General features: G+C 37.3%; 1 protein-coding gene across 1 annotated transcript; it reads right to left on the bottom strand.

Annotated features, from left to right (window-relative positions):
- Positions 1-51,361: 51,361 nt before the first annotated feature.
- hsd17b12b (hydroxysteroid (17-beta) dehydrogenase 12b) lies at positions 51,362-70,969 on the bottom strand. The gene is made up of 11 exons (XM_042415702.1): positions 70,634-70,969; positions 61,494-61,540; positions 61,221-61,296; positions 60,364-60,471; positions 59,979-60,043; positions 59,231-59,275; positions 58,429-58,463; positions 57,183-57,264; positions 56,385-56,450; positions 55,953-56,102; positions 51,362-52,932 (listed from the first exon to the last, which is right to left on the bottom strand). The coding sequence occupies exons 1-11, from the start codon at positions 70,809-70,811 to the stop codon at positions 52,825-52,827; spliced, it is 960 nt and encodes a 319-aa protein (XP_042271636.1). The 5' UTR covers positions 70,812-70,969; the 3' UTR covers positions 51,362-52,824.
- Between the last annotated feature and the right edge of the window lie 1,120 nt (positions 70,970-72,089).

Below are 72,089 nucleotides of genomic sequence, written 5' to 3'. Positions count from 1 at the left end.
ATAATGAATCAATGGTCTACTCTTAAGTTTTCTGAAGCTGAGACAATTAAAACAAAAGTTCAAACAAGGGTGAACAACTAAAAAAACACAGTACAGTAATTAAGAGCTGTCTGCAAGTGTGAGAACATACAGTACTGTATGTGTATAAAAATATAATCTCAGAACACAAGTGAAATGGGAAAAATATCCCTCTGCGATGTAGTTAAGCATAAAAAATGAAAGAAAAAAAACACTTGGCTGCTCCATAACTTAAACTGCTAGTATGATTTTTGAGTTCCCCAACAGCTGCTGATCTTTCATCATCTGCGGGGCATGAGCAGGGGAGAAATGTGTGCTGTAAGTTGCCAGTATAGATGGCATACAGATTTTTACACACACACAGTCTTCACATTACTTCATATTCCTCAATGTTTGGAAAGTTAACTGTTGCTGTTCTTGACAGAGCTCTTATTCATGTCTGTATCAGCAGAGTAGACAGCTTGGTTATCTCCTGAGGCTTTATTTCTAAACTGCTTTCTCTATTTTCCTCATTTTCCTGAAAAGATGGTGGAAATAATGGGGTTGAGAGGCATCGTTGGCGAGATAATTATCTTTCACCAGTTGTTGACTGTTTGTCATTGCCTGGTGTACACATCAGGGGGCATAGTGTTAGTGTAACTAAAACAACCTGACATGCTGCTTTTACTGCTGATATGCTGAGCAATGAGAGGATAAACAGTAGACAATAATTGTGATGTTTTTCATTTTTCATTTTCAATTGTTGGCAGTAAGACTGGTAGTAGTAATAGTAGTTAGTAATCATTCCTTCCTGTCAGATTTTATGGTGTTTGTTTAGTTCTTTGACAAAAAATGTGAGTAATCGATTTTGGTCATGCCATAGCTTCTTTTTTACTGTATAGGACCAGTAGTTAGTTTCCAAATCTAATTGATTTTTTCCTTTAAAGCTTCATGAGTACATGAAAGATCTCTCTGTAGAATTAATTAAGAGTCATGTTGTAATTTCCAAAGAGCTCATATGCAAATAATACACTCAGTTTGAACCAGTTAACAAGCACTTGACTTGACTTGACTCACTGCTGAATATGCAGCCTGTTCTATAACAGGTGCCGCATCTGTGACACTGCCACTGTTGGCAATAAAGGTCTTCATCAGCCTTCATCACCTCCAGTCTTGTTGGCTAAAGTACCCTCATTTTCACTTGGAAGGGCTAAAACTAACAATGTATGCCTGAAGCAAGAGCATAATTAACACCTGAAGAGGTATGCAACAAAGATCAACATAAAGCTGCATGAAGTGAAAAAAAAGCTCTAAAAGACTAAAAAACAAAAAAGCTAGGTTTTATGCCCAACATATGCAAATTTTGGCAAAAGCAGCAATTAAACACAAGAACGTTTGAGGATTACACAAAAGGTGCTGGGTTTTTTAATCTACGACACTGACACTCCTGTTTTAGAAGAGCTTGGACAACTCAAGTGGCAACACCTGCATGTGACTAACAAGCACAGTTGAAGCACTTGTGCAGACACTACTTGAGATGATCATTAGTATTCTGTCGTGCAGAATTTTAAGAGGCAGCAAAAGATAAAAGCTTCCTCAAAGAAGAGTTTCAGAATGAAGACACAATAGTTTATCTTTTCCAAAGGTTGAAGAATATTACAGTTAATACAGAAGCCTTGAATTTCAGAAAGGTCAGACATGATTGGACAAAGTTTCAATCTCCCTTTAAGACATCAATAGCCATCCACCACTCTTTACTGTATATTATTGCAAAGCTGGAAGGGCTTGCCGACCTACTGCAGCGTTGGTAATGTCAAAGCTAAAAAGGCAGTTACTGAGATTCTGCCGTTAAGATACTGATCTGCCGATTGTTCCCAAAATTACATCCAAACATGGGGAAGATGCTTTTAGCTTCGAAATGCTGCAAAGATCTAAAACAATTCTCCAGAAGATCTTAGACTTGCTTTAACACTTGTTACCTTTAAATCAAAGTTCAAAACACAAGTCTGGGGGCAAGCTGGTAGCTTAGCTACATCTAACTGCAATCAGTTCGATTTCAGCTTGGAACCTTTGCTGTATGTCCTACACCTCTATCTTTTCCCCTCATTTCTCATCCGTATATACAGTTGTATATCTTCTCATGTAAATCCACTGTATATTGGAATTGTATAATGTGAGTTTCAAAGAAGCAGTGCTCCACCACAACACAGCTTTATTGCCATCATTTTATAGCCAGTTTTATATTCAAAATATGATTCGAAAGAGAAGGGAAACAAACACTATGGTTTTCATTCATCAGTTTATTGTGCCATGCACATGCAAGTGCCCAGCCCACATGGACTTTCTGTATACTGTGATACTGTGACACCAAAATACAACTTCAGTGGTCAAACATTTGTCAAACAAGAGCATAACTTCTTACATAGATTACATTGCAAACAACAAGATTGCAAAACAAGTGAATCTGAGAGGTTCCCTTCATGCACAGCTCAAGTTTTATAACCATGCAACCGGAAGAAGTTATCAGAAATAAAGGACAAAAGAGTAGCACTGAAATAGTAATATAATGAGCAATAAAACATGAAATGGACTTTCATCTTCAATTAAACCTAAATTGCATAATAAACAAAACCTTTTCTCTTTAGGCAAATTATTCAACCTACCTGTCTCTACAGCTAATGGTAATGTACTTGAATGTAGGGGCACACAGAGGTTTTTGCCAAATTGCAGTTATTTTTCATGAGACGCAATGTCCATAATGATATGTCTGATAAAGATCTCTATGTGCCCTTACATTCAGGTACATTACCGTTAGCTAGAAACAGTTGATGTGTGTATATATATAGGTCATTAAAGATGCAAAAGTGTGCAATTTGGCTACTGTATGTTTAATGGCACTTTGAAGAGAGGATTAGAGAGAGTGATTAGAGGTGAACAACATCCTCCCAAGCGGCTAGACTCACTGAAAGTGGAAACTAAATTAAAGGTATTGCTGTGAGCAGAAGCACACACGTGTTGCACCAAACTGAAAGTCCTCCATAATGTTCAAAGTTAAAACGAGGAGAGTAGCAATGAAAAGGCAGAACTATGTAGAATATCTGCAATATTTTTCGAGTGGTTCAGCGTAATAGTTTGGAAGCAGGGTGGGCAGATGACCATGCACTGAGTGGAGTGACCTCCTGCCTTTGAAGAAGTCTCCTGTAATTTTTTTAAATTCTGCTTTCATGTGGCTCACAAGGTTGTGCACTTGAAAAGTTTAAGAAACAAGTTATGGAGGGAAAAAACGGGTACAAATTCCACAGTTTCCAGCAACTTTCTACTTGATGCAGCTACATGACCTTTTAGGATATACTGTTATATAGGAGCCATCTTAACTTCCAATATCATGCATTATCAAATGATATCAAAATTGAGTAAATCCAATCTGAGCATATATCATAGAATCATAGTAGTCCTAATAAAGTCGAAAATGTAACTTTTATAATAAAGAACTGGTATGAACAGCTCAAAATGCCCTACAAGAAGATGTTTCTTAACACTTCTCATTGTGCCACTGAGACACAGCAGCTATGTGATGTCAGACACATTTACCGGCAGGAAGAAGGGACAGCTGTAGTTTGAAGAGGCAGACGTACCTGCTGTGCTGCTGCTGACTAATTACAGCAGTGCTGGAATTACTGCCGTCTGCATCTCTTCAGTAAGAACAATGTGTAATTTCTGTGCTAATTTCTCTGTGTTCTTTTATTAATGCTTCACCGTTAAAAACTTCCACAGGTCATCTGACAAAGACATCTGTTTAGAGTATATTTACAGAAAGATTTACCGCTTCAGATTAAACTTAATGCTTAAAAATAGTATTTTTTAAATATACTCAGCTAGTGTTATGGCTTTGAATCCTAAAACAGCAGCTTCAGTTGTCCAAGTTAAGCTTTGCATATTCTCTCCATCTGTGCAAACATTACAATTAACACAATGATCTAAAGATCAGTCAGCAGCAGCTGTGACCTCAGCACCTCATAGGCTACGCTGTGATTTGGATACAGAATAATGCAAACGAGGGGTAAAATCAAAACTTTTTTTTCCTGCTATCAACTTGCATTGCATTCTCATTTTTTAGGTATTTTTGTGATCTCACAGATGTCTACTTTTCTGCCGAGAATGCTAAAATATTTCCTCTGGGTGAAACCAGTGTATAAATCCAATATTTCCACAGACTGCACCAGTCTGCTCTGTGCTTCTTCTCATGTACAGTACATTAAAGTCCGCTATACAGGCTGTGGCAGTGGCTGGCACAGTCTGTGAAAACAGTAGATTCAAATGTCGATTCCCTTTCCAGCAGACACAAAAATACCTTTGAAGATACAAACTGAAAAACCAGGTAATAATATAATGTTCTGATTTTTCCCCTAAAGTTTGCAGAAAGAACGCTATGTGACCAAATCACAGAGTAATGAAGTGCTGAAGTTCAATAGGCTATTAAAAAAGACATTGAATCACAACCATTTCATACAATTACTAATCCTCATAAATAATAAAAAAAACAATGACAATGCCAGTGACAACAGCTCCTACCTGTTGGATATTAGAAGACACCTTACCCTTAAAAATGTTTTCATCTTTGTTGTAGCAAAAAACTTTATTTGCTGCACAAACTACAAGAAACTAAGCATATTAATCATGTAAGTTATATGGTTAGCATCTTATAAATGGCAACACATGCATTCATCAGCATCTGGAACAATGATTTTCTATAATGATTGCAAATATTCCTCCACTTATTCTTATATTTGCAGGTGTCTGTGTGGCCTTTGAGTCTGTTTATGAAGATATTAATTTTTGTCCTACCGGTACATTCCTTTGGGGATAAAGACAAAGCAGCTGTGTTTTGTTTTGCTCTATTAAAGTAAAAACAATTATGGAGTTGTTATTTATAAATTATATAAAGGCTGTGACTTCACAGCATTGAGACGCTCTGCTGGTAGTTTTGTCAGTCAAATTCAGCAAATTTTAAGCCTTTCATGTACTACAGGGACAAATACTGACACTATATTGGAACAGCTTATTACTGAACTTATAAGAGCTGAGGGAAGAAAGGGCTGAAGGGACATAAAACCCAAATTGGAGAAAAATATTTTGTATAACATTGCAAATATTTAAAAAAAAAAAAAAAAAAAAAGACATACAACAAAGTTTTTGGAACTAGAAGATGTAGCTCTGAGAATGAAGAGTTTGCATCCAAGTGCAGAAGTCCCCATGGCCTAAAACTGGCATGGAGCTTTTCCTGGTGGGCTCCACTAACTAAGATAAGGATATAATGTTGAAAATGGCTGGCTTCCAAGAGATGAGTGGAGTAAGCTCCAAGCCAGAAGATGCGATTTAACGGGTAAGTGTGAAACTCGGGGAGTCACTCACTCACAAGGCTGCCTTGTGCTATTGCGCTCGGAGGACAGGTTCTTGTCATGCGATGGGATGCAGACACACTTTGACAATTTGCATGGCATTAAAGTTCTTGGGGAAAAACAGATTTGATTTGGGCAAAGCAGATGCATGTTGTGGTACAAAGCTTTTCATGTATTATGTTCCATCTCATCTATTTTCACTGAGCATCTTTATTATATATTTACCGATGAGTAGTGTTTTTCAAAAAAAAAAAAAAAATACAGTTGGGACTCGAAGGCACGTTGCAGAAAGATTAAAAAGGACTCTGGAGGGAAACTATTCTCCAGCCTTGTAGGTCAAATCACAGTAAATTATACTAAATTAGCCCAACCTGCTGTGTTTGTATTACTATTTGCATCTGTTGAACAGCGTGTGCATTAGACTGTTTGTCATCTGCAAAGTAAAAAAAAAAGCCTAATCTTTTGTTTCAGTGCTTGCCTCAAATTGGGTCTTTATTAAGTGTCTGCTGTGAGGCTACAAGTTTTTTGTTTTTTTTTAATGTGGGTGGTAAAATGCATGTCAAATTTCTATTATCCACAAATCAACCATTGTTTATTTCATGGTTCATGTTTGCTTTTCTTTGCAGCCAGTGCTCCAGTCTTCCAGCCCAGTGCACACCGAGGAGTGAAGGGCTTTCGCAAATATCACAACATGAAAGACTGAAGGGTCTCCAGGCTCAGTGAGGTAGAGAAACTTGTGTGAGGGGAAAACCTTGTCTTGTCAGCACTAGTAAAAGTCTCCAGCTTTCTAAGAGTGCAGTGTCAATCATTGCGAGGACCAGCTGACAGGGTCAACTGATCTGTTATGCAATATGTGCACTTTTCAGGCAGACCCTCGGGATGTGCCAAGGGTAGCTTAAGAACGGCCACGCTGTTCGCAGGAGTACCAGTGACCTCTAAATCTCATTTGGCTCTCCTATAGGACTCCATATATACTCTGCATACAGACAGGTAGCTGGGTGTTTGTTTTTTACTTGGAGTCAGCAAAAACAAGTAAGTTGTTTTTGGATGAATAACAATAATTTTTACTGTCTTCCATCAAGCAGTGGATTACACTGACAAGGGAATTTCTAGAGCAATACTTACTGCCGTCTTAATACTTGACATGTGACCCTTTTTTTTCTTTTAAAAATCTTTAGTCATTTATAATTTATGAGATGACCTTGGTGGAAATTTAGCCTTGTATTTCAAAGTGAATAGAAAATAAATCTCATTACTAAAGTATGTGTGGCCAACCTGCTCAGCTTATGTAGCTCATGCACCAATGAAAACAACCTTGTTTACTGACTGAAAATTCATTTGAAATTTTCCCTCCTCTACTGTAAAACCCAGTTTGTGGGTTTACAGTTACATTTAAGTGGGTAAAAAAAAAAAAAAAAAAAAAAAAAAAAAAGTTTGGGAACTCAAGTTACCAAAGGCTTAAAGCAACACACAGGCAGAGGAGGAAGGCAAACAGCTTACTCCCCTATCTTTCTCCACTCTCTCCCACACTGGATTAAAGGAAGATAGGGAAGTTGGGCATGGAAATGGAATGATTTATTTAAGACAGGTCGCTCCACCGGGAGTGAGCACTGTCCCTGGGGATACCCTATTTTCTGTACACTGCTCTTTCTCTCTCTCTCTCTCTCTTCCCCTCGCTCATTGCACATGCACACACATTTTACATATGCATTTCAATGCGAAAGAAGTAATAAAGCTGCAATATAGTGCACGATGTGGCATGTCATGATGAATGTGTCTGCAGTGTTGTTAGTCATTTCAGTCTGACTTATTTACTGTCATCATGATTCATTTTTATGCAGCCATGCAGCGTTCAGGTGTCATTTCTTTGAGCTCGTGTTGCTTAATGTGCTTTTAATTGAAATGAAGCCTTTTATGCATGTATACTGACACTTAATTTGGGCAGATGATTAGATGACATTCGGCATAGTCTCTAGGCGGCATCATGTAGATAAAGGGAGGCATTTTTACCAGCATGTTGGAACAGAACAGAAAGGGCCATATACCCAGCAACCAGATATACAAAGTGTATATAATTGACTCAAACTGGCAGTATCATTTGAAACAGTAATTTCAAAGTATCGTTGCATAATACAACAGATTCATTTCACAAAACTGTCATTATCAAAATATGCAGCAGAGCTCCTGTTTCAAGGAGAAAAACAACTTAAAAGCAGATTTCATATGCTATTATGGTTTTGGACAGTGTAGCGCAGATTTATGAATATAAACAAGTCTTTTCTAAAGCAGGATGCAAAACTGTCCAGACAACACCTGCTATTTAACTGCTCAGAGTACAAAGAGAAACAAGACATTTCAATGAAAAGCTGTACATGACACACTGTATATCCTATAAGTATAAAAGTCAGTGTCAGTCACCACCAGGTACTAGTCCTTGATCACAAATGGCAACTTAAAACCTTTAATATGCAACTTGCCTCCCCTCATACCTCCAAATGTTTCTGAATGCTATACGCCTACACCTCCCCAGAGAATTAATTTTTCATTTTTATTTAGTCACAAATGACCTTTTGGCAGGGGGGCTCTGGTGAATATCTGTTATAGTCCCACCAGAGGTGTTGCCTTTGGCATTGTTATCGCTAATTCTTAATTGTATTAGAGATTTTGTGGAAATTGCAGACACAGCTGTTAATTGGTTTATGTTTCATATCTCAGAGATAGGTTGTCCTCTGTTGCCTCGGTCATTCTATAACCTCCTTAGGACAATTTAGCTGTATGTGCAGAGGTTTCATCCTTAATGCTAGATTATTCTCACTTTGTATTCACTCAAATACACATATTTTTTTAAACAAATAATTACAAAATCACAAAACTCTGACAATGAAGATGATGTAACACCAACAGAAATGTTGTATACTTTTGTTTCTAGTATGACTTATATACATTTAGAAACATTTTGACCATTTCAAATCATAAAATTGAAGAATTTGAGAGAAAATAAATGTTGTTTTTTTTTAAGACAAAGCTTGTCAAATGCTATTGTTGTCATTATTATTCTACAGTTGTAGAATTTGGACCCAAAATGTTCTGTGTTGTGAAAATACGTTTATTTTATTGAAGATCCATTATGTAACATTTTCACAGAAAGAAATGTAAAGTAAAATGTTTGAGGGGCATATCTTGATGCCACTACGAAGGAAAAACATTTTTTTGGCATGTGACGGGTTTTGTGTATTAGAAAAGTGCTCTGAATCAGAAAGGAAAAGTATGCTCACATTATTAATACACATTAGGTACAAGAATGCTACGGTGCCAGCATTCTTGCTCATGTATGTGAATGAAAATCAGAGTGTGCAAACGTGAAAAATTATTTGGCGATACAAATGATTCTGAGTTCTGACACCTAGATTGGAATCTATACAAATTTTCTAGGCTCCAACGCTTTTATCTTCCCTTCCATCTTTCATATTATCAAAGAGCAGTGTACAAAAAATCTCAGGTAATAGCTTTTCATTTTTAGCCAGTGACTGTCACTTCACCGGTGAAAATGGCACACGTCGCTGACAGCAGGTCATATCAGCTGCTGCATATCAACATTAATTCTGTGAGTAACTTGATGACAGGCCAAAATGAAACTTGGCTGGTGTCGGGTTTGTGTGCTCTCTGCATCCGGTGCCTGGGCTCTGCCAGGGATCATCTGTGGGGGAAGACACTTCACTCTGTGCAATCACATTTATTTCAAGTGTTTTTGTGGTTCCCACAACACAAAGAGAATGATAAATCTTGTGTAGTAAAACAGTCACATCATGTCAATTTCAGGAGTCACATTCTCCAGTTAAACTTTCATATCATATCAAAACAATCAAAAGGTTATAAGCTTAATGGTTCCGATGCAGGACCCCCAGTATTTGGAGAAATTTGCTTGTGAAAAATAAGGTGCCAAAGTCAACAGGCTACTGTTATTTCAATGTATCACATTTTATCAACATTTCATATCCTCTGCTACTATGACCATTTATTTTCCTATGTACACTGAGCATCGTTGACACAAAAATGTCTTCTGCGATTAAGTTCTTACTTACCTATAAAATATAAATGCAAGTGTGGAGCCCTGCAGTGCATCACAGAGGCAGTTTTTGGCCATAGTAGCATTATACTTTAAAGACTAAAAAGATCACAATCATCATTTGAGTGACGGGAGGACTTTCTAAAAATGGTAGGAAGACACTACTGAAGAGTTACATGCCACAAACCACTGCAGCTGCCAAACAGCAAGACTTAGCACAGTAGGATTTAACTGCTGGCAGCATCAATGCTCTCTCATGCACATTTCTTTGGTAATAATGTTAAAGCAAAAGCTCTCCATTGTGCAATTACTAAAGCACACACAGCATGTAGACTGCTGGCAGGGTTTTACATGTAGATGATGTCCTTTTGAAAGATGTCAAGGAGAGCCAGGGGAAAGAAAACCTGTAGACTGACATTGACTGTTACAAAAGAGATGTATAAAACATGCAGAAGTGAGGAAAACACTTGTCCTCTCAATACGCTGTTTGAAAACTGTCAATTTATTTTTTTAAATATGTACGCTAAAGTGGTGGCCACTTTCTGAAGTTACCACCAAATAGTCTAGAAAGGTCAACTTTAATAGACAAATTCAAGGTTTGAAATTATTTTAGTAAACATGAAGTGTTTATCAGAACCAACAGGTTTAGTACTTGAAACATATTTGAGAGATTAATTTTCCTAAAAGGAGAGACAGACTTATTTATTAAAATGTCTTTGCTTTTCCTCTGTACTTGAAACAATGCATAAACACTGTGTGAAAGGAAACAATATTTAAAGCATGTTGAGCCCACACCCAGTAGCTCTCCATCACAACCACAACCTTTTCCTCTTAGCCAGTGAGCAGCTTCACTGTAACACTTAAGGAGTAAGAGCTCTCAACGCCTTTTGTGGTGTTTTTATTGATTCACTTTTCCCACCAAGATTTTTTTTAGCCTTTCTACTTCACAAGCCTGTTTTTACCCTTACAGAGCTTTTGTTTTCACCCTGATTGAAGCTTGACCTGACCCAGCGGGTCCACACATGGTCAGGCTCGCTGATTTTTCTCAGGACTAATCGCTTTATATTAATTGTGTTTGAGTTTTTTTTACTGAGTGTGAAATAATGTGATGTGCACATCTGTCCTTCACTTCCAGCCCTGCCTCGGTGCTTCCCAGCTTACTTTCTTATGCATATCAACGCTGCAAAACAGGCATAGAATGAAGAGAAATTTATCACCAGGAGAATTTAATTTGTCCTCACAGAAGGTTAAGTCTGTGATCATTATCAGCAGTGACAAGACATCCGTTGCTTTGCTTTTACGATGCAAAAATCTGCTTAAAGTATTGCTGAGGTTTGTCAGTAAAATGTGTGAAGACTCTGCATCAGAATCTGACTCACATATTCAGAGGTATAAATTCAGTTTCAAGCTTATCAAATAGTAAATTGGGTCAGCCTTGAGTCAGGTTTAAATGGAATCCACAACAGTTCATGTAGGTACAGGCCTGATTATTTGGAACCAATCAAAACTCTAACCATCTATGTCCAATTACACCCCCAAAAAGTATGAGTCAACTGCAGAGCCTAACACACAGCTGCTCTCCTAAATCTGCATTAAGAGCACTAGACCACTGCCTAGCAGCCTGTTTGAGCCTGCTGACTCATAGCTGCAGAGCCAGTAGAGCTGCAGCAATGAGGAAGACATACCGTATGACAATGCCAGCTTGTAATTGACAATGTTTTTTTTGTTTTTTTTTAATTATTTTTTGGCATTTTAATCTTTTATTAGATAGCAGACAATATAGCGGCAGACAGGAAACAACGGGAGAGAGTGGGAAGCATGACATGCAACAAAAGTCTCCTGGCCAAAATCAAACTAGAGATATTGCAGTGATGTGGTATACTGTCATTTTTTTAAGAAAAAAAAAAAAAAAGGCCAAATAATTCTCTGATTCCAGCTTCTGGTTTATTTAGTCTCCTAGCTAGATAGCTAGTTAGATAGATAGAAATTTCAGTGTTACAGCAGTTATCACAAAAAACATGTAAAAGTACTATACTAAATGAAAATAAGTAGAATAAAAAAAATAAGTAGAATAAAAATAGAATATTAAAATTTGGGCAGGAATTGACCTCCTGCAACGATTCTTATTGCAGCGGAGCTGAAGGAACCTCCTGCTGAAGACACTCTGTTGTCTGACCAGAACGTTATAGGGGCTGTGTGTTGTCCATTATGTTGAGCAACTTGTGCACCATCCTTCCCTCTACAACCAACTCTTGGGGCTTCAGGTCAGTCCTCAGCACAGAGCCTGCTTTCTTCATCAGTTTGTTCAGTTTCTTAGAGTCGCCAGCTCTGATGCTACAACCACAACAGATGGCTGCAAAGAAAACTACACTCGCCACAACAGACTGGTGGAGGATATGCAACATCTTGCTGCACACACTGAAGGACCTAAGCTTCCTCAAGAAGTAGAGTCTGCTCTGTCCCTTCCTTTAGACAACCTTAGTGGATTTAGTGATTTGGGGGCCCCAGGCAAACTCTGTCTTGCTTTATTTTCACCCTTTCTCTAGCTGGTAATGTCTCAAAACTTTTTTCTTGAGTAAAAATATTAATATCGAACAGGAAAAATACTGTAAAAGTCCTGCATTCAAAGTTTTACCAAAAAGTGAAAAGTGAAAGAGAAGTATTATCAGTACAGCGCACTTAAATTTACCTAACTGTCAAGGTGGAGCTTTTAATTCCAATAATTTTATATAACTCTGAATAGTTTAATCAATAATAATGCATTATATCTTATTTTTTATATTTTGTGAGTAAAATATGAATCTGCAATTTAACAACCTAACGTAACATTTATCTGTCAGGTAAATGTAGTAGTACAATGTCTCAACAACAAATCATTGCGATGTGCGTTCCAGTGGAGCTGATCATTTATTCAGATATTTGGATAGACCTGAGAGAGTGTTGAATGATGGGAGCGACTTGGTGAGGAGCATAGATCTCTCTTATTCTATATTTTGAGGAAAAATATGTGCAATATCTGGAGTGTAGTCGAAGCTGAAGTCAAACCTTGGCAGCCCTGGCGTTTCATATCTTAACATCATAATAAATCTATAGCTGTTTGGGGCCCTTTTAGTTGGGGCCCCTGGCAGTTGCCTACCTTCCCTAATGGTAAAGTCCCTGTTTCCAGTCCAGTCTGTTGTCAAGGTGAACGCTCAAGTGGGCGGCTGTGGCTCAGGAGGTAGAGCGGGTCGTCCACTAATCAGAAGATCGGCGGTTCAATTCCCAGCTCCTCCAGTCCGCATGTCGATGTGTCCTTGGGCAAGATACTTAACCCTGAATTACTCCTGATGGCTGTGTAGGAATGTGTGTGGGCAGGTTGGGACCTTGCATGGTAGCCCCTGTACCCACTCAGCATATGAATGGGTGAATGTGATTCGTAGTGTAAAAGCACTTTGAGTGGTAGACTAGAAAGGCGCTATACAAGTGCAGTACGTTTACCATCAAGTATCTGTAGCCCTCCACTGTCCTTCTCCACCTTCTATGACAGTAAACTCAATATCTTTGTGTTATGGACAAAACAAGACATTTGGAACAGCGGTCGCTATTTTTTCATTTTCTGACAATTTATGGACCAAACAACTAATCAAGTTTTAGTTTACTAAAAGTCTGGGCATTTTAGTCTTGTCTTACAAAGAAAACAAATAAAACTGTTGACATTTTAGTCTTTTTAAGCCATCAGATTATATTGAACATGTCAGTCAATCTAGTCAAGCCAAAACCATCATTTTAGTTACCACCAAGATGTTAACTTACCGCAGTTTCTTTGTGGAGAGCCTTAATGTGTTGCTTCAGGTTTGTGGTATTCTCACGAGCTATTTCAAGGCCACACTGCTTCCCTTCTGATAAAGCAATGCGTTCGTTTTTTTTCTCCGCCTCATTGTAGTGAAAATGGTCTCAAGTATCAGCTCATTTCTTTTCTCCCAAGCCCAGTTGTTGTCGTCATTATTAACGACAACTGCTTTCTGTAAAATAGTTAATGTACTACTCATTGTGCTCATTGTGCTGGTGTAGTACTGATATGGTGCACGCAGCTGGCTTGCACGCGCAGCTGGCTTGCACGCGCAGCTGGCATGCACGCGCAGCTGGCATGCACGCGAAGCTGGCGTGTGCAGCACAGGAAACGGAACTGCTGCACTTGCCATCCAATGAACAGGATCTCTGGATTGTAATTTAGAAAAAAAAAAAAAAAAAAAAACCTTATAATATTTTGTGTCCTCTTTTTTGTCAACAAAAATAAAGAGAGGTTTGGTAGAAGTTTTTATCTTTTAAAATACATTTTAGTCTTTTCTCATCAACAACAGTGCATCTTGATATAGTCACAGTTAGTGTTTAATGATGTTGGTAACATCTCATCATCGTCTCGTCTTAGTCATGGAAAAAAAGGTTATTGAGGAACATATGTAGTCATAGTTTTTGTTAACAAAATTAACCCTGGACAAAGGAGACACTGGTGATGATTGATGCATTGTTCAAACGGTTTCTGGCCATACTGTAGCAGGCAGCTGCACTACCAACAGCTGCTTTTTCTTGTAAGTAAACACATTGTAACAGTGCTGGAGAAGTGCACACTTACAGGTTTTCCCCGTAATTGCCAGAGGGAGCACATATTAAAGGTGTCTGAAATGCTACCATTGTTTTCTTTTGAATTATTATTAAATCTTGCCAGTTTCCAACCACTGATGACCTGTTTCACCTTATCTCTAAAGAGCTCGAATGATAGGATAAGATAGAGGAGTTAAAGCATTTTACTTTTATACCACCCCTGATGGCTTGTTTATATAGCTAAAAATAGTGGCATGTATCTCTGTGCAACACCAGGCAAATTAACTGGCAACCAATCAACAAACACTCCTACACTGCCAAGACAGTATGTCAGCACCTCACATCCACACTAATATGACTTCAGATTAATCATACACACTGAGACTGGTCAGCTTAGCTAGTGTGACTAAAAACATCATACTGCTGTATACTTCAAGTGACCATAGCAATGACAAAAACTAAATGTGTTTATTGGAATAGTCACACTTACATAGGATCAGTAATGCTATAGACCACCTTGTGTGCAATATTTTTTGAATTATGGAAGTACGACTGTTTTTAATTGATGTTAATTCTGTGAGTGTCACAAATTGAGGAGCAGGTGGTCACAAATGCAGAGACCAGAAAGCAGGGCTGAAGAAAACCTTCTTTATTTCAGTATTTGCAGGCAAGCTGAGCTGAGAGAACTGAATACAAAAAAAAAAAAAAACTGAGCAAACACAACACGACAAGATAGAACAGACTTGACTTAAATGAACAGACGACTCGACAAAGACTGAACTGAAAAATGAACTTGAATACAAACTGAACTAATCAGACAACAAGGAACGGGTGGCACAACATAAGGGCAGGCTGGGGGCTGAAAGGCTGGGGAAGACACTGGGAGCAGGGCAGGGTTAAGGAGGGTAATGCAGGGCAAGTGAAAAGAAGAGCACATGAACACAGGAGGAGTGAAGGAACACACAAGGGAAATACAGAGCAAACTAAAACCCAGAAAACACAACACCAGTCAATAAAAAACCCAGCATGAATCAAATTGTCTCCGAATAAATAAACCTAGGTACACAGCACTACAAGCTAACCAATAATCTAATACAGTCCTTCGAAGATACAACTCAAATAACATGAATGAGCAAATGACCAAAACAACCCGACAACAGATGTGTAACACAGAAAACCGAAAGAACAAAAAACATCAAGTCCAAACCATGAGTCCATGACAGTGAGGGACTTGATGGATCTGAAATACCGCTGTTCAACTGAAAGTGGACCACATGTTTCTGTAATTCAAAAAAAAAAAAACCCAAAGTGAAACATCTTCTCTCTAGAGAATTGTGTCAAGTCCATTTCAAGAGTCAGATTCTCCAGTTAAACTTTCATCCATATCATATCAATAATTTCAGCTGATCCACTTAATACTTCTGAACCTGGACCTTCTGTATTTGGATTAAGTAGCTTGTGAAAAATGTGCGCCAAGGTCAGTTATTCAAATGTACCTACTAGGCCTATATATATATGTCAAACTGAAGTTAAATTACATTGTTTTGTCTGCTACAGCATACATATCTGCTCTGTAAATCACCTGTCCTGTGTAAAATCAGAGACCAAAAGGAAGAAATTAATATTTCATAAAATTTGTGGTTTCATGATGGCGCCTCCTTGTTTGAGATTAATTCAATGAAATACCGTTATGTATCCATCTACGTCCCGAAATAAAATAATACCTTTAACCAATGCTTGGTCATGCAACATGTAATGGACCCAGCGGTGGCTCTAGCAGGACTGGAGAGGTTAAGAACATTCTTCAGCTACAAGCACACACAAACACAGTCCTAAAATACACACTCTGGGTAAATACTATGTGGGAACCATCTGCCCCAAAATAGAATCTAATTTGATGCAATCTCTCGAGTGCCAATCAGTCTTACCAGCAAAATGCTTGTACAGTGCACACTGCGTTTTCTGTTAACATCAAACGTCCTCTCATTCCATACCATGAGTTTCCTACCACTTGCTGAGTTTCCAATCTTTGCACTCTGCTGCTACGCTAAGTGAGTGCTCCCTCGCCAGGAAAGAAGTCTGTAGGGTGTGTGTGTGTATGTGTGTGTATGCATTGAGGGTGTATTTGTTTGCATGAGGGAGCATGCTCTCTTTCTCAAAAGACTTCACAGTTTAATGGAATTGTGTGTGGTGAATGTGAGACAAGACCAAGAAATGAGCCATAAGCAACCCCACGGGTATCACTTTCCTTTTCACTGAGCTGTGTGTGGAGATGAGACCAAATATGAACACCAAATGCTGCTTTTGTGAAATGGCAGTGAAGCAGGAGCCTCATTTTCTGTCAAAAGAAAAGAAAAAAATCTATAGCATAGCATGTATGTGCACAGTACATAGGGTATCAGTATTATGCTATTCGAAGACAACATAAAAGTGCCAGGCACAATGTTGAACCTAATGTCTCGATAATAGCATAAGCATCACCTTAATGTTATACATAATGTATAGATAATGGAAAAATCCATACTGAGACGCTTTCATGCAGTTAAAAAGAACTACTATTATTATTTCTGGATCTTTTTGATGCAGATAAGTGGCGACTTGATGAAATCACAGAAAAATATGATAAAAAATACCTTACGTCATGCTTGGTAGTTGTCAGGTAATGGTGTGAGCTGGTCAGAATAAGGCCTTCTTTGTAAAGCTGCCATTTTGCACCAACACTCATTCAAAATTAAATGAGAAAATCCACAGCAGAAGAGGCAGAAAGACCAATTTCTCCACTGACAGAGGCTTCAATAGACCATCATGCAATGCAGCAACTAGACATTTTAGTAAGGGGCTTGGCTGTAATCACAGGCTTGACCCAGTGTTCAAGAACTCATTGGTGAGACATTTATATTCTTATACGCCCACCTTTGATTGAAAGTAATAAGATCATGCCCCCTTCTCACCAGGTTGCTCAGTCATTTTGGGTGACAAAGGAAATCACAAACTGAAGTAGAAGTATATCACCCAGGGTGAGGGGAAGTGGGTGTACCACCGAATGAAATTACAAATTTAAATCAAACACTTCATCATTATATAACTCCTCAACCGCACTGAATATCACAAAGTGATGGTACCTGTCAACGTCTATGAGGGCTGATTTCTCCTTTTACAGGCAATATAACAAGCAACTGCAGGGACAGTAGTAATTGCGGCTTTTCTAATGGATTAATCAACATCCCTTTTGGGAGGCATCATTGTGTGGGAAGAGATGACAGTCTTGTTGTAAAATTACACAGTCAACAATAAATTTCATCTCCAAGTGTAATGCTCTCAGAAAGCTGCAAGCTCTTGCTTTAAAACTCATGCAGGTGTAGAAGAGTTTGGAGCAGCATATATAAAACACTTACATTTTACTCCGACTATTACACTACTTCCCCTACAAATGTTTTATTGAACACAAAGGGGGAATAGACTGTCCCCTCAAGACAAACAACGAAGTCAGAACCCCAGAACAACATATTTTTAAGTTCAAGTGATAAAACCCTCTATTCAACTGTGTGTTTTCTGTTTCCAACCACAAGTCAACATTGTGTTTTTTTTTTAAAACCTTGACACAATTGTCCTCTTACCTTAACCCCTTAAGGTAGTAGGCATTTTTACCCAAACTATGATCTTCCCTTTCCCTGACCAAGTTGTTTTTGTGCAACTGAATCGAGAAAGAATATGTTGCCAACTCTTAACCACGAGGATTGATCTGTATGTGACAACTTGTAGCACAGAAAGTGTTATTTAAAACAAGAATAAATTCCGAGAAATATCAACACATCTTGAAAGCCGGTGTCCTATAGACAGTGAAAAAACTGAAGCTGAAAAGAGAATGGATAGCGCACACAATGATCCTTTACATACCTTAAAAATGAACTAATTAATTATTTAATTTTAATTCTTGGAGAAACAACAGGTTAAGGTTGTACAATGGCCTTCACAGTCCACAAAACTGAATTTATTCAAGTCGAGAATAATGATCAAAAATATGCCATACTATACATACAGTGTTTGCAAGATAACGTTAGAGTACTGTATTTTGGAGCTAGAAGTATTCTGCCAGAACTAGTGTGAAAAAGAATCTGAATAGTCATTTTGCTGGCCCTAAGAAACCTTTGGAGGCTCTGATGTCTGCCAAAGGAGAATAATTATAAATAATGCCTGACTGTAATACAGATTTGGTATTTTTACTTGTCATTTTCCTAATTAAGAAAAAACAAATTGAGAGTAAATGAGCATTTTCAGAAAAATGTCACGCTCATGTGTTAGCTTCTTTCCACATGAAAAATCAACCAATCTGCAATTAGTCCTTCAAACCACTGCCTGTAATTTGTGTGACCTATACTTAACCTAAGTGTTAGACCAACCCTGTTTACTCATACTGCATGTTTCCTGTTTAAAAACTCAACTTATAAGCATCTAGAAACATCATACTCATGTTTGTTTACTCATATGGAAGGCATGTTTGTTTATATGTCCTTGTCTGGTAAACCTGGTACATTATCTTGTAAAACGTGGACAAGCATGCATGAATAACAAATAGCACAAACAACCAAGATCATTGTGGTGGATGGCACTAAATGAAGGTACAAACTTCAACAGAATCTGTCCTCTTTGGGTTTATGAAACATCCTTCCTCTCTAAAGTATCTCAATTCCTTCCACAGGCTTCTATTACGCATTTAATCATCTGTTGTATTAGAATGCTGGTGCACCAATGTCTACGAATATAATGCAATTCTGTCCTGTGGATAAGAAACTCCTCATGTTGTTTGTTCTTGCTTCCACAGAGGAAATTAAAGTATACAATCTAATAAAGCATCTACTCAAATGAAGAGAGTCTGCCACCCAGTGCATCTATCTCATTCTACCACTGTGCTGTCTAGTAACGACAAGGAGCACTAGCTTGGGAGCACAATTAATTACACCATGATATTTTTCTAGAGGGAAAGCTGAAAATAAAGTTTGCTGTTGGAATGACAGCACCTCTAATTTGTTATGACCTATAGGCATAGAACATTTGGAAATTTAGGCTACATGGCCACTGAACATTATTATGAATCAATTTGGCTGATCCGTTAGATCTTGATGGCTTTATAAACTTTTGTATTATTCATGAGACAAATTTATAACTGTGTAATGAGGATGAGCATACTGATGGTGTGTGAAACTGCAGCTGACATTTCTTTCACATGCATTAGGCATTTTCAACTTAATTAATTACAAATGTTTTAAAAAATGGGCCCTGTGTATTTTAGTTCTTGAGCCTCAAAGGTAAACATTTACAGAGTTATAGAAAGCAGCAGAGTGTAAGAGAGCAGCAAAACCTCAAACTTTGTAGCGCTCCAGTTTCTAGTCTGATGTGATGTCAGAATTACAAGCAATCCATTCCACTATAGTGCTTCCATAGGTTTGAGTTTTATTACTCAAAGTAGCTCTAACTCAACATGCCAGAAATCTTGCCAGTCCCATTCCACTGACAACATCCTCCTGGGCTTGCTCATGTATTGCTCTTGCTTAGCGGACAGAAACATAGTTCAAAAACACCTGGAAGCTTAATGAAAAGACAATGTACTACCCATGAGAACCCATATGACCCAAGGTCATGTAACAATGATAAATGGCCTATAAATGGCAAATCCTTGGCAGTTCAGATTTAATGACTATGTAGCAGTAACAGTGCTCACTGTGGCCACAGGTGGCAAATACAGGATAATGGCACACATAGCACATAATGGCACAATATCTTCTTGCCTCATTAGGCGACCTGCATGAGCGCAAGTGGACCTGGATCACAACCTCGACCTTTGTTGCATGTCATACCCCTCTCTCTACCTGTGTTTCCTGTTTCTCTGCACTTTCAGCTATCACTTTTTAAGGCCAAAATGCCACACAAAACTAATCTTTTAAAAAATATACAACAGTAACACAAATAGAGAGAAAACTGACTAGAGCTGCAACGATTAGTCAATGAATTAATTAGTTGCCAGCTGCCAAATTTATCAGCTATTTTGATAATCTTAATAATTTAAGAAAAAAATGTCCAAATTCTCTGATTCCAGCTTATCAAATTTGCATATTTTCCAGTTTCCTTAGTCTTCTATGATAGTAACATCAATATATTTTCGGGTTGCTGATTACTGTGTACAAAACCAGACATTTGAGGATGTCACCTTAGGCTCTGGGAAACAGTGATCAACATTTTATGGACCAAACAATTATCGCATAATTGAGGAAATGATACACAGATTAATTGATAATGAAAATAATTGTTAGTTGCAGCCCTAAAACTGTCTCAGTAATCTCAGTTACACAGCAATATCTATTATAACATTTTCTATCATAAGTTACTGGTCATACCAGACCAAATATGGGTGTATCTGCATGTTTAGCACTGTTAAAGGGAAACTTCAGGATTTTTTTTTTTTTTTTTTGGATCCTATTTCTACATCTTTCTATATCTAATGACTAATTCAAACAATAATTTTTGAAATTGGTCCAGTATCGAGCGAGACCAGCTGGCAGCCGCGAAAATGGGCTGCAATATAATAATTTAGGGTGATTGCGAATTGATGTTTCGTCAACTATGTCCACTAAAATTGCTTGTTTTTGCCATTGACAAGCTCAGATTGTTGTTATAAGTGTCTGACAACATTATGGATACAATAAAACTTTTTCTTTAACTTTCACTTGATTCGGTCTGTTTGTTATTCTGTCTAACCAAGTCTTGCTCAAGGAGAAGTCTTGCTTTGAAATCTCAAGAGAGTTGAACTGTTGCCGGAAGACAGCGGTGGAAACGTGAGTAAGAGTTAGAGAGAAAAGTGCCGGGAGGACTTTGTTGTGTTGGAGTACAGAAAGTGTAGCTTAGTGTTACCTAAAAGATTTTCATGACTGAATATTTAGCTGATTATTTAGCTGTCTTCCTGCAGCAACAGAAGTCTTGCGAGATTTCAGAGCATGACTTGGTTAGACACAATAACAAACAGACAGAAAAGTTTTATTTCTCTGTATGGTTCTTTCCACACTGTTGTCAGACACTTACAATAACAATCTGAGCCTGTCAGGAGGAAAAACAAGCACTTTTAGTGGACATACATTGACAGGACGCAATTGCCCCAAATGATTACATTGCAGCCCGTTTCGCGGCTGCCGGCTGAAGTGCTCTTGCTCAATACTGGACCAATTTCGAAAATTGTTGTCCCCATTAGTCACTTAGACACAAAATGATGGGAAAATAGGGTCCAAGTTGAAAAATCCCTAAGTTTCCCTTTAAGTATACATTCAAAGCACACCCAGCCACAGTCAGTTGTCATCTGATAAACATGATTAATACTGTAAAGATTTTTGAAATAGTTAATCATTTTTAAAATGAAAGCACTTGAGCTACCTTACGTCTGAACATTATGATCATCAGACATTTAAATAAAATGCAATGGTAATGAGGTAATTAATAAAAACGACTAAATGATTTATTAGGTAATATTTATATGTCACCATATGTCATTTTAAAATTAAGTTAAGTTAAATTTAGTTAAGTTAAACTATTAAGGACTAAGTTTCAAAGACATGATTAATTTTATATGCAAATATATGCAGCATGGTATCTACTCTATAGGTGCAAGTGGAGGGTCTGTAATGTGTGATTTTCTGTAACGTGTACTGTTCTGGACCAATTCACCCGAATGACACACACGCTGCACCATAGCAAGGCACATAAAAATAAATAAAGTTTGATTGGGTTTTATGTGAATATCAATATACAACAGTCTCAATCCATGCCACTATTGCTGACTGTGTCCAGTGCACTGAAACCAGACATGTGGGAATGTTTTTCAAATGCCACAGCCTAAGAACACTCTTGGAAAATGTTCTTGATGACTTACACGTTCATCTAAACGTAATTTCTGCCATATATTAAAACACTGATATTGACCTAAAGTCATTATATATTAATTAACCTCAGATTGTCATAAAACACCTCATGGTTTTATGATTTAATCTTTTGTTTGTCTCATTTGCATCATGTGTTTTATTTCTTGTAAGGAAAATAAAATAGAAAAGAAAAGTGCAATATGACTGAATGTTTATTATCATTACTAGATTTCATTCTAATAGCATAGGAAATGTCAATGGCATTGGGTATTAAAGCAAGTTGAGAACTTTATATCATCACTTAAATACTGAAAAAATAAGATAACCTTATAAGCATATAAGTTATCTATCTACCATCCATCACACTACTATATTGCTTGGTATTTTAGCTGTTTTTAATATAATATGCACATTAGAGCCTGAACAATAATGGATTTTTTAGGCCAATATTTATATTTGAGATTTTAAAAAATCCAATAATGGTACAGTATATAAACTGATATTCATTTTTAACAGAAACAAATATCATAAGCAAACAGTTTTGATAAGTATCGCTTAACATTTGTTATTAAATAATTGTAAAGAGGAGATACTGTATGCACTTATTGGAACGATTTAAATTTGAAAAAATAAACTTCTCATTGCTCTCTGGCGGCCAAAGACTTAATTATCTCAAACATAATACATTATCTTGCATTTCCATACTGCATTTTGGCACTTAAGGGCCAATAGCTTAACGCTATGATTTCAAACACACATTGTGATGTGAAGGCTAAGAGCAAGTATCACTATGTGGGAAGTGAGAGTGTCTATGGTTTGTTAGCAGTGAATTGGCACACAAAACCTGTAACAAAAATGTGTTCTGCTCTGTTATAATTCAAGTAGCTAATTGAAAGCAAAATACATGTTTTTGGCACACAGAGAACAGCCACCTGAGACACATTTACTGCCAACAAGAAAAGTCAAGAGGCCTTCAAAGTGATCTAGTGAGGTTTGTGAAAATTGCAAGTTAATGAATCACAGAAACAGCAAACTGATGGCCTGTTGGTATTTCCTTTATAATAGTTACCGGTATGTTAATTTCACATATTATGAATATTTAGCACAATTATATCACTTTTATAAGTAAGCATAAATGCCAGTGAAACACAATGAAAGCCATCACAGAAAAACCATCAGAAAGCTGAAATTGATCTCTATTGAATATCATGTTACTTGTATTATCAAAACAATTTCCATGAGCCTAAAATTATTCTCAATCATTAGTTAAGCCAGAAAAGAAATTTGAGCCCAGGCTGCATAAGGAAATTGTTTTTTTTGTTTTCAAATTATAATACACTAATTTATGAACACCACACTAGCATTACATATGAGGTAATTACCAATATTATTTTCTTGTGTGGACCAGTAACTTCAAGATGGAACTTTGTGTGTGTGTGTATGTATGAGAGGTAGTCAGTCCCTGTGGGAGCACTCTGGCTCACCACTGATAGAATAAATGACTCTTCAGTTACATAAATTCTGCTGTAGTTTACAACTTAGATGAGCTACTTGTAGTTATCGCCTTAAAGTGATACTACAACCAAAATGTTTGTCTATGTGACCTGTGGGTTTAAAAGGTCACTGTTTTTGGTTGTTTCGTCCTTAACAGCAGCTGTTTTTGCTCGTACAGTTTAGAAGCTGTACAGGCAGCATATTTATGTGTTTTGGCATATTTTGATGAAAATATCATATTATCCGAATTTGCATTAACTGATTTTTAGCCACTTGAGGGCAGCAGAAACAAGTCATAATACATATTGATATTGACATATCACAATTTTAAGTTGATATGGCAAACATCTGTTAGAATACACTATCTTATTTAACAATGAATGGCTACCACAATCAAGCTTAAAGCATCAATTCGCCTCTGTATTCATAGCCTTGACCCACAGGTTATGTAAATTGTAAGTCATGTTTTGGTTTAGGGCAGCTTACAGATACAGGCACTTTTGGTAAATAATCTGTTTTGTATTCTGAATGGTTGATTACAGGCTTTGTTCAAAGGAACTCTGCAGGTGTGAAACTCCACTCAAAAACACATTTAAGGCTTCAAATTAGAGTTATCTATGACTTCATGCAACACAAATCATAAAAAAATCTTTTTTTCAATTATATGAAAGACAGTGTAAACATAAAGAGTTTACTTTTCAGGTTTGACTTAAAAAAAAATTGTTACATTTATTGCAGCCTTCAAAGCCCAAATTACAACTCTTAATTGCAGCTCTCTTTCTTGCAGAGTCTTAGACCACAGTGATTTCTTTGAATTGGTTCTCAGCACAGTAAATCTATTTGAATCTATGTGAATGATCTGGCCTTGAGGTGCTCTTGTGTAAAATTATCACCGTTGAACCTGCTCTTTGTTGTTATCTTCCAACACACTCAAATTCCCTTAGATATTATTCACACTAAATTCCTCAGAGAGGTTATAGGGTCTATGGGCTCTTGCATGTACTCTATTGTGAATGTATTCCTCGCCACTGATGGCACTCTTGATTATTTAAGAGGGCAAATGTTCAGCCTCTTCTACAAAAAAATAGCCTCCCTTGATCCATGACTTCATAATAACTATACAAATTTTTCAAAGCTACGTGTTTTATCTTAAAAGCTTTGGAGAATGTATTACAAATCAATGTCAGGAGTTGATGGAATAGGGTAACAATTAGTAAGTGACTAGTTCCACTAGTTTTCTTTTTCCCTGTCAAGAAGATAAAATATCTCAGTCTCCATTTCTTCTACTTCAGCACTCTCCAATAAATGGCTGAAAATGTCCTCTTCAAAGTGCACATCACCTCTTGACCACAGGATTCTAAGGTATCTTCTAGCTGCCATTTCTTCCTGCTAAATCTAAAACCACTAACATTATGGTTACAGGCCTAAAACACAACAAATACAGCTATATCGAGGATGGAAGAACTGCTAAGTTACTCTTGATAAATGTTTAAACCAGTGTATAAAGCAAATCCAAAATACTCTATTTCACAATGCATATTTCTGTGCATTGACTTTGCATGTACACTATGTACTCAACTAATAAGGCTGAAACTACTCAACCTATAGAGGCTGCCCCTATAAAAGGATGACAACAAACTGTTCCTAATCCACATTTCTGTAGCGCAATACAAAGATTGACTATGTATCTCCAGAGCTTTGGCTTTGGAAATACATTTTGAAAATGGGTTAAGATTGCTTTGTACTGGGCTCACTGCAGAGGTCTTGACAAATAGTGTGGTCTCTAAACCTTTCAACATCTCTAGAAGTTGCCAACAAGGAAGTCCTTTATCACCATTGCTATTTACTCTTGCAATAGAACCATTCACTACAGCGGTGAGGATGCACACTGACATTTATGGAATTAAAGAAGGTCACTTAGAACATAAAATAGCACTCTTTGCAGATGATGTAATTTTGTTCCTAAAAAATTTAAACAGTTCTGTCCCAGCACTCCTAAATCTTACTGAAAAATGTGGAAAAAAATATCTGGATATGGGCTATGTTACGACCCTCTCTGCCATGTCTACTTGTGGCTTGATTTGTGTGGCTGCTATCTGTGTTGTTTCTGCAGGTACTGGAAGTGGGCGTGGCAGTGTCATCAGCAACACCGGCAACACCTGTGTGCCAGTGCTCCTTCAAAAACCCTCTTGGAGTTCAGTTGCTGTGTGTTCTCCTCCTTGAGACACCCTTTGGTTTTTGGGTCAACGTTTGACTTGCTTTTCTGCAATATACAACACTGCAGCTACACACTGCTCCACTCATGAACTCACCTACACTACTGATCTCACTGACTACAAATGCCATTGTTAGATTAGGTTTTTCTCTTAGATTATTCCTTTTTTAAATAAATTGGTTGTTAACTGGCTTGGTTGTGTGCGTCTCCCTCTTTAGTCATGGCCGTGTGGCCCAGTTTGTGAAAAAGGGTTAAGGAAATACATGTATAGGGAAGATGAAGTATCTATGTCTTTTGCAGAAATAGCAATCAAATATGACATTCCAAAGAATAATTTTTTCAAAGATCTTCAACTTAGAAGATTTTTATCCTCATCACAAACCATTCATCAGATATACCTGTCATTTCCTCATTAGAAGTAGTAATCATAGGACACTGTTATGATAAAGGATTAATTACATCTTTGTATGACTTATTTGTGTCTTGGTCTGATGAATCCTCTGAATCTAAATTAAGATTATGGAAGGAAGATATAGATAACGAAATATCTTTAGAGGACTGGAGTGAGGCATGTAAGAAGGCTCAGAGGCAGACAGTTAACAGTAGCTTGAAACTTATACAGTATAAATGGCTAATACATGCATACATAACTCCTGTTAAATTGCATAAGTTTAATGATAACATTCCTGATACTTGTGTAAAGTGTAATGAGACAAGAGGGACACTGTACCACTGTATATGGGAATGTGTGAAACTGACATTCTTTTGGCAAGATATTAATATGATTGATCAAATTTTATCAAAGACATTACCACTGGATCCTAAGCTTTTCATTCTGGGTATATGTCCTACCAACCTAAACTTACAAAGCCAAGAGCTTAGATTTGTAGACCACATGTATACCACAAGCTAAACATATAATTGCTTAATTGGAAAAATGCTGATGGGCCAAGAATCGGAATGTGGATTAAAGAAATGGCGTCAAAATGGAAAAGATAATGAACATTGTTAGACATAAACAAAAAGTCAAAATTTGATGATATTTGGAGACCTTTTATGTACTTCTTAACACATGAAGTTAACCTGCTTCAACAGGAACATGCTCTGAGGGAGTAGGGTAGCATTACGATTCTTGTACATAGACTTGAGACATACACTTTACCTTATTTATTTTATTTTATGTGATTATTATTATTATTATTATTATTATTACTTTTTTGTACGTATGTATTCAGTTGAGAGGGATGGGGGGGGACAGGGTGAAAAATGTTTGCTATGTTCTATATAACTGCTACTCACCAAACAATTTCATGTGTAATGCAAACTGAACCAATAAATATATTGCTTAAAAAAAAAAAAAAAAAGGATGAGTCTGTAGAGACTCGCTCATCAAATCCTGCCTAACCTTCACAGGGTTGACTGGATCCTCACTGGCTCTGCTTCATGTGGCTCAGCACTGACACGTGCTTCCTATTATTAAGCATCAAAAAGGCTCCATATTTGGTATGGATGTGGGTCTGCTCACCCATAGAAGAATCTTGGATCTTTATGCTTTACAAAGTAAGGTGAGTAAAATTAGTTTTTAACTTACAGGATCCCCTTCTTACCCTAATGGTGATACTTTGTTCCTCAGAGAAATCTCCCACTGAGACTGGCTGATAACATTTAAACATTCAAACCCATGTTCAATTAAATATAAGACTTCTCATTTTGAATACCAAATCAAATGGCTGTTATACATCAGTGACCCTCATTAGTTGTCTGCTGTAGTCTCGCCTAATTAAATACATTAGCCTTAGTGGTTAGTTTACTGTTGCCGTATTTACTCGAAAGATTTGTTAGTATTATGAATGCACCTATGAGACAATGTGTCATGTTAACAAAAGCCATTAGTTCTTTTAATGAAGTAAACAGAAACTTGTTCCATACTGTGCTATAGAGTCTCCATGTTAAAAACACATGCACTGTGATGTAGAACAATACTACTGTTTTTATCAGAGTAATCAAATAATGCTTCCAAATTACGGCCCAAATGATCAGTTGGCATTGGATTTTTTTTAAACTGTGTAATATCAGTATCTGTATCAGCTTCAAAAATATCAGTTGGGCTCTGAAATGAAGGAATATTCTGTTATGGAAGTGGACCGTACCGCATGAGAAATGGGATATACCATAAGCATAGGGAGGTAAAGAGGATGGTCTTTTCAACAGGCTCCATTGCATCTACATTTCAATTGAAAAAAGAATAAATTGTTTATACCGTTCATGGCAATGGACATGATCTGAAATCACAAACGAATTGGAGTTCATTATACCACTCATGTTTATCAATATATTATCATGGTTCTGTAAAATCCCCTAACATCCTATGGTAGTACAACCATGCAGAAAGCAATTTTCATTTATAATGACTCAAGCTGAATGACTGCCCATACAAAAATGTAATAGTTAATGCTTTGGACGATAGACATCAACATTTTGGAAAACACACTTATTCACTTTCTTGCCAGAAGTTAGATGGGAGGACTGATAATTGATAAACATCTCATATCTGTACATTAAAATGAAGCTGGAAAAAGGAGGAAACAGCTAAGCCAGCCCTAATGTGAAGGTAACAAAATCTGCTTCAACAGCACCTCTAAAGCTTACTAATTCACACTTTATAGCTTGTTTGTTTCATCAACACAAAAACTGAAGTTTAAAAACCAAAAGTTGTTAGGAAGTGGATTTTGTTACCATCAGACAAAGCTTGGCTTTCTGTTTCCCCTGTTTCCAGTCTTTATGTTAAGCTGAGCTAATGGCTACTTCCTATAGCTTCATATTCACTGTACAGACATTATAATCATAGTATTGATCTTCTCAACTCTTTCATCACACCGCAGAAAAGCAAAAGAGAAACTAATCCTTAAGAACTCTTAAGGCTAAAACACATCATCACTTAGCGGTGTGCATCAAAACAGCTGCTCCTATTATTTTCTTTGTACAACCACCACAACAGTGATGTATAGACATGCCGCACATCAATGCACCACTGCCCTATTTCCAGCATCACCGCTTCTGAAAAAATGCATTTTTTTCCAGGGAAAAAGCTGTTTTGTACTTCAATACAATGTTGCCCCAACTACAGATGTTATTTATTAGTTTGTTGCTTTCTTTTCACTGTAGTTTTAGTTATTGCATGGATGTAGGCATGCTACAGCTAAGTGGTGCGCTGCCAAAACTCTCTAGAATTATTGTTCCACACGTCGGAGTAAGTGGATTATTAAACTATTTTGACAGTAAATGTTTGAGTTACAGAGCGTATTCTTTGTACGACTGCATGCACTGAACTGTAACGTCTGTACTGTGATGGTCAGGACAAATACATACTGTTACACCCCTACAACTCACCCATGGCTTTTCGTTGTCCCGTGCTGTACTCATAGAACTGGAGCTACATCCAGGTAACTATTATATTGAAGAGCTGCAGCGCAATGCTTCTTATTGGTGCTAGGGGCAGCACTTAACGCTCATCATATGACGCGCCATGGTATTGTGGCAGTGGTGTGTTTTTGGCTTTAGTCGCCATGTTGCACTGAAAAAAACATCTGATAATTGTAGCGAATCTAAAGATTGTGTACTTTGTGTTACATTTTTAAACTCAACTCTCACAACTCAAATAAACCTCTGCATGTCTTCTTTGTTGTCTTTTTATAAGTTTTTCCAATTTCCTTGAATATAAAAATTCAAAGCCACAAAAGCAAGACACCATCGTTCCACTGGAAAAAAAATTACACAGGCCATATTTTATTGTCCACATTGCAGAACGTATTAAAACTTGCAAGCGAAGTGATAAGAAACACTGCAAAACATTTAGTGAGAAGAAACACCACACAACCAACGACATAAAATGAAATGCACATAAATAATTAAGATAAGAAACAGACAATTGAATTGGATAATAGAATCCAAATGACAATAGAATGCAGCACATTTGAGTTTGGTATGATAACAACAAATTGCATAAAATGGCATGTAAGAGAGGTTAAATAGATTTGAAACCCCCTGATGCAGAAAATGAAATCACAGGCTATGTGATAGTGTTTGTGTGTGTATTTGTTAGAGTGACTGAGAGTGCATTGGCAGTTTATTATTATTTAATCTTCCATCAAATTCATTTGCATTTTGTGTTTATCTGGAAGTCTTTTATTTGTTTCTACATTTGTTTCAATATGTTATGCTGTTATAAGTCCTTTAGGATTTCACATACAATCAGTGGAAGCCCTGGCACTGCAGAAATACTCACTTCTTTCGAATTTGCAGTAGTGTCACGACATTAATAAGTGAATGAAACAGCAACAGATGAGTGAGAATGGCTTCATAAAAGACATTATCGTGATCGTGGGCTTCAGAAGGGTGGCTTTGAGCAATGCCGAGACACTGGGTTTTTAAAAGCGGCAGTCTCAAAGGTGTTCAATCAAAGGACCAGAACAAAACAAGACATCTCATCAAAACATTTGCTTTGTGGGAGTTGGCCCTTGGTGCAGGATGTGAGAGATGTCGGATGGCTTGGGCCATAACAAGTAAATGCCAGTCCTCAACAAAGACAGACTAGCGGGAGGAATCACAACTCTTTATTCCCTCAGGTCAATGCTGCATACTGCAACCTCAACCAGTGAGTGAACTAGTAAAAAAAATGACTGGGAGTGAATCAGGCTGAATGTTTCAATTGGTAATAAAAACTATGAGATTTCTAACAATGATAATTATGTTTTTTAGTAGTTTCTGTGTATATTTCTCTAAATACTTTGGCATGCAAAACCAACAGCTGTCATAGCAAATATTAGGATATTCCCTGAATTGTTCTCACAAGCACAGTGGCAGAAGCAGATGTCTTCAAATAGCTTGCTTCATCCAAACAGCAGTCCGATATTGCGATGCAACTAACAATTACTGTCATTATCAATTAATCTGATGATAATTTTCTTGATTTGATGTATAATTTTGTCTATCAAGTGTCAAAACTAGTGAAAAATGCCTGTTATAATTTCTTTGAGTCTATGGTGACGCCTTCAAATGTCTTGTTTTGTCCGATTAACAGTCTTTCTATCATGTACAACACAGAAAAGCTTCAAATCTTCACATTTGAGAAGATGCAACCAGCAAATTTTTGGCATTTTTGCCAGAATGACTAAAACGATTATTCAATTATCAAAGTAGTTGCAGATTAATTTTCTGTCGATCGACTAATCAGTTAATCGACTAATCAAGCAGTGTTGTGCAAGTTGCCTGAAAAGTTTAATAGATTTCTCATTACTTATTACTCACTGTAAAAGTTATTGCATACCCTCAACTAAGTACTCAACAGCAAAAGTAATTAGTCACATTACTGTACATCATAGTTCTTGCATTTAGAGAAAACATCAGTTCAGCTCAAAGTTTCCATTCTGGAAATCAAGAAATATTTAAATTTTACGATAAAAAGCTCATTGCTGTACAGCAGAAGAGCATCAATGCCACAGGTGAGGTTTGAGGACACCGGAGCTGTCTACAACTGATGAGTCTGTAGTTTCAATAATTGCAGAATGTCTCATCAGTGTTCTACAGAGGAAAAGAGGCACAGACCTGATGATGGATTTGACAGCAGAAAAACAAATAATTGACTTCTCTTTTGTAGACAAACACTGCACCAAATTCCACACTTAACATTTCTGGCTTACGGAAAGAAAAACACTCTTTTTTATCTTTATAGAGTTAAATTAATTGTGTGAGAAAGGTCATTAGAAAAGCTGTTCTTCTTTTTGTCTCCATGAAGTGTTAGTTGTCCAAGTTTTTTTTTTTTTTTTAAATCACACATTCTTATGATGCCAAATTTATTTTTATAAAGTCTGACTTTTTCATCAAAAGTCCCTTCTGCATATATCAAACTTCTTTGAGTGTGCATATCCTTCAATAGAGTCATCTGGCCTGAACTCAAACAGAGTTATTTTTCTTGTGTTTTGCTTATTTTTTACATAATATTTTACTTAGAAACAGATGCTCTATGAAGATGTCAAATAGTGTCATAATACTTATTAATAGTTCATTATAAATAGTTTTATCCCCAAGCAACTATTTAGTGCCTTAATTCCAGCAAATATAATCTAATCCCTCCGAGGAAAATGCTGAATACCAGGGGCAGAGGAGGCAACTGAGGAGGCGATACTGCATCCATCACTTCCTCCGTCATAATCCGTTCCCCACATGTTTGAGGTTAGAGTGGATTTAAACTCAAATAACATTCACTGCCATTCTCTCCATCCCTAGTCTGTGCATCACCATTAGGGTAATGGTGTTCAGCTCATATGCACGGTAAAAAATGGATTTAGGATCCATTAGCTTATTAGGCGCAAAATGACATTATCTCCCCTCAATGTGAACTCCATAGCAGCCATTTGGAGATAAATTATGCCGTAGTAACACCCCCTGATCTGTCAATCAATCCTCTTATCAGTTTGTCTCCCCCGGGGATTGCAATCACCCATTCACTCCATGCTTTAAATGAGTGTAAGTGCACTGGCTGATCCTTGCAGTATGTTTGTAGAAGGATAAATCGAAATGAGAGAGATATTCTGAAGTCTTGGAAATACTTGAATAGAGATAAAAGCCTTGTAGGGGATGCATGGACTATAGAATGTTTTTTTCTCAAGTGCTATACAGTAGAGTTCAGTCTAACCTGAATTGTGCATATATGATCGTGCAATGACTATTTCATTGTATAATTGCTGTCAATTAAATTCCTCTTGCTCAATAAATGGCAGTATACTGTAAATACATGTATTGTACATGAAGTGCCCCCAGATTTTTTTCCCTTATAATGAGCTGTATAAATATGGTGTTTTTTTGGCTGCAGATATACCACTTAAATCTATAAAATTTGAAGATGGTTAAACAGAAACTTCCAGTGTGGCCTTGGGAGGATGAATTAGGAATGAAATAGTGTGTCTCTGAAGGGTTAGCTGTACTCCAAATTGGAATCTCTCTTCCCCTTGCTTCATTATCACAACTTTCTCTTTGTGTCTGCTTGGAAGCTAATTAAGGGGGGGACAGAGAGAGCGAGAGAACAAGACCCCACTGATGGAAATCAAATGAGAAGGACAGGAATAGGAGAATAGAGGAATAATCGGTCGTCTGATGAACGCTTACAGTGCCCTTGATGAATAGCACCAATGCCTTCCTAAAATGGATGAGAGGCAAGTGAGAGAAGTGCCAGGGACAAACTAGACTTTGTTCTTGTAAAAAGGACGAGTAAGCCGAGTGTAGGAAGAACCAAGTGTAAGTAGAATCAGCTTAATTTACTAGCCTGAGTCTTAATACGTGTCCCCCTACTCTCTCACAGACAGACCACAGAGCACAAATTAGCTTGCCAGGATTCATTCTTTCCTCTTTCTTTTAATGCACACAGCTAAAGTAAGTAGGTCTACACTGCTGTTCTCTCTCAGGCTGTGCAAATGCTTTACTATTTAGAGCTGCAAGTGACAATTACTTTATCCATTTAATATGTTGATTATTTTAGTGATTCGTTAATTAACAATCTATGATGTAACAATATATGCCCTTCACAAGTTCCCAGATCCTGAGGTGACACTTTCAAATTGCCTCAAATTGCCCAACAGTCCAAATATATGCAATTTACAATAATATAAAACACTGCATGTCTTTAGGGCTGCAAATAACAATTATTTTCATGATTTCTTTCTTGAATAATTAATCAATCATGGTGTAAAAAATGTCAGAGAAGTCAAAGTCAAATCAGTCGGAAATGGTGAAAAATGCCCATCACAATATCCTAAAACTCAAGGTGACATCTTCAAAATCAATTAGAGCTGCAGCGAATCAATTAGTATTTTGGTACTTAATTAATCGTTTAGAGACATTTTTAAGAAAAAAAGTCCAAATTATCTTATTCCAGCTTCTCAAATGTGAATATTTTCTGGTGTCTTCAGTCTTCTATGATAGTAAAGTGAATATTTTTGGGTTGTGGACTGTTGGTCGAGACAAAAGAAGATATTTGAATACGTTATCTTGGGCTTTGGGGAACAGATTTTTTTTTTTTTTTTTTTTTTTTTTTACCATTTTTTGACATTTTATGGACCAAACAACTAATCCATTAATCAAGAAAATAATCATTAGTTGCAGCCCTAAAATCAATTGCTTGTATTTTCCAACTATCAGTCCAAAAAAATTCAGAGAAAAGCTGCAAATCCTCACAATGGAGTGGCTGGACCTACATAATGTTTGACATTGTTGCTTACAAAATGACCTAAGTGAGTTATTGATAATTTAAATATTTGACAGATAATTTCATCAAATAATCCACTGATCATTTCTGCTCTACGTGTTTGGAGTGAGTTTAACAGCAGAAGCAGAAAGCAATGTATTTCTCTCTCTACCTTCTCTAGTAGGTCAATCAATCACTGAATTTTCCTTTAAATCTTTTTTGACAAGTGACCTTGCAAAATGGCTTTTGTCAAAATCTCTGCATTGTAATTCATGCTAAACGACACAGCTATGACTGTGCCAGTGCAGCATCATTCAAATTGTTCATCTAATCTAATACAAAAGTCCACTTTATTAAATAAGCCATGCCTCATGCCATGTCTGAATAGAATATATTTTCCAAAACAAAAAGGAAAGTCATATCATAAGTAGGAGGCCTCTTTTTGGTTTGAGGACACTGCCTTTAAATGCACAGGTTTGTAGTCTCCAGCCAGGTCTTCAGGGTGAAGCGACTGAATGTTTACCTTCCCCCGGCAGGCTATAAATTTCAGAGCATGCTGCCATTTGATTAGCATGTAGATGAATATGCCTGTTGTCTCTATTCTTCTAAGCATTCCCAGACATGATAAAAACCCAATCATGCCAAAAGCCCATGAAGCCCATTTCAAAATCTCAATTCACTCAGCCTTTAATAATTAAGGAGAGGCGCATGACAGTGCAAAGGCAAAAAGATGCCTATGCGTCTGTACTCGCCTTGACTGAAAGGACACAGTGGCTGGGTGATTTGATAGATAGGAGGGTAAATTGTCACATGTACATGTCCTACTTGAACTGTGGAATGTAGAAAGTTATTTGTCATCAAGGCAGGAAGAGGAAGAGAGAAAAAGCAAATGACAGTGAAAACAAGGCAGTGTTTCTTGACCGTCACCACAAATGTTCCCTCTTCAGAGACAAACCTGTCAAGCCAGAGAAAGTGCTATCTGAATGGCATTACAGTTTGTTTACTGCACTAGATGTTCTTTTAGGTATTATTATAATCTCTTTGAAACACAATTCTACAGAAACATACAATCTCTGATGAATAGACTGCTGTCATGTAGATACAAAGAGTTGTTACACTCTGTGGGGTAGAAAGTGGGTAACACAGACAAGCTCTGCTAATATTTACACTGCTCAATTTTATATGAAGGCAAGAGAATTCACACTGTGACATGATGTGTAACGCACCGTGCTGGCTGACAAGAAAATGTGTAAAAAGATGCTTAACACACTCGCCCCCTTTAAAATGGTTATGGAGTGATGCTGCTAATTAAAATAGCAGCTCAGGTATGGGATCATTCTTCACAGATATGGTTCAAAAAACTTACAAAAGTAGTTGGAATCAACAGAGTATGCAGTTCAGATTAAAATAGAAATGTCTTTTTAAAAAAACAAGATGACAAGAGAGAAAACATGAAAAATGTGCATATTATTTACATCCCGTGAAAACAAAAAATGACAAAGTTAGCTTTATCCAAGGAGGATGATATATTCAAAGTCTTAAGAGGAAATTAATCTGAGCTTAAACGTAAGGAGTAACTGTGCACTACTTAAGAAACCGCTTATCTGATTTAGGCACCGTCATCATTTATTTACCTTTTCGGCATATATAGAGATACGTTCAAATTATGCAGTTTGTCTTTGTTACCAAATATGAGGGGGAAAATAAAAAAGCTGTTGTGTCATTTCTTGCCAAGTGACGAGCTTGGGTATGTTGTGTGATTCATATCAGTTTGGCTGGTAGACAACCATCTACTCTGTAGCATGTCTTTATGTAATCACTACAGTCATGGAGAAAGGGGTTTATACATATATATCTGACTGCATCATGAAGTACATAATGTTAGATATATATATATTTTTTTTGTATATGAAACAAGCTGTCCACACAAAAAAGTAATACCATGTCATTTGTTCAAATGCCTAAAAGAACCTTTGTTTAGGTTGACGTAGCAAGGCCTTCTAGTGACCATGTTAATTATGACTCTGTGATGTCAAGAATAAAGGCGGTAATAGTGTGACGTTAAAATTAGCGCCTCAAAACCTCTAAGTGTGATGGTCGGGGTGGATGGATGGGTCAACAAAATGTGTGAGTTGGACACATGTTTCCCTTTTCCAACCAAAAGTCCAAGCACTATATGTTACAATAAGGTAAAAAAATAAATAAATAAAAATAAAAAATAAAAAAATTGACATAAAAACTTAACAGAAAAATCACAATTCTGCATTTATTATTATTAGCACATTTGCACATAATTGCATATACTGTTTACACTATGAACATTTGCATATTCCCACTCAATACAGTATATATACGTTTCATTCTCTTCATTTTAAACTCTGACAGGTCTTTTCAGTTTAGAATATGTCACATATTTTTATTGTAAATTTCTATTTTATATTATTTATTATTACATGCCTTATGGCAGTGTATTTTATCTTGCCTTGTATATTTTGGTTGTTATGCACCACAATATATATATATTTTTTTTAACCAAACCACAATCTATCCCTAACCTTAATGAGATCGTTTTGGTGTCTAAAACTAACCAAAACTTAACCATAGCGTTGGGAGATCAGAAAACAGTCATACAAATAATTTTTATTAAGTTCATTCATAAGAGTTTTAGAAGGCACTAACAAATGATGACGGCCTGCCGATAGGGGCATCAGATCAGAAAACGTTCATGTGGCCTTGTTTGGAAGGCAATGACATACATTACAATGTAATTTGATTACTTTGCAGGTTAAATAATGTCCAGTAGGGGGCCTGAATGTCTCAATAGTTAAAAATAATCAAAGGGGATTTTGTGAACTATCATTTGTTCTAGCAATAAGCTGAGACGATTGTTGCTTCCAACAACAATGCTTTGAGGCACACAAACCCCTCGACCAGAATGACTGCAATTTGATGCAACACCATTTTGATTTGAAGAAAAAGCAACTTTGATGACGCATAGATCAAAATAAAATACTTCAAAGGGGAGCATCCGAAGTTGTGTAATAGTATTTTTACCATTACATCAAATTTCATCAACAGCAGAAGCTGACCCACACATACTAGTACGAAGGACATAAAATACAAGCCAGAATCAAACTGCAAAATTGCATCAATCAATGTTCTTACAGTCTCATAGCACATAATGACCGTCAATTTTTTGCAAAGGTTTGACAGGGCTGATTAGCATCAATGACTCAATGATTACTTTGCCAGAAGCTGAGATGCCTGGCTTTTAAAGCTCCATTTTCATCCTATTCTGCGTGTTTAAGAGAAAACTACAGATCTCTGAGGGTGAGAAAGGTTGCTAAAGTGTGGAAACTAACATGGATCAGTGTGAATAAAGGAATACAGTCAGCAAGCAACCAGTGGAAAGTAAAAAAAGACTACAACAAGGTTAACAAACAAATGCAGCGCCCACAATTTCAACATGTTAAGTAGAAAAAAAGGGGAAAGAAGTGATTAAGCTTTATGTTGGTCTCTAAAGATTAGTAGTGTGAAAACAAATAGATACAATCAACACAAGGACACTAACAGTGGAAAGAAAGTGTTTCTGCAACTAAAGCAAGGAGGCTTATTAGAGGTGAACTGCAGATTGTGTGAATGTGTAAATAAATTGTCTTATTATCACTGCTCTGTCATTAAGGCACAGTGGGCATACCTTTTTTTTTATTGATATACTACTGTGTCATCACATTGAAGCTGTAAAGATTTTCTGTTTACAAAGTTGGCTCGGTGCTGAGGTAATGGGAATGTTTGCAATCTATTGCTTCAATTTCTCTTGGGAATCCAATGAATGAGTCTTAGCACACTCAATATGCACCAGTCACTTTCATTTATTACTGGTAACCATAGTCAACTAATGCAAGTTACCTGCTGTTTGCTTTAAGATCTCTTTTATGGCCAGGATGTGGAAAAGAGCCTGTAAACACTATAAAGATTTATGCCTCTGATATAACAAATATTTCATTTTAGAAAGCAAAGTGACTCTTCTGCTCTCTAAATAATACTGCGCTCCTTCTCATTTTCTGTAAATTCAACTGTTGCTGGCTGTACAGTTTTATGCTACTTGTCATTTTTTTAAAACAAGTTTTTTTGTTTGTATTGTTTTTTAAGACTGAGTTGTTGCTGCCAAGGTTATTTCAAAAAGTGCAGGTAATCCTCTTCTGGGAGTAGTGATGGCCTATTTGGTGATGATGCAGGCTTTTTGGGTTATTTCAGTGTAGCATCACAGGTTACCTTGGTGATGTATTCTATTTAAAACAGTGGGTGGACAAATAGTGTTCACCAGGCTGACTAATCTCAGAAATTCAATGGACAAAAACAGTTTCTTTTTAACTAGGCTCCATGACAAACACACAGAAGGAGAATTGAATTGTTTTTGTGTATTGATTCATGTATTTCATTTCCTATACCCACCATTGCTCTATATGAGCTCATAGTGAAACTGGGGGTCATCATTATAGATATTGTTCACATAAAACAGACAGTGGGAGATTTGTGTGTTTTGAATCGCGCTTTGAATTGACTATGGACATTACACTTCTTTAAATTAACTCTCTGTCATTGACGCCAACAACACATAGCTACTGATACGAATGCAGCTGTTCAATATCTAACCTCAACTCAATGCAGACCCTATTATCAAACTAGATTCAGCCTGTTGTCTGACAAGTAGTACAGCAGTGACTTTTTCCTCTCAGATCCCCACCTCACTGAGCCATTTGTCTCCACTTTTTCACACTTTTCTTAATTTCCCCCCTACATTGTGCCATGCGATATGAACGTCACATGCTTAGCTGAATCAGACAGATGATGACACATCACATCACATCACATCACATCACATCACGTGATCCATTTAGTTACAAGATGTCGGTCTAAACCGTCAGCTCACTCCTTCAACAAGTGGCCACTGCTGTGTCGAACTAACTCGCACATCTGCCAGTTTTCCCTGGGGCTTAACATATTTAATAAAACTGCAATAATATTTTCTGACATAAGTGGAGTTCTCCTTTATTTCATATTTCGTTTTTATAACAATTGCCATCGTGATAACTTCCCAGAGTTTTAAAATCTGTAAGTATTACAAACCGTTGTGCAGTGTTTTGATGTCTGATCAGCCATTAAACACAAAAACCAGTTACTCCAACTGAACTTCCTGAATCATACATCATTATTGTCTCTCCAGTACCTTAAACAACACACCCCACCAACGGAGATCCCTGCATGGGGCCCCACTTAGAACAGAGGAAGGACCCCAGTGTCCAGCCATTAAAAAGTACATCTCTCAAAACCTCCACAACCAGCAAAGCTTCATTCAGAGCTGATATGAGCAGGACTGCTGGGTGGAATATGCTTTCACGTTTCCTACAGTCTCTGTCTGTGTTGTTTGTTTGTCGAGATATGAACTGTGAAGTTTCTCTGTCATTCTGTCTGCTATTCTGATGCTTAAAAAAGCATTATTAAAACATAAAATCATTAAAATATTTTTTTTAAAAAGAGAGTATTTGATATGAGAACATAAAAAAGACCATTGAGTGGTGACTTCAAAGCAATCATTTGTAGAACAATATTCAAACTTCTGTTCCTTTACAAATAAATTCTTTTGAGTTTTTGTTTTTGTTCCACTTAAAAGCCTTATAGTCCTATTAGATTACTTGCTTCTCCCCTCTCATCCAACAAAAAGAATGTCTGATTGCTTTGGGGCGGACAAAGTCCCACAGAGTAGCTCAATTATTGACTTTGCTAAGTCAACCTTTAACGTACAAATCCTGCTCAGACTCTTGTCCTTGTGGTGGCCGAGTGCCCACTGAAGGCACGCATTCAGCTCACAGTCCAGCAGACATTAATTCCTCTCAATCTTCACACTCAATTTAGTCTTGAATGTTCCTGCCAATATGGCTGAGCCTTGGAATTAGAAGTGGTAAATTATACAAATAACCCCTTAATAGCATGCCGTGCCCGAATGAAGTGAACCCGCCAACATGGCAGCGATTTGCAGCGTGGCAAGCGAAATGGAAGGGCAAGTCCAATCATGTACGTACATGTGCTCAGTGAGCAGACTATGGTGGGATAATGAGGATTGGTACCCATAACACCCAAGTATCCACGGTGTGTTTGTCATTATTTCCTCACAATGCAACAATCCGCAGAATTGTATGCAGTCAGTAGGAGAGAATAATCCAAATGTATCTGCGGTAACAAAAGTCTATTTAGCACTTCTGTTTGACCCCGTGACAAAACTCAAGTGATGGGAGGTATATTATTCTTAAAACGGATTTTCAAAGAGAAATCAAATCTGGGCCAGGGATAGGGTTATACCATAAGTTGTTGTGAATTCAAATGAACAAGTGCATTTGAACACCATTCAAGATATCACCAGAATGGCCTGCATGAATCAAGATTTTGAGCAGTTCCTGCTTTAGTAAAGTCATCTAAGTTGTCCTTCAAAGTTGATAAAGAGCTGTATAAAGTTCATATTTGTTCATTTTTCTAGATGCATAACTTTATTTCAGGCAGCCAACTCACGCAGAACGGATTTATTACGAGAATAAGGAGTATACTCAGAGTTGATATTTGGCATCAGGCTCTGAGCTCATCATTTCCCGCAAGCAAACACCAACCACAGCACAGCAGCAACTGGGGAGTGATGATAATAAGCTCCCCCCAGGGGAACTTAGACTCAGGTCCCTACAGGTGGATGTCGGGGTGATGGTGAGGTTTATGAAATGTTAAGGTGAGAGCAGCAGTGGCACCAGCAAGTTTTTGCAGCAGTGTTACAGCAGAGTTAGCAAATTGGCCGGCAGCTTCAACCTCCGTGTGGTCATTCCCCTGCTGGGCACCTGAGACCATGAGTGGAATATACTTTTTAGAGAACTGAGATGAATAAATCTAAACCCAGCAATCCACCTGATATGCAGCAGCAGGCAGAAACACATCAGCTATGCAGCAGATAATTATGAACTTATACAAATCATTAGACTTTAGGCTTGGAGCTGATATATATATACACATACATACATACATACATACATACATATACACACACACACACATATATATATATATATATATATATATATATATATACACAGCCCATTCTCACAACCAACTCGTCACATATCGAAGCTTGGTCAGGACCCCGTGGCGTCACTTTTTAACACACTGGGTCGTTATTTAACGTGCAGGGAAGTCCGATACACTTCCGCTGATCTCCCACAATATCAGAAATAGATGCTATGAAACCGAAGACGTCTAAATAAGGTGACAAATTTCTGCCTGGTCGCCAGAATAAAACGTTGGCATTGTATGTTTCTGCCTTCTGCAAACCACAGATACGTTGAATATGTACATTTCAACCATTTCATAATACGGAGCATATTAACATTTCAACAATACATTACAACAATACAGACATTTCTGAAGTGACTTCACATGAGATCTAAATAAGCTGACTGACTTTCTTATTGGGAGGTGGAGGGGTTGGTGGATGGCTTGTAATGTTGTTGGCAGAAAGTTGGAAATCAGCACAGACTCAGCACAGAGCACGGTTTGAGACCACCTTGCCGTTTTTATTTTATTTTTTATTTTAACCCAAACTATGATCTTTCCCTAATCCTAACCACGTGGTTTTTGCGCCTAAACCTAACCAGACCTTAACCACAGCGTTGTCACACCATAAAATATAATTATTTTTAACAGTGACTACCGTGATACTGCGTGTTGAAAAACGACACTAAAGGGGTACCCTGTCCGTTAAAAAGTGACGCCAGGGGGTCCTGACCAAGCTTCGATATGTGATGAGTTGGGAGTGAGAACGTGTTGATATATATAGTGATAAGCAGCAGATGACCATCAGTACATGGATATAAGATTGACAGTGAGTATGGCTGAATGAAGCAGTAGCGTAATAGGAGTGCAGTTTAGATGTAATTATGATATGAATAAATATTATAGAAAACTGTCACATTAACCTATTGCACTGAAATATTTCTCTTATTCCCTGCTGAATCTGAAGTGTGTGGAGAAACTATGGATGCGACTACCTGCTGAGTGACAAAAAAAAAAAAAAAACATGTTAATTATCCCAAGAAGCCAATTATGTGAATGAGCTGTGTTCATGAAAACAATTATGTTTACATCCCTAGAGCCAATATACAATATTACCTACTAGGAGAGACACAGGTTTGCTGTGAGCCTAAAGGAAACACATAGTCACTTCAGCTCCTGACATTAGTATTCATATTTCACCTAACAGCAATATCTTAATCAACAGTATGAATGCATCGTGCTAAACAACAACTAAAAAATAAATTAGCTCAGCCACGACAACATTTTCCACAATTAAAACCAGGGTAACACTTTATTTGACAGGCCCTGTCATTTTTATTTCTTGGAAATGTTCTGAGTAATTTTCAGGTGTTTAACGGTTAATTTTTAGGACATTATACAAAGAGGGTGGTGCAATTTGGTGCAAATTATAAGAAAAAAACAGTTGGTAAGTGCCAGGTCATTATAATCAGGATTCATGTGTGGATGTTAGTTTGCAAATATTCTTAGTAAATTAGACCCTTAACAATTCTTTAACTGACAGAAAATACTTTACTAAATGTTTTTTTCGGTGTGTAGTTTTGTACGTCAAACTACATCTTAGCATGTTAGGATGTTTCTTAAAGCACATTTCCCATTTTCTACCAAATTACATAACTCTTTCAAAGAAATGTCCTTAGAATTAACAATTACACAGCAGCTACTTTTAGGAAATTATTGAAATAACCCTGATATTCTCATATATCATTTGACACACAAAACTATGCACCGAAAACTAAGTATTTTCTGTCAGTTAAAGAATATCAAGAGGCTAATTTATTAGGAATTTTTTGCAAATTAACAACTACATACGAACCCAAATATAATAAGTGGGTACTTACTTAACCAACTTAACGCTTTTTTTCAGTTTTTACTTATAATTTGTACCAAAATGTACCACTCTCTCTGTGAAATGTCCTAAAAGTTAAGTTCACTATATATATATATATATATATATATATGTGTGTGTGTGTGTGTGTGTGTGTGTGTGTGTGTGTGTGTGTGTGTGTGTGTGTGTGCGTACGAGATGCTGCAGCCATTATCTGATCCGTTTATTGGCTGGTCACATTTCTGAGCCACATACAACAGTATGGCCTTCTACTGTTTCTATTGTCTCGACGCAATTGGTGGTCAGTGTCCCCATACGGCCTTTTGTCACCCTCCTTCGGACTGTTGTGAGAGTGAGCCTTTGAGGCAGTGGATCTGTGTGGCACTTCGGTGTTTCAGCTAGCAGGCTCAGTTGTTTCCTCGCTTTGGAAGTGACAACAGTTTCCCAAGCCACTTGGGTCATCTTCCTTATCTCCTGCATTGAGGGGTTACCTCGACGCCTCATTAGTGCAACGTGAGTGCATACACACAAATGAAGATTCTGCAAGAACAAGGACTTCAAGGTGGAGTTTTCTTGTAAGCTTGGTGCATTCTTGCCCTGAAAGTACGCATGCCTCAAACATTTGTATTAATCTATGGGATGCTCACGACGGGAATGTTTAATTTGGAGGGCTGCAACCATTAATGTGGTCTCATCAGCAGTCAAGAGAATTCTTCTATTACTGCTTGACAGAGCTCTTTGTAGCCATTTCTGACACTGGGACAAGTTTGAATGCACACATATGCTATAAAAATATATATATGTATCTGCTTCTGTCAGTCTGTTATTAATTAAGTTCTTTGTTTGACAAAGAGACAAAATCAAAAACTATGTTTTGATATCAAAGACCTTGTAAGCTTGAAAGGTAGCTTGTAAATGTTTGTAACTTACTCCTACAATAAATGATTTTTCTGTTACAATAGATGCCAGCGGTTATCCAATTTCCGTAGGAACTTCAAAAAGCATGATCAATTCTGAATTGTCCATCGATATGCTCAGCATGTTTCCTAATAGCTTATAGTGGGTAAGGGATACTCAAAACATTTTGCAGAGCATTCCTTTTTATATTGTTCCATTGCCTCATCTACTTCACCAAACAATGTGCACTGTATGTGACTGTTTATTTTAAACAATCACATTATGATTATGGATTTTTATGTCCTTTTGATTCCTTAAGCTTTTCTTTTTTTTCCCTTTTATCACACTGTTAAGGCACTTCTTTGAGACTGAAAGTAATTGTTCTGCTAATAGAATTATACGGTTGCTTTTTCCATTAACATACAGTGCCGGCTGTAAGGCCAAGTAAAGGCAAGTAGTAAGTGTTGTCATTCAGCTTTGCAGGTGTTGCTGTTAACTAGAATTTTTAGAAATGTCCAGGGTTCTTTAATAATGGTTGCCTCTAAAATAAATTTAAAAAATCAGGCCACTTAAATTGCTCCAAAAGTACAAACGGTATCACAACACAAAACACAACTTTGAACATTGAAAGTTTGCTTAACGTTTTAAAGTTTGATCAGGGTCTGTAGGCCAACATCTGTCTGAGCACGAGTTTCAAAGTTACAATGAGTTTTTCAACCTTCCAACTGGGGTGGATCATTCCTCCCCATTGACTGTATATAAATACATATAGTATATATGTATTATGTATATGTATACATAAGTATACAGTCAATGCTCCTCCTATAGACTGCCATTATACATTTTAATATCTTAAAAAAATATATAAAATCACTGGAATATGCTGGAAAAAATAAAAGTAATAGCCTAAATTGTGGAAACATGCTCAACACATTAGAATTGGTACCATCTTTCTAGCTGTAAGCATGTGGGACTAACAGGTGCCAAAGTTGTTGGAATAAAAATAATAATAAAGAGCCAGAGGAACAAAGTGCAGGTGCAGTAATCACACAGTTAAAATGCCAGAGCAGCAAGCCCACATAAATCAAATCAAAATACAAAATTAAAGAGGCAAAAAAGGCAAAAGAAACAAATGCAACTAAAGGCTAAATTATATACAGTAACATATAAAAAGCACTACTAAAACCAGTGCAAATATGCTACTAACCTAATGTTAGGTAAACTGTAACTAAAGTTAGATAGCATCAAAAAGTAAGCCAGTAACATTAACAGCTGAAACTACTGATATTAGCCAGCTAATGTTATGAAAAACACCATATTAACATATTAATAGCACAAGAAAAAAAACTTACCTTGGTGAGAAATAAAGAGCAGCCAAGGATAAGCTCTTTTTGAAGAATCAATCAGTTATAACCCCCGACAGGACATTAAACTTGGGGGTTGAAGTATCCATTGAGGCGACAGTTAATGGAGGAGAAATGACAGATGAACCTTATGAGGAACAACAACCTGAAGCGACAATACAGTTAACGTTAGCTTGTTTATGACTACACAAAGAACAGCAGTATGTACAGCAGAGTAAGCAAACTAGTCGTTGACTAACAGCAGCAGGTAGATAGTGATCAGAGTGATTACAGTTTTAAAAGGCTGCCATATTGAAAAAAAGGTGAGTTTGATATAAGGTTGAGACCTGCAGACAGCATGCTAACATGTTTGGGTGTAACTGCAACTAGTTTGCTTACAGGCTGCTCCAGTTACATTACTGAATGCCAGTAGTGGAAGAAGTACTCAGATATTTTACCTAAGTAAAAGTACCAATACAGCAATGTAAAAATACTACATTACAAGTAAAAGTCATGCATTAAAAATCCTACTTAAGTAAAAGTAGGCTACATAAGTTTAGCAGCAATATGTAGGCTACTTAATGTACTTGGTGTAAAAGTACTAATTTCGTCCCTATTTCCCTATTTCTGTGTATTATTAGATTATTTAATAGTGAAGCATCAATGTTAGGGCAGCATTTTAACTGTTGTAGCTGCTGGAGGTGTAGCTACTTTGAAATACTTTATATACAGTTAGATACTTTAGTCCAGTGGTTTCCAACCTAGGAGTCGGCCCCCTTAAAAGGGTCACCAGATAAATCTGACGGGTCGTGAGATGATTAATGGAAGAGGAAAGAAAGTTCTGATACACAAATCTGTTTTCAGTTTTTGGTCTCTAATCTTTCATTTTTGGTGAAATATTGGATCATTTGAACATTCATTGAAATGAAAGCATGTGAGAAGTTAAGAGGGAAAAATCACTATTTGGTGGAGCTGTTAACAACTCATAGACATCTGAAATGATGTGTGTGTGTGTATCCTACTACACACTGCTTTTTGTAAAATGTAAAAAGCCAAAAAGATTGGAAACCACTGGTTTCATCTTTAACAATGTCTTATATTTTAAAAGCTTGTTATATTATCCATTGTGTCAAATCTTCATCTGAAAAGTAACTAAAGCTGTCAAATAAATGTAGTGGAGGAGAAAGTTTAATATTTTCCTCTGAAATATGGTGGAGTGGAAGTATAAAGAAGCATAAAATGGAAATACTCAAGTGAAGTACAAGTATCTCAAAACTGTGTTTACATAAAGTACTTAAATACTTACTTTCCACCACTGGTCCACCGTCCATCTCCTGAAACAATGTTGGTTAGCTGAGCATGAAAGTTCATCCTTGACCTTGGAAATAGTAGTTTGACAAAAAATCTTAACTACACACCAGGTCAGCAACTCTAATTTGCCTATTGATGTCAGTATAAGTGTGTCTGTCTGACTGTGGTAGCCCTGAAAGAGACTGATGACCTACAGTATAATGGAATAGACTATAGCAACCTCATGCCCCTGATATATTGGGTACAAAGATAGATGCTTAGCATGTGCATGTGTCCTTAAAATAGGGCTGCAATTTAGGATAATTTCACATTATTGATTAAGGTGTTCTCTCAATTAATAGATTAGTCATTTGGTCCTTAAAATTTCAGGAAAGGTTGAAAAATGTTGACAATGTAATAGGAAATTGCTGATCACTCAATAAACACACAAGAGAGCATTGTCAGGTTATGAAATAATGTAATCAAATAATACAATCAGAAGTATAATGCATCATAGTTCTGGAGACAAAGATACATACCACCTAGCTATCTTTTCTTTGTCTGAAAGGTTGGCACTTAACCAGTCCCTTAAATACTACTTGTACAGAATTTATTACATCTGCTTACTAACCTTACAGGTCAGCAACCAACCCTCAGATAGAAACATAAGTCAAAAGTTCAGCTAACCTAGGAACAGTCTTTCTTCACGACCATATATGACAGTACATAAGCATGCACCAAGTAGCATCACAAAATAACATCCCTACTATATTAAATTAAGGACAAACCACACTATCCTCTAAAGCTTATCAGTTTTACACATAAACATCTACATAACTACAGTTTATCTTATCATTGGCTCAGGTAAGGGTAAAACAGAATAGACTTAACTGTTAAACACACAACTGCCTCATCTTACACAGCAAAGAACTAAGTTTAGAATAGATATAGCACAGAGGAATTTAGAACATGTGTGAAACACTAACACTAAACTGAACTTAAACACTGTCTGAAACATGTATGATATATTGAAGAAATACATCAAATGATAACCTGTGATTCAGTTTTCTTTTACAACAGCTGTCATGTTTTGTCCACAACCCAAAATATATTCAGTTTATTATCATAGAGGACTAAAGAAACCATAAAATATTCCAACCCAGTATCACGGCAGATCATAAAATAGTCACGAAATTTAATGTATAGAAAGTCCAGTACATTTGTGTACATGGAGACAAATTTTCCAGTTTTTTCGTCACACTCAGTATGACTTTCAAACTAAAGTATTTCAGTTGGAAGTATGTTTCGTGCCTGCACCATGTTTTTTTTTTTTTTTTTCTGTCAGTCAAGACTCTCCAACACCATGACAAATCACTGCTAATAAATAATTATGTTTTATGGTGTGACAACACTGTGATTAAAGTCTGGTTAGATTTAGGCACAAAAAGCACTTGGTTAGGGTTAGGGAAAGATCATGGTTTGGCTTAAAATGATCACTTGAAATGTGGTTGGAAGCAGGAAGTGAACAGTGGTCTCCTGCAGCATGGTCCAGAAAGTCCACTTATATGGACGTCACCTGAATTGTGCCTCTTGACAGGCTCTTTGAAAGTCGTGCTGAGTGTCATGACAAAAATGTAAAATTTGGATGCATTCCAATACACATACTACCATAGTAGTATTTAGTATGCCAGAAAAAGATTTAGTATGTCCCAATATATAGTATGTCAAATGCAGTATGCCAAAAGTAGCACAATGTCCCACTACATCTGGTCATATTTTGCAGTATGCAAGCCATCATGTTTTTCTGGCTATTCTGACCCACAATCCCACAATCCCCTGTACAACGGAAGATATGTCACATTGACTGAGCCATCGAGGGAGAACAGACCAATGACAGCACATTAATAGTGCAATGACAGAAGCCTCAATGACAGATGAAGTAGTATGACCCAATTATATGCATACAGCATGCATACTACATGCAAAAGTAAGTACTTTGTAAGGGCAGTTGCAGTACGTACTAAAAGTAAAAAGTACAAGCATGTGATTTGGAACACAGCAATTGTGTCCATATTCACAAATCTATATATTCAATTTCATGACTATTTCACAAACTTCCACGATACTGGATTGAATATTCAAATTTAAGAAACTGAAACCAGTATAGTATTAGTATTGTTTCTTTAAAAAATTACTCGAAATGAGTAATCAATTATCAAAATAGTTGGCGATTAATTTTCTGTCGATCAACTAAACGATTAATTGACTAATTGTTGCAGCTGTACCTTCAAGTCAGTAATGTTGGTGGAAATATTCAGGCTTGTACTCGAAGTAAATAGTACATCAAAAATGTTAATCTTGTTGGGGAAATATCATTTCATGAAAAAAATAAGTTTATTCATTAGTTAATAAACAAAACAGTGTCAGACTCAACTCACCATGGAACCACACATAGCTTTGACAAGTGGAAAACAGCCTTGAACTTCAACACCACTGAAGTTATTATTGAATTAGCTGATGAGAAAAACAAAATTGAACGAGTTGTTCTCTTAAATGCCCATTCTACTGACTAAAAAAAAAGGCTCCCTCACAAAGAGGCACATATTTACATGACAACCAAAAAATAAACAGGCTGCAGCTGCCATATCTCTAATTGGATTCATTTATGTGGGAAGACATGTGTAGAGTTTATTTTTCAGAAATATTTTTTGCTATTTTCTGAAAATCATCAAAGAAGCGTGATGCAATGTGTATCCGTTATCCAGACAACTGCTCATTTTTATGCCGTAATATCTGCTTCATAATTGTATCACATTCTTGAGTGTGCAAAGAGGATGCAGACATAGAGCTTGTCTGTGCTAAATTGCCTTGATAATAGCAAACGTGTTGGGAATGAATGACTGTTTTAGTCACAGGAGAACTAGTTTAGTAGAAAAACAAGAGGCGGATAAGAATCCACAGAGGTAAAGCAAGGCCTAAGGAGTGCACTGCATAATAGCTGAGGGATTAATGCACCATAGTCTTTTGTTGTGGCCTCATGATTCATGACTGTCCTTTCTTCTTTATCAGGATTAATCAAAGGTAAAATGAATTCATGGTTGAATGGAAAAAATAACATGGGTTGTAGGTGTTAATATGCAGTTAAAGAAAGACTGGGAGTGAGGATTGTTGTGTAGCACTGTATAGTTTGTGCTTTTTAGCTCAAAAAAGTGTATCAATAGTGCCACCACATGGAAAGCCCAGAAAGATTCTAATGGCTTCCTTCAAGCCCACATTTCCCTTTTGAAAAACAGCTTCCAGTTTTAGATTTTGGAAGAACCTAAAAGTATAAAGAGTGATTAAGTTGTCAATATTTAATTGAATCTTTCACCTTAGAAAGAGAAAAGACACACCACCACATACATGATAGAATATCTGCTTTATATATTTAATTCAAAATCTTAGCAGCAGGCAATATCAACATTTATAAAATAAATCAATAGAGTCATTATATAATTAGTATTTTACAGTGTACAGGTAAGGCTTTGCAGAAATTCACCACAAACAAAGCATATTTTCTTTGAAAATATAAATAATATATGCAAAAGAGTGGTTTGCTGCTAGCACTTTTTCACTAGCTCTTTGAAGCCCTCCATCGCAGTTCCTTGGTGGTTGCATCCATTGCCATATTTGGTGTCCAAAAGCTACCAATCAAATACCACCAACCACAGAGGATTTGTATAAAGTCAGCACAGTCTGCATCTATAAGACTTCTGTTGGTCTCCAAACTGGTTGCAGGGAAACTAAATGTAGGTCAAACATGTTACAGTCATGCTAGAACTTTCTCGAGAGCTGCTCATCTTGTACTCCTCCTCAGGCTCTCCACAGTCTGCAGGAAGGAGCGCTGGGCCTGGTCCTCCTCCAGGCTGGAGCAGTCCTCCTCCTCCTCCTCGATGATGCCACACTGTACACAGCGGAGGCGGGGCTCGCGTTGTCCGGCCCTGCAGACACAAGCCGTGGCCAGAGACTGGGGGAACTCCTCCATCACCAAAGGCAGCAGATGGGCAGGGAGCGTGTCCATGCTGGTCGCCATGGTGAGCAGTGGCCCAAATGGGAGGATGATGAGCTGTAGACAGTGTAGGTCTAGATGTGGAATTTGAAGCCTTTTGTTGTCAAATCTGGTGAATCTGATCAGCTGTCACAACAGTTTTGGAACAGATGATGCAAAAAAAAAGGCAAAAAACAGTAAAAATATGAATACTCATCAGCGAGTTGATTGGTTAATATTCAGTTTTGAGGGTTCTACTTGATGAGAGATGATCCTGATTTGCTCCTTTTCCAATCTGATCTTCGCTCTGAAACTGTGAAATCACAGAGACAGTGTGTGTGTGAGTCTGAGCGAGCTGTGGACTGAACACTGAGCTCCTCTTTATATACATCTCTGCAACCCACTCGTTTCTTCCTTTGGGCATCCCTCCACACACGCAGCTCCTCTCCCCTCCTACATTTTCAGTGATGACACATTTCCGGCAGCTTCCATACCAGTGCACCGGAATAATCTCCCAGAAACTGTTGGCATGGGAACCGGGCGGTGATGTTTGGGAGGGAAGATGCAGAACACGAATAAGCAACACATTTGTATGGACTGTGAAAAAGACATCTAATGGTAAGAAACTTATTTGAGCTGAGTGACAATTTGCTGGAGGAAATAAACACATATTACACAAAATATAAGATTCTACAACTCAGCTCTATGGGAGGTCCAGGTGTGATGGTATCTGACAAATATGCCACTTGACACATAAGGAGTTTTACAGATAAATTATACACTCTTATGTAATTACAAAGCCCAATGAGAAAATTAAAACTGGAACTGTTTTGTCATACCTGGTATAACCTGTTTGGCCTGAACATGCGCTAAATCTTTCAAAACTGTTTGTCAAATCTATTTATCTAAAGGTAAAACTGAATGTAAGAAGTCAAGACAGACAGAGGAGTGGGTGAAGTTATTTGAAAGGCATTTTTATTGATGGCTCGAAGGAAAAATGCACAGTAGCTTTCCATAGTTATTAAATTCTAACAATATCCAAGTGTTCCGTTTGATCTGCTTTCCCCCTCAAACAACATGCATCCTATAGGTTTTAGGAATACGCCTAATACCTAATGCAATTGCCTTTGAGAAAAGCACTAACCTCATAACTGGAATTGGTCCCTGGCTGCTGTGTCTAATGTTAGTGTGAGTTAAATGTTTTCCATGGGGATTAATACAGTATAACTTAAAGAGAATATCTGAGCTAGAACAGGTGAAATATGACATAACTACTGCATACTGTATGAACATACAAACTCATATAGTAAGTTTTCAAAAATGTATCAGAGATTTTACATTATTTCATTGGTTTTTCTCATCTGTACATTTGGTTTGGTTTCACATTTTAGTAGACTGAACGTTTCAGTTGGAAATTCAAGATCAATGCAGATGTCACACACACACACACAAGACAGAAACAAAACCATCCAGCCATTATACTGGGATCAAGTATACTTAAAGAGGATTTTCTGGAACTTTAGGACATGAAGTAGTCCCAGACAGTAACGCTAGTTGTTAAGAATGAATTTGAAAACCAATTTAGTACGAAACCAAACATACATTTTAATATAATCACAAATCACAGCTTCTCCCTCTGTTACAGATTAAATGTAGTTTGGTTTAATTATACATGCGTCCCTTCGCACAAGTCATCAGTACTGTCAAGAAAGATATTATAACGGCAAAAAGCAATGGCTTTGAGTTGGTACTGAAGAGGAAAGGTGTAAATGTAAGTGCTTTGAAAGTCTGATATGACATGACAAAAAAAAAAACTAACAATAATTAATTATTTGTAATCGTAAACAAAAAAACCCACTTCAGCCTTTCAAATTTTGATAAACTGTTAAGTGCTTTAGAAAGAATTGCTGCATACGTACCATTTCCAGTGTTGTACTAAACTGTTTTTTTTCCATGGTATGGTCCATATACTAACAAACAAGACTAATCTGCGCACACACATACACACACCCATAAAGACATGTAGAGGACAATAACCTGACATATCCAAATTTTTTCTAATCTCTTCCCTTCTCAAATGGGTTTCAATTTTGATCATGTTTTGCAGATGAAAGTTAGCTCTGGGAGTTCAGTTTTAGTTTACATGTTAAGTGTCGCATTCATTAAAGCTGATCACTCAATGCAGAGCACAAGATTTTTCCACACAGATTAGACTGAATACATGTAACGGTAACTGTGGGCCACACATCATCTACGACTAGCAGTTTCAGAGAGAGGGAAACCGAGATGTTGCCCAGAAACTGTCACATTTCCTCTTCTTAGTCCATGACGATGATGACGGTAGTCAGATGAGTCGTTAACACAGCTGGTCCCCTCTGTCTGCTGCTGCCGCCGCCGCTCCCAGCCGCTTGCTGATCTATCCCTGCTTTTGCTTCTTGAGGTAACGAGCGCGCTGGGACAAACCCATCCCCATCACGTGGCTGTTGAGGATCTTGGCAGGGAGCAGAGCTGTAGTCACCCAACCCTACAGAGGGAAATTACATGGTCAGCTGGTGGCATTATAACAGATTAGCATTCATTACTAATTTTCGACCCACAGGAGCGACAACTGTGGCACGGAAGTTTGTGTGAAGGAAAATTCAGGCAATTGTTCCACCTTAATGCCTGAGCTCTTCTTAAATGATGTCAGACCTACAGGAATTTTTTCAAGTCTTAATGGTAATTGCCCATTTTGCGTGCACGTCATAAAAATTAAAAATTCTATTTCAACATTTTTTAAACCTTATCTCACTGATGGTATCAACAGCTACAAAGCCAATCCCTTTTTGTAATGACTTTTAGTCAGCTGTAAAATCTGGTAAGTTTTTTTCCCCCCTAGACAAATTCACTAAATTTGTATCTAATTTTTATTACATTGTATTAATTAAAAAAATATTGTAGTTATTATAAGTTTTGGGCTGTTTAAATTACATTGATACAATATCTTCTGCTTTACCCTTGCCATCTGGCTCAGCATTAACTACTCCAAGCTCAGTCTCACAGATAACAGAATGGCGAGTGCAACAGCTGATTGTGTTCTGAAGAACCACCCACAGTTTTCAATTCTCTTTTTTTAAGAAAAGAGCAGTATTGTGAAGCATTATGAATGGCTCTTCCATTCACTCATTGTTACCATAATAATTAATTTCCTCTTAATTGTTTCCTTTTCATTCCTTCACTTCTACTGTAATTTGCTTTAAAGCTGAAATCTGCAGTGTCTTTAAATTAATGTATCATTAATTCTGATGTCAATATATAATAATGGATAATGAATTCAGTTGATGGATATGGTTGCGTGTGGTGAAATGACACTTTTACAGTGATTAAAGACTCTCTACACACTGTGCTGTTGGGAAATGTTGATGGGGTTTGTTGGGTCACACCTGTCCAGTTGACAATGATGACTAAGCTGTTCCACTTCATTGATTATGATGTTCATGTAACCTTAGTGGCCAATGACATTTTCAACGCAGACCAAGAACAGGATGAACTTTCATGCTAATGTTCTTTGAACTTTGGTTTGAAACTTTGTTTCGTCTTGTCTGCGGGATGTTTATGATTACACATATTGAGGAGGACTTTGTATAACCCCATTTTGCTTCCATCATAGCACATATTGCTTTTCTTTCTGTTTGTCTTTTAGGACATTTTAATTGTGCAACAAACAAACTACATCAAAGATCATTTTGAAATGTACAGAAACTTCGCCTTGGAGTCTTATTTAGATTCAAGTAAAATGTGAATTACTACTGGGAGATGGGCAGAATGCAGAGCTGTACTGCATAGCAGCAGGGACAGGGATTATTAGTTAACAAGACAAAACTTATCTGCAGCTTGTGGTTTAGTGAAATATAGGGGCTGAAGAAAGGAAGGATCTGAGTTCACATCAACTGCATAAAAACAGTTGACTGCACAGAACGGAGACTTGAAGTTATTTATCTGTATATCAATAACATGATCATTGATATTCTGGTCATATAGTTCGACTGTGTCCGACACAACTTTGGCGGAATGAAAAAACAACTGTTGCTCTGTGACCTCTGCCAAAATGAAGCCACCGCCTGAAAAATCTGAACTAGATTTTTGTTTCTGTCTCATTTCTGATGCATGTGTCTCTACAGGGTAATTACAGAGTTAGGATGCAGACAGTACTGCAAGGTAGTGAAGCATCCCACTCCATTATTTCAGAGAATGTTTCCAGTTTGACAGATGCTTTAGCAACTGTTGACACAACATTAATTCAATGAATGGAGATGAGCTGGTTGACAGCTTTTGTGTAAAGTGAAATTGTGGTCTGATGAGGTTTTGGTCCTCCTGCTCTGAGAGACCTTGACTACCTATAACAGAAGTGTCTGTTTTTCTGATGAGTGAGAAGAGAAAAAAAAAGGACTGCAGCACACAGATTGATTTGAAGCCTTCAAAAGTGGAAACAGACCAATGTTTCAACACCAATGTGGCTTCATCAGAGGCAAAAAACAGCGTTTTGCTGCAACAGATCAATTACTTCTAAAGAGAAACTGTGTTAAAGTGATACCATTCGCATGTGCAAATGATTGTGTGTGTGATTGAAGCCTTAACTTACTGTATAATATTGATTAATTGGCCCAGAGGGAGACCAGTATGTGGTCAATATGAACTGGGAATGTTTTTAACCATGTACAACTGGAATAACAGCTTTCTAACTTTTGTAGTTAAATAAAGCAGTGCCTGAGATATTTAAAGTAACAATTTTTGAGAGGTGCTTTTTTTAAAAAACAAAATAAAGCCCAAGTATGCATGACTATATAAAGATCTGGGTTTTTGTACAATTGAAGTCTTGTGTGTGTCCTGTTTCAGATTATGCGTTTGGCATTTGGGAGTTCTGTGAATATGTGAATTGTAACACCGCACGTTACAGAGCTATTCCATCGTTTTTGAGGGTTCATAAACTTACATCAGTTTTTGGCCATTAGTGGTGATGAGAACCACCGAATGTCAGATGAGTCGACTTTGGAACAGACCTGTGAATACGCCCGAACAGCAGCTCCCTAGAAAGACTTTTTAATTGGGACGTTTTACATGGATGCCCTTGGATCAGGGAGGTGAAAACCTTATTTTGTATGATTGACTCTCTTATTATTTTTCCAAAACAGATTCCAGTGTAATATTCATGATGCCTGCTGGAAACTGTTTCTGATGTACAAATTAACTATAGAAAAGTTTACTGCTCTCCCTGAGGAGAAAAGACTGTGTTTGCTGTGTGACACTGAAGACAAAGTCCATTTGATGTTTTATTGCTCATTATATGATGATTTAAGGGCTACATTGAACTATTTAGTAAAATGTTCTTAATTTCTGATGATTTTTTCTGGATGAATGGTTATAAGACACTTTGTTCTTGTCTATGTTTGACAAATGTTTCACCAGTGCAGCTGTATTTTGGTGTAAAGTCTTGTGGGTTGGGCACTTGTGTGTGCATGACTGGCATTCATTTTCATGCTCTCACCATTATATACCCAGACTTACCATAATAGCGTGGGGCAGGTAGCCATTGGTTTGAGTCTCCAGCCCCACAGTGTTGAGCTCAGCTGCAACGTAGCGCTCTGGACTGGGCTTATCCAGCGTGGCCCGTCTGATTTTACTCAGCTTGGTTGCAACAAAAAATGGCAGAACACTCTGGGGAAAAAAAAAGAAGAAAATCCCAGCTGTTACATAAATGAACAATATGTCTAGTTTCACAATTGAGTCAAATATCACAGTGTTGAGAAAACATTTATTTTTGTTAAGCCTTATGTCCTATAAAGGATTGTATCGTTATAGCTATTTACACATCAAATGGCTCACAGTTTTGAGGAGTTCTGGGTTTTGGTGCAGACACTGGATTCTCTGTTTGAGTCATCGAAACCCACAACCATGTGGGCTTGTAGCAACCACGCTAATGTGGGCTTGTGGACGTACCTGGATGATGATCCCTTTGCTCTTGTATTCAGCTTGCAGTCCTCGTGAAAAGAAGTCCACAAATGCCTACATAAAACAAAAAGGCAGATTATTGTCGAGGCCACAATTGAATTCCTAAATGAATAGTTTAATGGCAACAAACCGAGAAGCCATAGGATTTCAATTCTCAAAAGAGTAAAAACATTTAATGCAAAAAGAAACCCGGAAAGATGGCTAAGCAAAACATAGTAAGGAGCAAACACATGCACAAAAAAATCATGTTGCTAATGTTGTTTTACAATGTTAATGGTTATGGTAGTTGAAAGGAACTGAGACCATCATTAGCCTCAGCCTAGGTTGACTTTCGCTGCACTTTTAAACTGCAACCGGGATTTAGAGGATAAACATGACCCAGTATTAAGACAGCAGAAAATTAATCAGCTGAAACTGTGAACAACAGGCAGTTTTTAAGCTAACAAACATGAGACGGTTATGAAACACTGTGACACCACATGCTCCTATAAACATTTTTAATTGGTACACTACCCCGGGACCTGAGTTAGTCACTGACTTATTTATATTCAACAATTAAAACAGCAAATAAAAAAAAAAAAGATAACCCCTCGCTTTATCCCTTTAACATTTGCCTTAAGGTATGCTGGTGGGTGAGAAAGAATAATTCATAGAACGAGACGAAAGATGGATTTCTCCTCACGGACCACAGTATATGGTATAATAAATAAAAATAAACCATTTATGAGATGTGCCTACAGATCACACTTCAGTTAACTCTCGGATTAAAGCTCATAAACCATTTACCTTAGAGGCAGAGTAGACGGTAAGGAGAGGAACGGGGTACATCCCACTGGCGGATGAGATGTTGAGGATGGCTCCCTTCTTCCTGAAATCACAGACCAGGTGACAAGAGACATGAAGCATGAGAGAAACACTTCAGTCTGAAATCAATCACAGGATGATAAGAGAATATGGTACTATGTATGTTTGCGAGCTGAACCAAAACTGCTCTGGTTGTACGTTATAGATATTGATAAGATCAAAGATACAGTAAAATCAATATCTACATGTTTATAATATGATCCAGCCTGTGGTGCTTTCATACAATATTTAATCTAAACCAGGTGTGAGTGATATTCTGAGAAAAGGGGAAAAAAAACACTGGTTCTGTGGATATAATGGCCAAGCAGGTAAAGGATTTCAGATGTAATTCCACTCAGCTACAACTGTGTGAAATGATCAGATAATTGTATAAATCAGCTGTGATGCAGACTTCTAGATACGTACAATCCATCCAATTACAAGTTACAAACAGTATCATGAAAAGAGATTATATCTCCATAATTGGAACTCAAATATAACATGAACTTTTCATGCATACATACACCAATGTTACTCTAACAGTGTAACATTGGTGTATATGAAATTTGATCTTAATTTCTTCTTTCTTCTAATTTGTTAGCTTTCAGCCACCCTAACAGCATGGATCAAGATATAGCAATGCCGGGGTTGTTGGTCGGCAGGTCTACCACTTTGGTCCAGACCACAGACTGGATATATAGTGTATGAAATATCACAACAAATATTGAATGGATGGCCCACTCAGGATTAATTTTGATAGCTTTAATGATCTCTTAACTTTACATATAGTGCCACCATCAGATTCAAATTTGGTACTTTGGTTTATGACAAAACATTTGCAAAACTAATGACATTCCCATCAGCCTCATTTGTGCTTAGTGCTAATTAGCAAATTTTAGCAAGCTAACATGCTGAACTAAGATGATGAATACAGTAAACATTATACCTGCTTAACATGAGCACGTTAGCATGAGCTCAAAGCGCTAATGCCTAAGTACAGTCTCACAGAAGTGCTGGTGACACTTTTAATTCAAATTAGTTTGGAATCATTCAATTAAATAATGAAATAGAATAATCACCCGGCTTTGTGTGTTGCATAATGCATTCGTGGTGGTGTTAATTACTACAAATTCACAGCCATCAGTCAGATTAAAATAAAGTGGGTGCTGCTCATGTCAGACAAACTCACCTCTCCAACATTTGAGGTAAAACAAGTCGTGTCATCTGGAAAGAGGATGGGGGGAAAGGAAAGACGGAGAAGGCAACAAAACAGAGCACAAGCATGAGAGAAAACAGTCAAAATCTATTAATGTGTGGGCGATGTGGACAAGTGTGTGGAGGTGTGCATCTACATTTGTAAATATGTGTGTGCGTGGGTTGTGTGTGGAGAGGTGGTTGTGGAGGGAAGACAAAGAGAGAGAGAGAGAGAGGAAATGATAATGATAGCAGAGGGAGCAGAAATATTGAATGACATGAGGTAAGAGAGTAGGTGGACTTTTAGCTGTTGCTCTGGGAACTGCTGAACACGGAGAAGAGGGAAGGAAGTGACTTAGTGCTTTATGTCACTGCGTGTGTGTTTGTCTTTATTGGTCTGTGGGACAACCTGACAGTCGTTCTCAAACTATCTCATCCGTTTGAATCCGCTAGGACAAATTTAATTACTCAAAGGCAACCAAGACGTCAAAGTGAGACGTATGACAAACATTTATAAGTCCGAGTTGTAAAGACTGAGCCAGCGAAATTAGATCATCTCTTCGAGGGGTCTTCAAGTTGACTATATAAGAGAAGCTGAGAATATTCTCACACCCCCCCCCCCCGACATTTTTTATTCTTTTGAACTTGAACTTAACAGAAGAATGAGATATAACAAGGATATCTCTACTAAATAACAACTGAAGGGGGGAAATATTTATATTTTCTTTTACATTCGATTTGTTCCCTGTCTTTATCATTATTGACCGGTGTCATTACATCATTACTGTAACACTCACCTGGCACACTGATGTTATGTTAATGTTGACCATGGTGTCAATGAACTGAAACAAGAAGAACAGGAGAATTACTTTTACTCACCTTGTGTGTTTTGTGCATTTACTTGTAAATATCATTGTCAGGACAATTTTCTCAATATTAGCTGCTGATATTAGAGATCTTGTCTTGCAATATTAAAGCACAGGATAGTAAAAAGTATTTTCTGAAATACAGAAGGCCTTACAAAACGTATTTTCTAATTAAAAAGTAAAATATTTTCATTACGGTCTGATTCTGTAGGCGATTTTTGTGCAGTTTCATTTTGTCTGAAGAGTTCTGCTCCATCTGCACATCCAGTTTAATGTTTGCCTGCCATCTTGCATGAGTTTTTTTTTTTTGTTGTTTATTCATGTTCAAAACACAGAAATCTGGTCAATGTACAAAGCTGTCCAAATAGCTAACTGGAAAGGGTCCACCTTGTAGTGAAGCTGGATTGATCCAACTGCTTTCTAGACTAAAATGATGAACACTAAAACAGATAGAAGAGTACAAATAGTAAAATAAATAAAAATGCAGATTTTCTATGTTTATGACAAAATGTGATAAAGACTGACTCAAAATGTATTGCATACTTAGTGGAAAATGCCGCTATTGCTACTTCCATTCAGTATAACCTTGTGAAATGCCTACAGATATTTTCTTCTTTATATACCTGTATGATATAATCACTCATATATTGATTAAAATATGAATAAACCTTCAACTTACAGTGTCAAGGTTAGGTATGTTGAGGAAGAATTCAGGATAAGAATAGGATATTCCAACATTGTTGACTGTTGAAAAGAGAAAAGCAGCATGTCATTTAAAATCATACATGATCTTAAACTGTTGGTTGGAAAGAAGAGAACATTTCTATAAATGTGGAGTTCAGAGTGTTATTCCTCTCTCCAATCTTAGGAGGGCAGCAAAGGGCTGAAGAAGCCAGAATAAATTAACCTTTATGATTATGTGAAAAATGTACATTTATCATAGTGGATTATATAACACTCCTGATGTCTGCAGACCTTGATTCAAATTGAATCTGCCATTGCATATGACCAACTAATTACATTTTATGAAAAGTGAGGCGGCCTAAGCACCTGATGTGTCTTACCCAGAACTCCAATCTCCAGTCCTGCAAGTCCGTCCTCAATCTTCGAGTAGATATCGACAGCGCTGAAGTCTGCTGCGATCGTTTTGGTCTCCACGCCGCATTTGCTTCCTGAGGGGCACACAGACGGATAACATTTTAACATGAGACACGGTGCAAAATACCGGATCAGTACTCAATTGTGTAAAAACATCTATGAATGACCGCATTGCTGACTTGAAAAAATAGTCACTTGGAAAGAGAAGAGCATAGAGAGAGAGAGAGAGAGAGAAAAAAAAGATTAAACCCTGAAATAATCCTTCATCATCAATGAAGATATCCCTCCCTTAAGAGGGAGCTTTCATTTAATTGGACAGAATCACTTTCCGCTCCAGCAAGAAGCTTTACAGCCTCCAAACCAAAAGCACAAGAGTCCTGCTGAATATCCATTCAATACAGGATCACTCGTGCAAAACATGCAATTCAATACAATATCATTTAATTGCATACAGTGTGATACAAATGCAACATTTGAGCATCAGGATAAATGATGCGATATTACTGCATGGACCACAACGATTGAACTCCAGTCCAGGCAGCTGTCATACTTAATACATGAACTATATTAATCTTGTGCCTTTGGACCACAAGTGCTGTTGATTTCCCCTGACTATAAAACGTGGGATTATTTAGACTGATGGATTAAATATAAATATAATTATTGAGATAAATCCTGTATTTATTTGTAATTTATACAAAACTTGTTTAAAAAAAAAAACTTCACTTTATATTCATTTTCCATTTCAGGCAACATGTTTCTGCATTTACACTGTAATATATCTGGCCTTTTTTAGAACAACTTCAACGTTTGTGCCACTTACCGATCGCTTTAGATACATCATCCAGCTTCTCCTGCGAGCGGCTGATCAGCACGATGGAAAAGCCTCTGCGGGCGAGCTACAAATACAAAGCACGTGTAAATAAAGGAGACGCATACGTGCGTTTTGACACACGCTCTTACAATCAGTTTACAGATAAAAGAGTGTAAGTAGCATTAAAGAAAAGGTGTGTGTGTTTGTGAGAGAGGGAGAGAAATTCCATCCGACTCCCTCTTGTTTCACTGTTGTATAAGTTAGGAGTGTAAAGAATCTTACCTCCTCCGCGTAGGCTTTCCCGATCCCATCTGTGGCTCCTGTCACAACTTAAGGGAAAAAAAAAGAAGAGATAGACACCAAATGAGCAGGATAAAAAGTGCATACTCTTCTGACACAAATTAAACAACAAACAGAATTTAATGATGTAAAATACACTTCTCTTTATTCACTAGAAAATTCTCACAGAATTTTGGATCTTGGTATTACAAAGCAGGTTATTTCCAGTAACTAAACTGGGGTTCATTAAAACTGAGAAAAACAACCATTAGAATGTTTCAATACCAGTGGATGAAATACTGAATGTAGATATAAATTAGTTGAAAAAGAAACTTAATAATGTGACATTATAATCATATCAGAGCCTCATATTAATCACTGTGGGCAACGTCCTTGACAACTGATAGAACAAAGTTAAGTTCACTGAAGCCCTTAAAACACTAAATACTAGGTGTTTTTACTGAAAAAGACTGGTGCCTGGTCAAAAGTATGTGGGCATCCAAACATTACGCACCTATGTGAAAATCTCCTTCCAGGACCAAACTGTAGGTATTAATCTGCTGCTATAACAGCCTCAAATCTTCTGGGAAGACAAAGCTTTTGGAACCTGGCTGCAGGGATTTGCTCACATTCATACACAAGAAATATTCGTGAGGTCGACCACTAATGTCGGGCAATAAGGCCTGGTTCACGGTTGGGGTTTCAGTTCATTGCAAAAACATGTTTGAAGGGGATGAGGTCAGGGCTCTGAGCAGGTCAGTCAAATTCCTCCTCACCAAACTGGCAAAACCATTTCTGTATGAACCTGGTTTTGTACACGGAGGCATTGTTATGTTGAAACAGGAAAGACCATTTTAAAACCATTGCTAAAAAGTTGGAGGTACATTATTGTCTAAAATATCAGTGTTCTGTAGCATTAAGATTTTCCTTAACTGGAACTAAGGCCCAAACACGAAAAACAGCCCCAGATGAAAAGGACAGGTGTGTCTGCATACTTTATCACTTGGACCTTTATACTATGAGATAAAGAAGTAGTAGCCGGACATAATGTAAAACTTGTGGGTGTGAACACAGTGCAGCATAGCTGCTTTCTGTTAGCTCAGTGTTAGCTTGGTAGTCTGATGTTCTGACCTCAAACCATTCAAATATGAAGGCTCACTGCAGTTTGAACTGTGCTATTAGCATGACCTGCTAGCACTGTTTGAAAGAAATATTTTCACTGAAGAAATGTTTTTTTTTTTAAAGTGTGGCATGGGACGTTTTGCCTCATTTAAACGTCCCTCTGTGGACTCATGAGGAGGAGTGGTTTCCTTTCTCAGCCATTTAAATCCATTTGATCGCCTTGGAGACCACAGATCAGCGAATGCTCAGCTTCTCTGACAACATTTGAAAGGGAAATAAACAGAGCGTGCACTGATTACAATATGAATGAAAAATTCAGAATCTAGATCATTAGTTCCTCTAATCTTTTAATGAAAAAGGGAAACACACAATGCCAGTTTGGGAATAGTTACTATAATTATTGTTAAAAATAAATAAATCCATGGGGCAGCAGCAGTGTGAAGCTCAGGGCCCTGCACACACACCACATTATATGTGCACAGGAAGGGGCAGCCCTTGTCATACTAGTAGGTAAGTAAACACTTTGGGAGGCTACCTGTATTCCTTAAGATCAGTTGCAATGTTTAAAGAAACATCTAAAAAGGAAAACCATCCTCAGAAATAGAGATACTTTTTCTTCATCTTCCTTGGTGTTCAATTAAGAAGACAATGGAGTACCAAGAGAAAGAAATGGAAGAACCACAGTCAACGTAAGCAGTGATAACCACCATGGCTCAACACACAAAGATCGCCACCTACAAAAGCATCACTGCAACTGAACTCCAGAGACTGACTGACAAATGACCCCTGAAACGTGCGGCGCAAAAACACCGATGAGCGCCAAGCGCATAAAGCTTTAGAACATTCACTTTCATTGGTAAAGGCTTGAATGTCAGGATGAGGTACACGGGGAGCAGCTGAGGTGAAAAAGGAGGACAAAGAGAGAGAAAGAAAGAGGTGAAGCGCGACCCTCTCTGTCATCGGTGGCAGTCGAGCGAACGGATGCCCTGGAACTGCCTGGCACAAACAGCAGCAGCAGGTTATTTTTAGCGATTCCCATCTTTCAGAACAAACTATTCATCACACCTCTGGCTAAATATAACAAAAAGTGGATGGGAAGTGAGATGAGAGTACGAGTGTTACAATATGTCCCTTTGTAACCTATGAGCTCAGCTTAAAGAGCAATATCCATCCTATCCCTGTATCAATTTTTGTGTTATGTCTTAAGTGTCAAATGGGTATTAATCTTCTCTTTCCAGTTTCTATTCTTTCTATTCTGCCTTTCTCTAGAGGGAGCAAAGTGTTCTAAAAATGGGAATGACTTCAAGTTTGTAAGGTCAAATCAGTCGGCCAGGGTGCACTGAGCAGAACAGCCTCTAGGGTGTACAAGTGGGCCTTTTAGCTTCTTGACTAAGTGACTTAGGATCATGAAACGACACTGTGGACAAAAAAACTTATCTGGTTTGTTTGTTTGGTTTATGGTCTAAGCCAAAACAGACCGTTGTTAAATATACCAAGGACTGGTCCCGAAGTAGATCCTACTGACAAGTGTTGAGCGTGTTTTTTGACAAACTGATAATACTCGGTCATCGCTGCACAATAAAATTTAAAGGAAAGGTTCAACATTTCAGTGGGAAATGTACTTATTCACTTTCATGCAAAGAGTTAAGTGAGAAGAATGTCTGAAGCTATCAACAACAGCCAGCTAACTTAGCTTAGCACAAAGACTGGGAACATCTAGCCAAGTTTTAATGAATCCACAACGATCTTATAGCGTATGGTTTTAGCAGGCATTGAGACCAAACATGGCTCTGTGTTACAAAAAAGCAAAAGGGTTGGTACTGGTATAAGATGTAATCTGATGTAGGGAGTCCGGTTTGGGTAAGGCTGCTTCACAGACATTAGCGCTGCATTTAAAAAGAAAAAACACAGCATTCCAATGAGAGTTTCCAATGCAAAAAGTTCTGCTACAGGGTTGCAAGCTGAACCTGGCTCAACTTTTGCTGCAGAACATATCAGTGTCTTCCAGCAAAGCTCTGCATTGGCAAAGCACATACATTCAAGTGCACATTACTGGTAGATTACTTTGAAACATGAACAGGGTATCAGGATTCTACTGTTTACCTTTCATATTTGAGAATAATACTTGTGACTGTATGATTGTCACAATGAGACTTTTCCGTAGATGTACAATCCTTCCTCACAGTATTTTTAATAGTATCATTCGTATGATTTGGCATCTAATAAACCTTCAAATTCATGGATCTATTACTAAAACTAACCTTTTACTGATCAACAGTATGAAAACCAACAAGCCCCCACCAATGCAGTCCCTTGCATTTTTTTTAAATACAGTGCTGTTTTTTGGCCTGAACACCTGGTGACAGATGCATGAGTTTAAAGGCACCAAAACACTGAAAAGTAATTTATAACACCGTGAGTCGTAATTTCACAACTCTGGAGGAAAGCGATCGTGATTTAATCGCATGTCTCTGCAATCACGAAGTAAATACCACAATTACAGCGGTGAAGTTGCAAAGTAATCTACCAGAAATGTGATTGGACTCATTTGTTTGCAGTCTATCACCGAACTGTGTTGCATGTAATGTACACAGCATAAATTATAATAAATATTGTCATGATATGGACAATTTTTACAATAACAACACATTCAGCCATGTTGGCGAGCATCACATGCCTGATGTTTTTAGCTTGTGATATGTTCTTTGTGATGCTTACAAAAAGGTCTGATACACATAGCCCTGCGGAGGTGAGAAAGTTCATTTTAAACCAAATATTTTGCTATTTTGACAATACTATTCCTTCTCTTACTCATCCACCCATCTACCCTTTGTGTGATCTTTCTGAGTACAGATGACGCCGAGGTGCCGAGCATCCTCTGGGGCTGCAGCAGAGCCAAACAGAAGGGAGCGGGGGGGGGGGGGGGGGAGAGAAAGTGACAAACATGAATATGGGAGATCCTAGGGGCAACTAAAAATAGCACAAAGAAGAGGAGGGGGGGGGGGAGTGAGAGAGAGTCTGCAGGCACAATGATGAGGGAAACATAGGTCGCGTTATTTTTAGTTGTTTTAAGAATGAACTGTTTTGCAGTCGGAAAAGGGAAAAAAAAGCTTTTACAGCTGAGTGCATGTTCCCTTCGCTCAAATAAAACAAGGTCTATTTTAAGAACTGCTGTCTTCTGAAAATGTAGGTTAGACTGGTTTGGTGCTCTGATGATAGCGCTACTACATGTTGCCATTTGGGTATTGGATTTGATAGTCGTTTTATTGTTGAACATAATTGAAGGACTGGAAATAAATCGCATTTTTTTTTAAACCATCCACATCTCAAGGAAGACATAATGAGGATTTGTCCGATAAATCCCAGGTTTCAAACATATGCGGGCAAAACACACATCGGGTCGAGATCATCGGCGTTGCCCCTTTACCAACAAACAGCTGTTTGTCTGGACAAGCAGGAATTTAATACTCCTCGTCTACCACATAGTGCTGCCTTAATAACTTGTAAACACCGTACAATCCAGGAGAGAAATGAAGACACGACTCAGTAGACAGTCTAGACAGATATAAGCAAAGTCCTGCCCTACTTCTCCGCTCGCTTTCTTTCCAGTGGGAGAGTAACAGCACATGTACTTGTCAAACTATTTTAAACATAAATGATTTTTAGAGGATATGTTTCTTTTACTCTATCAATAATTTCAATCTATGTGTAAGCATGTGCGGAACATACATTTGACATGAGTTTTGATCCGTTAGCAAAACCGTACTGGCAAGATTAGCTGATATACATTACTGTAACCCATGTCATCATCAGAACAGCAAACACAAAAGAGAAGCCAAAGCTTGGAGGCTCTCATTTAATGCAGATCCATACTGTAGTTTCCCCCTTTTCCACTACAGGACCTTTGTAACCTTTGTCACAGGTTCTGCTTTTATTTCCACTGTTCTCTGCACGCTGTGGGGGGACGTTTCTAGAACCAGGTTTCAGCCTTGTTTCGGAGGTGATCTAAAGCCAAGTTCCCAGTACTTTGAGGCAGCGCCAACGGTGATCGGGCGAGCGAATATCATGGAGAGCTAGAACGATTAGTCAATCAATGGAAAATTAACTGGCAACTGATTTTATAAAAGAAACTAACAGGCTTTTGTAAATGAAACACTCCCGTTTCATATGACACTGTAAAATGCAAGAACTTAGCATCAAATCCACAGACGTTTACCTGTGTACATATCAAATTGAGAGAGCATTTACATACAGTAGTATCATACTGTTTAGTGAATGCCTTAAAAGTTAATTTCCTCCTCCAAATAAGGAAATTTGTTGATATATATGGACGCCATCGCAACTGCACCACTGCTGCACGGCCACTAGATGTCATCTGTCACTACATCATTTTTGGGCGACTGACATTACGACCTATTGTGTGGTTTTTCATGCAAGGACAGTCTCAAATTTACAGAGAGGAAGTTATATCAGATTGCATGTGGACAGATTATAATATCATTATACAAGCCATAACAGGATTATGAGGAATTTGGTGTAACCTTCCTTTTAGATAGGCCTACGTGTTATTGTTTTATGAACTTGATTTATAATATACCAGCTGCCTTATTATTAGTTTAAAATCAATAAGGCAGCTATATTATTAATAATGGAAGCATTGTTTCAGAACCAAAGACGCCATTTGCCACTACAATGGCTTTCTGTAACACTGTCACAGAGACTCTTTCTTTCTCTCTCACACACACACATGCACCAGTGAACCAGAATCCTGAGGATCCAGCGTCTCATGTGAAACTCATTTATGAATGGCTCTAGTTCCCTTACATAATCAGGCCATCCTCTCAATCGAGTCCACTTCAGTTAGACAAAGTTTTTGAATGAAAAAGAGCAGGAGAGGCTAACAGGCTCCTTTGCATCGTTGCATATTCTGAATCGTTTTGCATGCGTTATCCAAAAATAAAAAACCGTCTGACGCGTTTCCATTTTTAGCTGCGCACAAAGAGATCAAAGACAACCTCAGCCCGCATCCTCTAAACATTTGGGTTTCTCTAGCACACTGATGTGACTGAGACTGAAAAATATGGCTCAGGTTTTTACAATTAAATCACCTCATTTTAGCTGTGAATCTACACAAAATGATAAAATACTGAGGATGCAAACGCCATCTGTTCATGTAAAAAGATGAATACACACATAAAAGATTCAACATTTGGGATAAATGCACAAAAAAGTGATTACCCGGTTCCTCAAAAAAGGATGCTTAAATGTATCCTTAATCAGAAAACCTCCAAATCAATTAACTGATCGACAGAAAATGAATCGGCAACTGCTCTGATAATCGAATAATCATTATATTAGTCTTTTTTTTAAGGAAAAATGTCAAATATTCATAATGTGAGGACTTTTATGTGTCATACATGATAGTAAACTAAATATCTTTAGATTTTGGACAAAACAAGACAGTTGAAGACGTCATCTTGGGCTTTAAGAAATTATAACAGGCATTTTTCACTATTTTAATGAATAATAATGATGAAAATAATCATTAGTTGCAGCCCTTCATCATATAGTAAATGTTATAATATTCTAGTCTTTACATATGACAAAGCACATACTCTGTTTGCCTTTTGTTCCAACAGCTTTTTTGTCTTTATGATGTGAACCTTGAACACCAGACATGCCAACATCCAACCAATCCCAGCAGTCTGCTCAAACTTCAAGGTTCCATCAGTGAGCAGGCCGGGCAGATGGACAGTATTCAGTCTGATTTGATAATCCCCTCCAGCCATAATCCAATCACCAGATTTACTACACTTTACACCCGATGACAAACGGCTGACAGTGATCATTCTCTGCCCATTCTTTATTTTTTTTTTTTTTACCCTGACCATGTGAGAACACGTGACGCAGCCACAGTGTGTTTTTTGCGAAGATGAGCTTAAGCAACATGAGAAGACCGGTGGCTCCACAATCACCAGTTTGAACTATCAAACAGTCAAAGTAAACTTATTATGTAAGACAGTCCAACAGAACAGTACTTTACAGGTTGTTCATTACATGTAGGGCTGGTTATAATGATTACTTTCATTATTGATTAATCTGGCAATTATTTTTTGAAATGAATCAATTGTTTGTTTGGTCTATGAGATGTCAAAAAAAGTGAAAAAATGCCCATCACAACTTCTCGGTGACCACAGTAACGTCTTCAAATGTCTTCTTTTGTCTGACACAACCCAAAGATATTCAGTTTACTATTAAATATGACAAAGACAAGCAGCAACTCCTGTCATTTCAGATGCTGGAACCTGAGAGTGTGTTGCATTTTTTCACTGTTTTTGCTTGAAAAATGACTGAAAATGAATTGAAAAATGAATTAAAATCAATCAATTAATCAAATACTGTAGTTGCAAAGTATTTTTCCTTCAACTAATTGTTTCAGCTCTACAACAAACACAACATATTCTTTCATTTCATTTAATTTTATGTCTGCTTGTAATATAATGTGAAAAATGATGGTGTATAATGATTTTGTTCTCAAATTGAGTGTACAGTGTTTAGTGAATGACTTAGAAGTTCATTTGCTGTTATAAAATAAAATAAATTGGTAAATTCAGAACCATTTTGTGTTGTGAAACTAAACAAACATTTGAAGGAATATTCATGGCTATAAAGGGTGTTTCTTTAACACGGGTTCTCAGCCAGGTTGGTCCAAGGCTCGCCTTCATTGCTCAATGGCCTGTTATCTATGACTGATAACCTGAAACTGTCACAAAGTGAAGACTAAAATGAAAAGATAAGTTTAAAAGCTGTAAAAGATTTAAACTGCTTGCTGTTGCTAAAAAAATTATTAAACACTAACTTGAGGTATTATTGTTAAATGTCAAGTAGAGACCAGTGTAGGTTGGGAAAAGCTGAGCTGCTGTCACCCAACAGACTATAAAACTTTCAGCCAGAAGAGGTCAGTGAACGCTGCTTTTAAAACTCAGCTTCATAAAATGTGACTATGAACAAAGAAAAGATGTGTTGAACAGTGATACATTTTTTAATAACAATAGACTTGAATGAATTAATTTTGAATCATTGATTATAACTAGTAAAAGATGTGTTGGGGAATTTTAGACTTGATACTGAACATTCTTCTGAACTTCTATACATCAGAGACAGAAACTATTTGCCATTTCTTCCTAAATTTGAGCAGTTTGGATTCATGTGTAGAAGAAGAAGAGCTGACTAATACAAATGCAGGTGAACAACATTTTCCTTAGTGTCACAAGTAGTGAAGAGACTCTGTTTTCTTCAAGTTCAGGGTCAAGATGATGCTCATCTGCACAAATAATGACATTAATGAGGAAGATTATCATTAATACTAAGAAAATGTAAGATAAATAAATAACAGGAAATCCAAGCTCCAATTACAGGCCTATATTTGGAAATTGTTATATGTTATTACCATTTAATATTTTGATTAAATGTGATATGTTGAGCTTCAGGGTTGAAAAAGGGAAAAGTTAAGGGGAAAGTTAAGTATAATGATATTTAGCGGCTGATCCTCTGTTTTTGCACCACCCTCTCTTATGAAAAAGTGTTAGATATCGTAGCAAAAAAGCCTTAATGCTGTTTAAACCCACTTTCAGATTTGTGAAACCTTTATTTTTGCTTATGAAAAGAGAACAAAGGGCGATTTCACTGATATTTCTCCACCCAGACCACATTAGACCACATTCAGATCAAAGACTACTATACTTACACTTGTCACATCTTAATAGTAATCTAGTCCAGATTTGACAAGTATAAGTACAGTGGTTTTTGATCTGGATCTGGTCTAATGTGGTCTGGATGGAGAAATATGAGTGAAACCGCCATTTTTGCTGTTTTCAAAAGCAAAATAAAGCTTTCACAAGTCTTTAAGTGGCTTTAAACAGACTTCTGCTACTTCGTCTAACATTCTTTCACACACTTTAAATTAAAAAAAAAACACTTTCAGGTAGGTCAGTAACGTTGGTGCTCCGTCAGACTCTCACCTGCCCACTTCCCAAGTTTAGTGGGTGACACGAGCCGTCCGTTGCCCAGCACCCACACCCTGATCCCGGACAGCAGCCGGTACACGGAGCACACTGACAGCCAGGCCGCGGTCAGAGCACCGAGCCAGAACAGCGGCGTCTCCACGGCCCGAAACACTGCTTCTCCGCCGGACGACATACCTGCACCAAACACACCTCTGTCTGTATTCTCTGATAGTGTTAAAGTGTGGACTCAGACTCGGTGCTGCTGTAAAAAGAGATGCACAAAGCGCTCGTGCATGCGTCAGAAAGGATCCAGGTTATCACTTCCGCGTCAGACTCTTCTTCTTTTCCTGATTTAAAAGCAAATTGCAACCGACCAGAGCAACACTGCCATCTGCTGTTGCACTATAGTCCCTGTTGTCAGTCTCGTATTTTGTAAACATTTTAAATGTATAGTATGTTATAAAACATTTCCTGACTTATTATGCTTTTATTTTTTTTTACGCATTTTCTGTCCAAGCTCCTTGTAATGTGTGATTTTTTGCATTTGATATTATAATAAAACAAACAAAAATGCCATTTTCCACAGTCATCCTGTTTCCACTTGCAGGTGTTAGGTTTAAAGATTCATTTATTTTTGTATAATAATTATTATATTTATATTTTTTTATTTAAGTGTTATTTTAAAAATCACACATTTTTATTCCCTTCTCCTCCTTGCCTCATACATCTTTTTGAATCTGATGTATCTCACACTCCACCCTACAACTTTTAAATTTTAAGAATTAAATAAAATTAAATAAACAATGTAATTTAAAATTAATTTTCGGTCTTTCTGCTTCATGTTCATCATCTAGGATATATGAACTATGTATTTTTAACAAACATTTTGTCATTTCTACACCTGCAACAGTCCACTCTGCATCATTCCCACAGACTTGAATTTTCTACTCGACTCTTATCTTCTTAATTTTTGTGATGATTCCCTTTACCTTGTCCACAGGTGTTGTTGCTCTTCCTGCGTCACAACAAATGTTCCTACAACAATTTCACTCTGATTTCAAACTCTGAGACTCTGACAGGCAGAGTTTATTGTCTTCTGGGGAAAACACTTGACTCCATTGCAGTGTAAATAAGATACTCATGTTTAAGATTTTCCTCATATTTCGACAGCTTGAAATTAAATTGTACATTACAGCTGCTGGCTGTGCAAAATAGTGTTTCACAAATTGTTCATTTGTGGTGTATTGATTGAGAAAGACCGTCTTGATCACTGTGATCTGTGCACTTTTCAAATGTTATGAAAAATTAACCTTTGAGTAGGTTGAACACCTTGTTTGAAACTACAACAACAGCAGAAATCCAATATGACATGACAGCTGATCATGATAATGAACTTTGTGTTATCAAGCTCAGTTTTCTGTTACTGCATCTGTTTCTCTATATCCAAAAGTCACTGTCCTGTTTAATTTTA

This window comes from Thunnus maccoyii, chromosome 1, assembly GCF_910596095.1.
Source record: "Thunnus maccoyii chromosome 1, fThuMac1.1, whole genome shotgun sequence".
Lineage (NCBI taxonomy): Eukaryota > Metazoa > Chordata > Actinopteri > Scombriformes > Scombridae > Thunnus > Thunnus maccoyii.
Note: the sequence above shows the minus strand (reverse complement) of the source record. Positions and strands in the feature narration are given on the sequence as shown.

Bases quoted from the DNA above. Each gene is read 5' to 3' on its own strand.
- hsd17b12b (XM_042415702.1), bottom strand. From the start codon at position 70,811: ATGTCGTCCGGCGGAGAAGCAGTGTTTCGGGCCGTGGAGACGCCGCTG. The intron at 57,265-58,428 runs GTGAGTTTGTCT...CTGTGATTTCAG, and splicing joins TTACCTCAAATGTTGGAGAG to GAAGAAGGGAGCCATCCTCA. The intron at 56,451-57,182 runs GTAAATGGTTTA...TGTTTTATGTAG, and splicing joins CCGTCTACTCTGCCTCTAAG to GCATTTGTGGACTTCTTTTC.